This window comes from Apus apus, chromosome 4, assembly GCF_020740795.1.
Source record: "Apus apus isolate bApuApu2 chromosome 4, bApuApu2.pri.cur, whole genome shotgun sequence".
In the NCBI taxonomy this organism is placed as follows: Eukaryota; Metazoa; Chordata; class Aves; order Apodiformes; family Apodidae; genus Apus; species Apus apus.
In genome coordinates this window covers 101,350,907-101,422,995 of record NC_067285.1, presented here as the reverse complement: position 1 = coordinate 101,422,995, position 72,089 = coordinate 101,350,907, and the positions used below count along the sequence as shown (strand labels likewise).

At 41.4% G+C, this 72,089-nt stretch overlaps 1 protein-coding gene and 1 long non-coding RNA gene across 3 annotated transcripts; one reads left to right on the top strand and one right to left on the bottom strand.

The window, feature by feature from the left end:
• Positions 1 to 32,912: 32,912 nt before the first annotated feature.
• WDR1 (WD repeat domain 1) lies at positions 32,913 to 54,802 on the bottom strand. 2 transcript variants are annotated; one of them, XM_051616647.1, is made up of 15 exons: positions 54,573 to 54,797; positions 54,227 to 54,348; positions 50,231 to 50,321; positions 45,440 to 45,587; positions 43,610 to 43,790; positions 41,711 to 41,788; positions 40,896 to 40,976; positions 40,542 to 40,775; positions 39,653 to 39,740; positions 38,228 to 38,384; positions 37,459 to 37,546; positions 36,335 to 36,445; positions 35,705 to 35,878; positions 34,162 to 34,306; positions 32,913 to 33,572 (listed from the first exon to the last, which is right to left on the bottom strand). In XM_051616647.1, the coding sequence occupies exons 1-15, from the start codon at positions 54,586 to 54,588 to the stop codon at positions 33,463 to 33,465; spliced, it is 1,824 nt and encodes a 607-aa protein (XP_051472607.1). In that variant the 5' UTR covers positions 54,589 to 54,797; the 3' UTR covers positions 32,913 to 33,462. The 2 variants fall into 2 exon arrangements, with proteins under 2 accessions (XP_051472607.1, XP_051472608.1); XM_051616648.1 differs by lacking the exon at positions 34,162 to 34,306 and having other exon boundaries at positions 54,573 to 54,802.
• A 399-nt stretch (positions 54,803 to 55,201) lies between these two features.
• LOC127384833 (uncharacterized) lies at positions 55,202 to 59,871 on the top strand. Its single transcript, XR_007889513.1, has 2 exons — positions 55,202 to 58,591; positions 59,314 to 59,871. It is a non-coding gene; the product is annotated as an uncharacterized LOC127384833 (long non-coding RNA).
• Positions 59,872 to 72,089: the final 12,218 nt, after the last annotated feature.

Genomic DNA, 72,089 nt, shown 5'->3' with positions numbered 1-72,089 from the left:
AGCATCCCAGCTCGTTAGGAACTATATAAATATACAGAGGAAAAAAGCATTTATTTTACCGGATGTAATAGTCTACTTACTATAGTCTTAGTTCAGGCTGAAATGTATTCTTTTACACATTCTTCCATCAAGGCTTCAGTTTTTCCTCTTCAGCACTGCCAGCCCTCTTTTATACTACTTGTCCTAGGAATGTTAGTCCATCCTTGGCACAGGTAAACTGACTAATTAACCAAAGCAGTTCAGCTGCATTCCCCTGGAAGGGGAGGAACTCTTAACACCCCTTTGAGAGGAAGTTTCACACCTAATCACTGGTGGGGAAAATGGATCCATTTCCTTGAGCAGTTTTCTATGGAGGTTGCTCTAAACAAAACAAAACAAAACAAAACCCACTTTAATTATATTCATTTTAAAACAAAACCAACCAAAACACTTGCCATTTATTCAGTGTTTTCAGAATTGTGATTTCAAACAAAGCAAATTTAGGCAAACATAAGCATTAAAAAATGATGGATGATTATATAGAAACAGAAGCTAATCCTAAATTCTTTCATAATACTTTCATCTCTTCTATTTAAGCAGTAGTCTATAATAGGGATTTAGCTACTTTGGGGTTTGAATACACATCTTTAAAGGCACACCACCTTGAGGAACTCCTGAATTAGATTCTTCAAGAAACATTACAGCTTTGAGATCTTTTCAATAAGTTGTTAGTTTAATTCTTTCGTGTTCTAAAAGATCTCTATATGAGTACCCACCGGTCTTAAAATGTGATTAAGGAACAACTAATGGCACCCTGCGCTGTAAGTCAAGGGAAGTGGTAATGGATGATTTGGCTTTTGCAATGCAGCCTCTGCAATACCCTTGGCAGGCTTTGGGTCCCCTGGGACAAGACTGAGATGTGCAGATGGGTGGGACCTGAGTTGAGGGCTGTGAAGCTGCTCAGGGAATTGGAGCATCCAACATAGAAGCAAAGGTTGAAAGGAAGCTCCAGGCTTGTTCAGTCTGGACAACAGGAGGCTTTTTTTAATTGCTGCCTTATACTTCCTGAGGTAGAGGGAGGCCAAGAGAGGACATAGCCAAACTCTTCCCAGAGGCAATGATCACTGGGTGCAGAAGGGAAAATTCTGGTTGTAGATAGGAAAACACAATGTTCACAATGGTTGATGAAAAATTGGAAGAGGTACCTGGAGGAGCACAACAACATGTTTTAACATAGAATTTAGGCCCACACAGTTGTCCAGGAAGCTGGCCTAGGTGAAGTTCAGAAGGCCTTTCTGGCCTAAATTATTTCATGATTGCACCACAAAGGGTTTTTAATAGACATAGCTTTTGATAGCATAAATTACACAAATTCTTAAGGAAATAAATCATATTACCAAGAGCACTTTCAAATTGGTGTAGTTCAACCAATTTAAGGGCTTTCCCTGAATATAAAGACCACAAAAGCAAACAAACTAAAGAAACCACTGAAGATATTGTCATACTGACAATTGTCCACTATAGCTCTAGTCTAACTCTCTTGTCAACATGAGGAATATATATATGTACAAATCCTAAATTTTTCTGATTATATCTAGAAATGAAATTAAGTACTGAGGAAAACACAAGAACAGCCACAGAATATTTCAGGCTATTCATCACTCTTCACTAGACTTTGAATGGCAGGACATGTACTAATACCAATGAAAAACTCATTGTAATGGACACTTCCTGCATCTACAAGATTTGATAATTTGTGGCATATCCCCTATTTTCATTTTTCCCAAACATATTCCCCCTATCAAACTTCTCTGTTTCTGTCACACATGATACCTCAGACAAGTTGTCCGACAGTCATATTTTCTTTACTTCTTGAAGTTTGCTAAGGGCAAGTGAAAATTTGAACAGTCTTTTTTTAGCAGCTACTTAACCATGAGTAAGTTAGTAGTTTGAGGAGTGAGCTCAAGGCAACTCACAAAATCATCCTAGAAGTAATTGATTCATTTGGTTTAAATTAGAAACACCTTTAAAATGTAGGGGTTGAAAGATCAGGATTTAAGTTGGTGCTTAAATTACTTTGTACATAATTTACTTACCTAAAAGACAGAAGTATCTACACATCAGACAAATCTGAACAATATAATTCCTTGTTGACAGTCTTTGGCTAGATTAGGTTTGTACCAAAAGGGACTGAATATTCAAGTTAACAGCTCATCTCTGTGCCAAATTATAAATGTAACACGGATTCCACAACCTTAAGCAAAGTTTTGTTTCCACTTCATTGTATAGACTGGCTGCACTGCAGTTGAAACCAGCTATTGGTACAGGCTGTAAACATGACCAGTGAGAAGGGGTTAGAAATGGTCTGAATTTTGAAGTTGGATAATAATTATGAATTGTTTTCATATTAGAGATTATTTTGACTACATAGCTGATGAGCTGGAGCAGTCCATAGAAAGAATGTAAAGATCGTTTCCGACCCTAACTTTACTCTGTTTCAGGTTTAAGCTCTTGTGATTATATAGCTTATTCAATTAGAAAGTTATTTGTCATTATCTCTTCTTTCCTGCTATTTCTGGTTTTACTTCTTCTCTCTTTCTAGTCCGGCTACATCTAACACTAATTTCGCATCCTCTTTTACTTCCTTCTCTAGAATTGGGCACCAACATATCACACAGGTCAGGAACAGCCCTAATCCACTGAAGTCCTGACCCTTCTCACACGGTATCACCCAGTTGTCCCTGACCCTCATGATCTTAAGGGTCTTTTCCAACCTAAATTATTCTGTGTCAAGGGAGGTGATTCTTCCCCTCTGCTCTGTTCTCATGAGACCCCACCCAAAGTACTGCATTCAATTCTGAAGCCCCCAACACAGGAAGGACATGAAGGTGTTGGAGTGAGTCCACAGAAGAGCCACAAAGATGATCAGAGGGCTGGAGCAACTCTCCAGCGAAGACGGACTGAGAGAGCTAGGGTTGTTCAGCATGGAGAAGAGAAGGCTCCAGGCAAACCTCATAGTGGCCTTCCAGTATCTGAAAGTGGCCACAGGAAAATCTGGGGAGGGACTTTTTCCAAGGGTGTGTAGCAGTAGTACAGGGGGAAGTGGTTTGAAACTGAAAGAGGGGAGATTTAGATTAGGTATTAGGAAGAAATTATTTACTATGAGAGTGGTGAGACACTGGAACAGGTTGCCCAGGGAAGTTGTGGATGCCACCTCCCTGGAAGTGTTCAAGGCCAGGTTGGATGGGGCTTTGAGCAACCTGGTCTAGTGGGGGGCATTGCTGCCCATGGCAGGGAGGTGGGAACTAGATGATCTTCAAGGTCCCATCCAACCCAAATCATTCTATGATTCTGTGACAAAACTAGTAAACATTTACATTTAAATTCTAGCCAGGGATCTTGGCCAAAACCAGATGAGATGAACTTAGAACTTTTGTTTGTTGTGCATTGTGCCTCAGCACAAGGTAAATAAAATATTTCTGCTGTTCTACATACTGCATTCATTACTTCTACATCTACTGTTCTACATATTTACTAGTTTGTACTATTTAAAGTACAAATATTTTATACTTATTCACAGAAGAGAGTAATTTTTTTACTAGCTCTTCTGTATCAAGTCCACATGTATCTGAATTATGTCACTTACTTGGCTTTTGCATCAAGATTTACACATCATTTAAGCACATGGATAGTTTTACCTCTATCATCAACCCTTGTTCAGAGGTGAGGAAACTGATGCATAGAAATTGTAGAGTTCACAATTCTGATATTCACTCTTATGCCATACTATGTAAAGACCTAACTGAAAATAGGTTTTAAGGCTGTGAGCATTTATTAATTTCTGACCTCTCCTGCCTGACTAGCTTTAAGTGTCACCTATACATACAGAAAACATATTCAGGTCTGAACTCAAAATCAGGGTCTATGTAAATGTAAAATGCAATATGTGAAAAATAGCAAAGTGAAAACAAAAGGTGGAAATATGACCCTCAGATGAAGAAATAACTTTTTGCTCAAATTTGAAGTACGGGCCAGAATAAACCCCTACTATTTATGAATGATCACCCCAGTATCTGTCTCTTGGGAAAAGACTCACCTGGCACTGCAACAGCTCAGCATGAGCTCTTAAAATACCACTGAGCAAAAAACAGATTCTGAGTCTACATCTGGGATCCTTTCAAATTCTGCTCCTTTGGTTTGTGTATATTGGATTTCTCCTGGTTCATCTGAAAATGATAGCTTGGGAGGTTCACTTAATGAAGCCTTAGTGTCTGCACAGTCCAGGGCTTCTAGAGAAATCCTTGGCATTCTCCCTCAGACTCTTGTGAACCCACTGTGTTTTCCTTTAGTACTGTCAATACCCATATGCTAGTTTCTTCCTTTGCTTCTCAGAAAGGGTGACTCTAATTTATTTATGAAGGACTGTTTTCTCCTCCAGGGAGAGGTACTGCCCCTTCTCACAGAGCATGCAGAGTAACACAACATGTCTGATTTTTCCCCAAAGAACAGAGGAGTAGAAAAACTGTGGAAGATAGTGCCAGGAGGCACTGGCTAGACTCCACTCACTTCTATTTTCAGGCAATGGAGGCTGCTTCCACCTCTGATTAAATCGTGGTTGTCTTTCCATTTATTTCTGTCTCTTGCTTATGCATAGAGCCTGTTCATTCTTTAAATGCACTTCTCATTCATACATTCCAGGTGGCCTATTTTTTGCATTAATCAGCCACCTTTGAGAAGTGATGACTTCCTTTGCTTTATCTGTAAACGAGACTGATTGGAAAACAGGGTATTTTGTAAGCACATCAGTCATAGTATTCTCTTCCTTCTAGAACCTGGACTGGTTAGTCAGACTCAGCATTTCTGAAACCATAAGGAAACATGTTTACTAGCTGAGAAAATATAAGCACAAGTTAATGTGGTTATCAGGCTGGGAATACCTGCAGTTTCCCAAAACTCATGTGTTATTGCTATGGGCTGGCTGGGCTACTTGCTTGGCTGACAGTATTAACAGTGTAAGTCACTCATTTTAGTGTTCAAAATGTGTGGAAGGACAAGGACCCAAGAGAACCCACTGTGTCCCTTTTCCCTTCACTGGAAGATAAATGTGAGGATTTGGAAGAAATTCTCCATGCTGAAGAGCCATTGATGTGCAAGAGGAAGGAATGATCACCCTCTCCCTCACCTCACCTCACCTGTACCTTATGATTGCACAGTAAAATATTCAAGTACTCAGACACTGAATGTACCGCTACATTCCTGGGAGGTTTTTTGTATATGTACTACAGTATAGACTTTATAAAATCTTATGCTTTTTTACAGTTCTACAGTACAGAGACTTTCCATCAGCCTTGACCTTATATTAGTGGTCTTAATATGTCTTAATTAATAGTGTTTTATGAATCCTTGTTTCTTTTAGCATGCTGCATTTCATGAATGACAAATTTGCAAATAAAAACACCAGTAGATATATGTCACCCAGTCCTTTCCCAGGAACTTTCAAATATGTTTCAAACATGTTTCAAAATTAAATTATTGAACATCAGATTTATTTTTTTTAAGGGTCTTATCACTGAGACCCAGTGCTCTGGAAAATGAGTTTCCAAATACTGTGGCAGCCATGGTGAGAAACTACTTCATAGGTAGTGTAAATAGCATAATTATGCTTTCTTATGGATTAGATTTGTAGTTGTGGAGAGCCAAAGGACTGTTTTATGTGAAAAAATACTGAAGTGTGGCTCCACAAACGTGAAGATTTGCTCCAACAATGTAAAACCCAGCATGAATGGAAGCTGGTCCAGTAACAAGGGAGCAATGTTCAGTTGCCCCTTAAAATCCAGTGGGATACAAAGACCAGACAGCCTAGATTCAGAGGGAGTCTGGCAGCCATTATGCTGTGCCCTTTCCCTGGCCTCACTCCTCTTGCCATGCCAGGCCAGGCTGCTCAGGAACCCTGCACTCCTCAACCTGGGGCTGGCTCTGGTCAACAGCCTCACAAGAGTGGAGAAGAGGATCTAGGATCCCCTCACCAGCCCAGCCTGAGGGAAGAGAGAGGCTTGCACTCCTCTGCCACTGGGATTAGCTGGTGTCACCCTTGTCCCCATCCCCACTCTGAGGCCGCTGTCCCCACTCTGAGGCGGTTGTAGGGCAGATCATCTTGAGTGCCATCACATGGCATGTACAGGACAACCAGGTCACCAGGCCCAGTCAGCATGGGTTTATGAAAGACGGGTCCTGCTTGACAAACCTGATCTCCTTCTATGACAAGGTGACCCACTTAATGGATGAAGGAAAGGCTGTGGATGTGTCTACCTAGAATTTAGTAAAGGTTTTGACACTGTTTCCCACAGCATTCTCCTGGAGAAACTGGCTAAACATAGCTTGGACAGGCATACCCTTTGCTGGGTAAAAAACCATCTGGCTGGCTGGGCCCAAAGCATTGTGGTGAATGGAGTTAAATCGAGTTGGTGGCTGGTCACAAGTGGTGTTCCCCATGGATCAGTCTTTGGGCCAGTTCACTTTAACGTCTTTATCAGTGACCTGGACTATGACTGAGTGCATCCCCAGTAAATATGCAGATGACACAAACCTGGGTAGGAGTGTTGATATGCCTGAAGATGGGAAGGTCCTACAGAAAGACCTGAACAGGCTGCACTGATGAGCTGAAGCCAGTTGTATGAGGTTCAACAAGGCCAAGTGCCAGGTCTTGCACTCAGGCCACAATAGCCCCATGCACAGAATGGCTGGAAAGCTGCCTGGCAGAAAAAGACCTGTGTGTGTTGGTCAACAGCTGTCTGAATATGAGCCAGCAGTGTGCCGAGGTGATCAAGAGGGCCAACAGCATCCTGGCTTGTATTAGAAATAGTGTGGCCAGCAGAACTAGGGAAGTGATCGTGTCCCTGTACTTGGCACAGATGAGGCTGCACCTCAAATACTGTGTTCAGTTTTTGGCCTCTCAGTACAAGAAGGATATTGGTGTGCTGGAGCATGTACAAAGAAGGGCCATGAAGCTGGTGAAAGATCTAGAACACAAGTCTTGGGAGGAGTGGCTGAGAGAACTAGTGTTGTAGGCTGAGGGGAGACTTTAATGCTATCTACAACTACATAAAAGGAGGTTGTAGAGAAGTGGGGGTCATTCTTTTTTCCAAAGTAACAAGTGATGGGACTAGAGGAAACAATCTCAAGTTGCACCAGGGGAGGTTTAGATTGGATATTAGGAAAAAATTATTCACCAAAAGGGTTTTCAAACACTGGAACAGGCTGCCTATGGAAGTGGTTGAGTCACAATCTGAAGGTATTTAAAAGAAATGCAGATGTAGAACTTAGGGACATGGTAAAGTGGTGGACTTGGCAGTGTTAGGTTGGTGGATGGACTTGATGATGTTAAAGGTTTTTCCAAGCAAAACAATTCCATGATTCTATGATTCCATGACTTTCTCTTATGTGCAGTTCTTTCCTTTGACACTAACAACTACACACTTATATCACACTAAAGCTTCTATTTCATAAAACGAGATTCCTCATTTATACTCATCCATGTCAATAACAGATGTAGATTGCAGCTGACCTCCATCTCCTATGTTGAGACTAAAAATAAGGACTACCCTTCAGCTTTGGTGGAAGATACAAGGACTTTTGCTGAAACTGGTTTGGGACTGAAAGCTCATGGAGGATGCAAAGATGATTTGCCTCTAAGGACAGAAACTCCAAGGACTCAAGTCTTTGGCTTCTCAAGTATCAAAAGCATCTTCAGGGTGACTGTTTTCACACTAAAATAATGCAATGCAAGCAGTTTCCAATGCTACTCTGGCTGGTTCTAGGCCACAGTAATCATCAGGGTTATGTTAAACAGTAAATACTAAACTTTCAATCTAGGTTGTGCAAAATACTGAGTAATAAAGTATCTAATTAATTCTTATTGAGTTCTTATCAATAAAGGTCTGATAAGATCACCTTGTGGAACAGACTGCAGTATATGGAAGCTGGGTACAGCATTTAGCATATCACAGACTTTAGCCTCTATAATTTTCTATGGCTTATTACATCATTACATTTTGTATATGACAATAAACTATATGCATGATATATTTTAATATATAACTGCAATAATGTATTGCAAGTCCAAATGATATTGAAGTATATAATTCACTCCTATATTACATCACGTAATGTATTTTTCTATTTTGTATTATGTAATTATTAATTGATTGAGTCTTTAAATTTCCTGCCTATTACCTCAAATTCATTCTATCCCAAGAAGACCAAGTCAGAAATGAAAAGGATTTAGGAACAAAGTTAGCTATATTTTTCAGGATTACGGTACAGTGAAACATTTCTTGGAGCTGTTGAAAGCAATACGAGGAGATGCTTGTTGCCTCAGAATTCCAGGTCACTATTTCAATATTCTGGATGAGCTCTCATGTTGAAATACTTCTTGAGAAAGTTTCAGGCCCACCATGCTGTGAGAGATTGTTTTACCTAATCACAGAATCACAGAATCTTAGGGGTTGGCAGGGACCTTGAAAGACCATCTAGTCCAACCCCCCTGCCAGAGCAGGGTCACCTAGAGCACATCACACAGGAACGTGTCCAGGCGGGTTTTGAATGTCTGCAGTGAAGGAGACTCCACAACCTCTCTGGGCAGCCTCTTCCAGAGCTCTGCCCCTCTCACAATAAAGAAGCTTTTGCTGATGTTTATGTGGAACCTCCTATATTCTAGTTTGCACCTTTGTCCTATCACTGGACGTCACTGAAAAAAGCCTGGCTCTGTCCTCCTGACTCTTGCCCTTAACATATTTGTAAACATTGATGAGGTTGCCCCTCAGTCTCCTCTTCTCCAAGCTGAAGAGACCCAGCTCCCTCAGCCTTTCCTCATCCTTGTGGCTCTGCTGGACTCTTTCAAGCAGTTCCCTGTCTTTCTTGAATGGAGGGGCCCAGAACTGGACACAATACTCCAGATGTGGCCTCACCAAGGCAGAATAGAGGGGGAGGAGAACCTCCCTTGACCTACTAACCACACCCTTTCTAATACACCCCGGGATGCCATTGGTCTTCTTAGCCACAAGGGCACGTTGCTGGTTCATGGTCATCCTCCTGTCCACCAGGGCCTCCAGGTCCCCTTCTCCTACACTGCTCTCCAGCAGGTCAGTCCCCAACCTGTACTGGTACATGGGGTTGTTCACCCGCAGATGCAAGACTCTACATTTGCCCTTGTTGAATTTCATCAAGTTTCTCCCTGCCCAACTCTCCAGCCTGTCCAGGTCTCTCTGAATGGCAGCACAGCCTTCTGGTGTGTCAGCCACTCCTCCCAGCTTGGTGTCATCAGCAAACTTGCTGAGGGCACACTCTGTTCCCTCATCCAGGTCATTGATGAAAATACTGAACAGCAGCAGTCCCAGTACTGACCCCTGAGGGACTCCACTAGTCACAGACCTCCAACTAGATTCTGTCCCATCGACCACAACTCTCTGACTTCTTCCTTTCAACCAGTTCACAACCCATCTCACTACCTGATCATCAAGACCACACTTCCTTAGCTTATCTGCGAGGATACTGTGGGAGACAGTGTCAAATGCTTTACTGAAATCAAGATAAACCACACCTACCACCCTATCATCATCTATCCACCTAGTTACTTCCTCATAGAAGGCTATAAGGCTGGTCAAACATGACTTCCCCTTGGTAAAACTATGTTGACTGCTCTTAATGACCCCCTCATCCTTGATATGCCTAGAGATAGTGCCAAGAATAAGTTATTCCATCACCTTTCCAGGGATGGAGGTGAGACTGACTGGTCTATAGTTACCCGGGCCCTCCTTCTTTCCTTTCTTGTAGACTGAAGTGACATTTGCTATCCTCCAGTCCTTAGGCACCTCTCCTGTTGCCCACAACCTTCCAAAGATGGTGGAGAATGGCCTAGTAATGACCTCTGCCAGCTCCCTCAGCACCCGCGGGTGTTTTCCATCTGGACCCACCAATTTATGGATGTCCAGATTGTTAAACTGATCCCTACCCCAATCCTCATATACCCCAGCAAACTCCTCCTTTATCCTGACTCCTTCTGGGGCTTTAGGGATCTGGGGCTCCTGGGGAGAGTCTGCAGCAGTAAAGACAGAGGCAAAGAAGGCTTTCAGTACCTCTGCCTTCTTTACATCCTCTGTCTCCAGGGCACCCACCTCATTCTGCAGTGGGCCTATATTGCCTATATCTATCTGCAATGTATTTGAAGAAGCCCTTTCTATTGTCTTTGATCTTACTAGCAAGGTTTAGTTCCAAGGAGGCCTTAGCTTTCCTAATTGCCTCCCTTCATCCTCTGGCAACAGTCCTATATTCCTCCCAAGTGGCCAGCACCTCCTTCCATGATCCATAGATTCTCTTTTTCCATTTGAGTTTGCCCAGCTGTTCCTTGTTTAACCATGCGGGTCTCCTGGCTCCCTTACTTGATTTCCTACCCATTGGGTAGGGAGCTTCTCCCTCCCTCTCCCTGAGCTTAGGAGAAGTGGTCCTTGAATGCTGACCAACTATCCCTTAACAATTGCTTGAAGAGGCCAAAGCTGGCCCTGAGGAAGTTCAGGGTTCTGGTCCTGTTTGGTATTCTGTTCCTCCCACACAGGACCCTGCACTCCCCCATCTCATGGTCACTGCAGCCAAGGCTGCCGTTGGCTGTCACTGCTTCAGCCAGACCTTTCTTGTTGGAGAGCACAAGATCCAGCAGCGCTTCTCTCCTAGTTGGTTTGTCCACCGTTTGCATTAAGAAGTTATCATCAATGCATTGGAGGAACCTCCTAGACTGTGAAAGGCTGGATGTGTAGGCCTTCCAGCAAATATCAGGGTAGTTAAAATCCCACATGAGGACCAAGGCCTGTAATTGTGAGGCTGCTTTCAGCTGCATGTGGAAAGCCTCATCAACTCCCTCATCCTGATCAGGAGGTCTGTAATAGACCTCCACAGCTGTATCACCCATGCCAGCCTGCCCCTTAATTGGTACCCACAGACTTTCCACTTGCTCCTCATCTGCTCCTGGACAGAACTCAATACATTCTAGTTGCTCTCTCACATAAAGAGCAACTCCACCACCTCGCTTCACTGAACTGTCTTTCCTAAAAAGGACAGGCTCCCCTGCCTGCAGCTGTCACCTTAGAGACAGGAGTCCTTGATCCAATTGCCTATCCTGGGTCCAGTAGTAACCCCTCACACTGGCTCAGTCTCCTTTAAAGTTTGAATCTTCTGATTTCCTGATGATCTTGGGTATATGGATGACTGATGTAAACAAGCAGATGTGCATGGATAGAATTCCTAACATCCTGTTGCTTTGTGTTCTCAGGATAAGGACAAGAAAGAAAAGATCATTGAGAAATGGTTCCATTTCCAAAATGGATTTACTTTCTGTATTTTCATCCATCACATCTGATTCCTTTCTTGAAGCTCAGAAAAGCCAGGTCCCTCCTCCTTCATCTGGCTGCTGTAAGCACAGCTTGATTCTTCCACTGAACTTTTGTCTGGCTGAGGACCAAGCCTTCTTTGTTGGTTTTCTCTCTCCTGCCAAAGTCTTCCTGTGCAAGATGTATTCCTCTCTCTTCTAATATCTAGATTTTTTTGTTCAAGTCCCAGTAATGTCCTCTTACTCCAAAGCCTCTTCTGAGGTGAAAAATAAGTTATTTTCTGATTTATGCCAACTCCTGACAATTCAGGTATTTCACTTGTCACAGCGCAATTGTTAACTGATTTTTTTTCCCTGCAGCAGGAGTACTGCCCCACTATGACTGATGCAGTGTCCCTGAATGGGGCTGCTATGGGGTTTGTAACTGAAGGAGAACTTGGGGAGTGGGGGGAAAATACAAATATAAACAAATATTACTGTAAATCAAGTGGCAACAATAAACTGATTTAAGGACCAACGCAGTGGTAATCTGTGGGATTCTTTGTCTGGCACTATGTTCTAGCTTCGGGATATGAATTTCCTTCCTAAAAGCTTCTGTTCTCTCCCAGTTCCAGCTTCTGGGCCAGACAACGCAAAAATGCTTTGCTAGTTCAGTCAGTTTTCAGCTAGTGGAACAGGCCATGGGAATTTTCAAGAGCAAGCATAAACTGGAGTAGCCGTTTCTATCACTTTTTCCTGGATTCAGACCCATAGATTTTTGGTTAAGAGTTGTTGTCAACTGAGATCACAGTTTTTTTAAATGCAGATTCAGAAATGGGATTCTTTAATACTGTGCAAGGAATATAATTTGGTGTAGACTGACTGTCACAGTCCACCTTGAAAGACTGTATGTAGAATTAAGCGCTTTTTAGTTATAAAATAACTCCTTGTAAATTACAAGAGTTGGGCACACCTTGGGCAGAAGCTACACTATAAATAGTGAGGAAGTCACTGACATTGCTACTTGTTGAGATTTTAATAGGTTTCAATGTTCAAATGAGAACAGTGTATACCTCAAGACATGTGGCAATAAACTACCAAATAAATTATTTAGAGAAAAAGGAACATTGCCTTTTGCTCTATCTGCATTTAAACTGCACTTTCAGAAATACTGAAGTCAGCAAAGGGCCCATAGCTGCATGCCTGACATGGAGCATAATAGTATCAAGGTGTGAAAGTCTATCTGCAGAAATAACAGAATTCTTCATCCTCTATTTCAGTTGTTAAGTCTATTACTCAGAATGACAATGTCAAGAACACTTTACTGCAACACTGTTGGAAGAAAGCTCAGGTTAAGAGATTAGAGCTTTGTATAAGCCTTAGCCACAGGATTTCTCCCTGAAATTAAATTCTTCTCTTTGTTAATATACCTTTTTATCTCCTGCCTTTCTTCTACTAACAAGAAACTACTTCAGTGGTTTCCAGTATCCTAGAGAACACTCCAGTCAGTGTGCTGCAGTCTGTCTTCTGGAGGCAAGGCAGACAGCATTGCCATTGTCATTTTCTCCTAGTTCTTAAAGAAATTTTAGTCAAAATGATCATAACTTCAGAAATTTTCAATTTAAAGACAAACTACTAGAGTGGTCATTGCAAATTCTACTAAGCAGATGAAGTAATCCAGAAAGTTAAAATATGCCATGTTTTAAGACAGATATGACAGTGTTTTTTTGGAGCTAATGGAAGAGTAACAGACCTGTGCTGAACAGGTAGAGCATGACTCAGGTCTATATCCATATCTGCTACTTCCCTTGGGGCATTTCCATTGCAGTACGTCTTTACTTTTCTTCGTTTTACACAGATTAAATGACACAAAGAGCAAATGCAAACAACAAAGGAACAAAGACAAACCTCACCTGTTTTCCAGGATACATACCAGTTTCAGGAAACAACTGCCTGGGGAAAAAAATTGTATCTACCTCATACAACCCTGAACCTCTTCCTGCTGTATATCATGACGTCAAGACCCTCTGACTGGCTTTGATCTATGAATCCTAATCCTAACAGCAAGCAGATCTCTTTTAATTATTTTTTTTCCCTCAGACTGTTGTTAATTAGCTAATACTTCCTGAATTGTTAACGACATACAGTTAGCTCTGTTTCTATACATTCACATCAAAAGATAAAGCGTGAGTCAGGAAATGTGAACACCCTCTGTGAAGGTAAGTGTGGAGAAGAATAAGCACAGGTGAGAACAATAAGAAACAGAAGAGTTTATCCAAAGAACATTAATTAGAGCTGCTTTGGAATTGCTTCTCTCCTGGTTCAATTTTTAAAACATCAAAATAGTTATTGTTTCAGTGAAATTTAATGCAAAAAAAGTAGGATAATTTTCCCCATTTAATTTATTTATTTATTTATTTATTTATACCTTTTTTAATTGTCCTCTCAAATTTATGTGAAATAAAGAACTCTCACAGAAAAGTACATTTCAATAAAATATAAATACTGCTAACACTGTTGGTAAGGATTTAATTTTTTTTGTGCTCTGATTTTTGTTTTTTAACACTCCAAAAGACATCCCTAGCCCAGTTAAATTTTCCCATTTAAAATCCATGTTATGATGTTGAGGATTTAATTTAAATAAAAATGATTTAAAGCTGTTTTGAAATGAGACCTGAAGGAAGGAAAGGGTGGGGATTGGGAGTAGGTAAAACAGCATCATATATGCCCCTCTCTCTCTTAGACAATTCCATCTTGTTCTAGGACAGTCAGAGAATTTTATATCTTTCCATACATTGACCTAAGTTGTCATAAATGAGAGGTATATCAACTGCATTTGTAGCTGGTGTGACAGTGTCAATGAGGTCTTTTACGTTCTGTGGTAGCAGAAATGAAAAACTACCTGCTGAAATCAGGAAGGATTAAAGGAATTTTATTAGTTATCAGTCTTTTTGTTAATAATTAAATTTTTAACCTGAAGGTCTCAGAACCTTTTCCCTCCAAGAAACTGTGAAAGAACAGCCATTATTTGGAGAACTCTTTAATAAATGGCCCAGAAGAATCAGGAGAGACTGTAAGGAACTTTTATTTCCAGAAGCAGAGAAAACAAATAATATGTTCAAAGGTTTTCTGTAAAAGCCGGAGGTGATGAACAAACACCGAGCCTGTGGGCAATCAGATCAGCAGTCACCTCTATATAGATTCATGTCTGCAGTGACTGATCTCTCTGATATATAAAAAAGCTTCCAGCACTGGGAAGGAGAAATTTGGTGATGCCAAAACAGACTGTGACAGCCAAGACGTAGAGGAGGCAAGGGACTTCCTGCCTAAATTATTTTTTGTCTGTTTCTTGGCTCAGCTGTATGTGATATATGAGTACTACTTAGAGATCTCACATCTCCTGTCAATCTACTGGAATTTGCATCACCTTGAACTTTCAGCATTGCTTTTTTTTTTTTTTTAATAACATCAGAATATCTCAAAAATCCAAGGAAATTCCAGAAAACACTGGAAACAAAATAAATTAGTGACATTCTCTTAATTTAGTGACCCAGGCTTTTCTTACCAGCTAATTGAGATGTATCAAAGTTAAAGTTTACTACAAGCCATCCTATAAACATTTTGAATGAAAGAGAACACAGAATTAAAATAAAGAGACTACAAAAAAGCATAAAATTAGATAATTATTTTTGTTTGTTTGAACACAAAATACAGATTTCTCCATTGTTTAAATGGTGCTGTTCAACACGGAGGAATTTCCATGAGTTCACATTTAGCTGACGTTTGCATGCTTTACTAGGTTCTAATTTGTGTGAAATGAAAATTGCACTTTACATATTAGAAGTAATGTTGAAAGAGGACAAATGTTAACGTATTAAGGTATTAGTATAGGGCTATCCGTATTTTCTCTCTGACTGCACCAAATGGCTGTTGTGACAGACAAGGCATTGAAGAGGCTGAGCAGCAACACCAGTAGGCCATTTCCACAGGGTCGGCAGGTGAGATTTAATCATAAGGCCTCAAAATGGAGTGCTGCTGGCCAGGAAGCATAGGTACTGAAGCTGGGAATATATTAATTCAACGTACAGTCTTCTAGTGAAACCCCTGTTGACTCATTAGTAAAGATCAAATACCGTAAGCCAGGGCTTCCTTATTGTTCTCAAAGTGAAGTGCTGTAAGTGCTCAGCTCTGCAAGGAAATGCCCTCACCACAGATGTCGGCAGTTTGAAGTCTGAGTTTGGCCATATATCTATGATTAGTTAATTTGAACAATTTCCTAGAAAATTAGGTCTTTTGACCTGTTTTAATTTTCAAATTTACCTTTTAGAACAGGCCTTCTGTGTAGTTTCCTGATGGAACTTTCCTTCTACGAGAGAGAATATCGCTGGACAAAATGTTTGCTCATTCTCTGTAGAGCTGGTGTCGCCCTGGGTGCTTCTGTGTGGCCCCAAGCACACTGGTTGGCCTGTCCACCTGCTTCGCACCTTAGGGGAGCACTGAGCCAACACGGCCTTTCTCATTTTTGCCCCTGCAGCAGCTCAGTCATCTGTATTTGGCACTGAAGTGCTCTGGGTAGATCTGCATGAAGATACAAGGAGTGCAGCATGTTTTTTGGTTACACACAGGTTCCAAAATAACTAGAACTCGACCCCAGTTTTTACCTTGAATGCACTTGTGGAACTGTTCAAATATAATCTGAGTTTCCTAACAGCAAAGAATGCACCTGGGTGTAAACACGGGCCTGCATGTCACTTACAGCTCTTGTCATGTGACACTGAGTTCTCTTTTGAGTAGATTTGTATCTTACACATACGATTATGAAGTGCACTTCTGGAGAGAGAAAGACAAAGTGAAGAGATCTTTTGCATTTACAACATATAAAGCAACAGGATCTTGAGTTTATGATTCCACTATTTTTGATGGATAATGAAATTCAAATGAATGAAAATCAGATTATTCATATGAATTCTGGGCCAATCGAAACCAATGGACATTTTGTTACGGGTATCAATTACGAAATGACTTCTACATCTTTTCTTACATTTCAGATCAAATGCAATCTTTCAGGTCTACTTGAAAAGTAGTGGAAAAGGAACTCAATAAACTGGAGTTTTCTTTATCTGCTTCTTAGTCTTCATTAAAATCACTTAAGTGTAACCTTTAAAATTCAGGATGTAATTAACAAGGATGAGAACATAATAAAATTATTATTGCATTTGACCTAAACAATTAACATGATACAAATTATTTCTTGTTTTACAGCTGTCATAAAAGCATATACATTTATGTATTTCTAAATGCTGCAAAGGACAGTCTTATTTCTGCAGACACCTGATTGTCTCCATGGGCTTCCAGAAATTCTGCCTCTCCCTCCCTGAAGAGTTGACCAGCTCAGATGGAAAGGAAGAAGGTAGGTTTCAGAAGATTCCTTGCCTACCCTACTAGGAACAGTTGTTTGCTTGGAAGAGAGTTATTTCAGGTGCTTGCACTAAAAGATCCCTCCAAACATAAAAGATCCTCCTCTTGTCCAGAGAGGATATTTCTTTGGGTTCAGAGTCCCTTTGCAGAGGTGTGAGCTATTTCAGTGTCAGTCAGATGTAAAGTGCCATCTGACTCCAGATGTTTTACTGGAAAACTTATGTTAGGGAAATGCAGGGAATCTCCTCAGCTCCTCCGTTTTCCAACACTATCCCATATGTTAGCACCAAGTGAGAGCACAGAGTCAATTACAGAGGGTGAAGTTTATAAGATAAAAGGTATGATATTATACTTCCCAGTTCTCTCCTTTCTAACAGATTTTAGTAATAATAGCACATTGTAAATACATAGAAAAATTTTAGCTGCAGCTGGATGTAGTGTCCAAGGATGCCAGTAAGGTTCCCTGATGAGGACTGGGAGCAGAACATCAAAATCCCTGATGTTTGCACTCTTTTTTCAAAAGGCTCAAAATGTGTCCAGATGTGTGCCGATTTTTCTTTAAAAAGGAAAACAGAAGGTGGGTAGGTACCCCTGTGTCATATCTAGTATAAGGCCTCAGCAGTATTTAGCTAAAGCTTAATCATTGAACCAAAAACACCAGAGTGGGTGTGATTTAATTACACAAGCAACAAAGTGACCTGTTCCAAGCCTTGGTATCTTGTAATGCAGCTTACTAAGAATGATGGGCCAATGATGGCAAGAAGGAAAGAAGTTCTAACATATTGATGTACTAAAGATTATACAAGAGTCATACTTCTTGTTTACTGGGAAAAAGTCCAAGTTTTCAAAACTGAAGTTCTTAGTCTCATGTTCACAGCAGTGGAAATGGGATGGGTTAAGGATAACACGTACTCTCCTGACCTACTTGCAAAGTGCACCTCTGTTGAAACATTAATGACCCTTTATAACATATAACCTGCCTTGGCATTGCCACCACTTATTTCACCTCAATACTTGTCTTAACCTTTCTGTATCATGGTTGCTCACAGTTGCCTTAGCTTTCCCACACTTCAGATGTCTTTTGCTGCTTGTTCTAAGGTAAGACCTCAGAGTTCCATTCTGCTGTTACATCTTTGAGGCTGGCAAAAAACAAACTGCATGTATGGACAAGGAGCCTGTTTTGCTCTGGAGAAGCACTTCCTCGTGTTATTGCTTGTTATATTTAGATAATTGTTTTCATTAAGGGCAGCATGAGCTGTGTCCATAATGGTGCCTACAGGAATCCAAACAGACATTTAAATATGTGTTAAAATACAAGACACCTTGACTTGTAAAGAAGACAGGCTGATCCCGTGCGCAGTGAGTGGGGCAACAGGGACCAGTGAACAGCCTTGTCTTGCTTGGTCATCAGGCTTCAGAGGGCAGATCATGCTGAGTCTGTTGGGAAAGGATTCTTGCATTTAACTCCTTTCTCATGTTCAATATTCAATGCCCATTATAAAAACTATTTCATAATCTAAGACCTGACAACTTGGATTGAAATCTGCAGCAGAACCCCTGAGTACATGAGAAGCCCTGGAAGGCTGCTGTATGCAGTCACATGGCTTTCAGAAGGAAGGATCCCTCCTTTTTAAATAAATAACATGCCACAGGCAGCATTCAGGTCAGTTACTTAGAGATTAAATTCTATTGACTTTTTGCTAGTTTGTGGTTTTAATTTGGTCACAGATGTTTTGTGTTGAGTGCTATCATGAATTAAATTTGGAACTGAACATGAACTGGGGAATTTAGGACACACTGGCAAAGTAGATTTTTAAAAATTATCAGAAAAGAAAGACCAAAGAGCATGGTAGACTGACTGTATTGCCAGTTCAGTTTGTGAACAGTTTTTTCAAGGAACTGGCCAATTCAGGAAGACTAATCTAAACCATGATAGACTTAGTCCATATTTCCAAAATTGTTTTCCCAGATGAAAGAATTTAAAATATGTTTATGAACATAATTTTTAAAAACCAGCAGTTCTCTGTAAGTGAGTAAATAGTCTGTTTGGGATCTTTAATGTGGAATCATGGAGTACACAGACTCCCCAGATCAGCACTGCTGGGCTTACAAGTCTTACTCAAAGACACTCAAAGAGCTTGGCTGGGGGTGATGGAAAGGACAAATTTACAAAGAGCCAGTAATGAAATAATAATTAAAAGTCATGCATGAGTATCAGGAGGAAACATGTATGCTACTGTTATGATGTCTAATATGATGTCTAGACATGATCTAGACACAGTCTTGGGTAACTGGCTGTAGGTGGCCCTGCTTGAGCAAGGAGTTTGGACAAGATGGCCCCCAAAGGTCCCTTCCAACATCAGTCACTCTATGATTCTTTATAGATACTATACATATTAAAAGAGAGTTAATATTTTTTAAACTAAAATAGTTTGTATGGCTGTGGCAAAGCCACAGTGAAAAGAACATGAGGAAACAGAAACAAATAAAAGATTGCCTCTATGTTTTTGCTTGATCAATGACTATGTTCCTTCAGTTTTTATGTCAGTATATCTTGACTGAAATTAGTTTTTCCTGGTATCTCCTGGGGTTCTACATTCAGCCAGTTCTTTGTGCAGTAGCTTGTTTAAGTAGATTAGTCCTTAATTCAGTGTTGGTGTTTTTAAGGAGAAAAGACAGAATTACTCTATCACCACAACATCCAATTTTCATTTTTTCAAAAAACCTCTTGTTCAAAGAAAATGCAGAGAATCATAGAATCATAGAATCATTAAGGCTGGAAAATACTTTCAAGATCATTACATCCAACCATCAGTTTCACACCCCTGTGACCTCTAAACCATCTCCTGAAGCACCATGTCCACCCATTTTTTAATACCTCCAGGGATGGTGCCTCCACCACCTCCTTGGACAGCCTGTTCCAATGCCTCACTACTCTTCCTGTGAAGAAATCTTTCCTAATATCCAATCAGAACCTCCTCTGGCACGACTTGACTCTGTTTCCTCTTGTTCTGTCATTAGTCATTAGGAAGAAGAGGCCAACACTTGCTTCACTACAATCTCCTTTCAGGTAGTTGTAGAGAGCAATGAGGTCTCCCCTCGGCCCCCTCTTCTCCAGGTTGAACAGCCCCAGGTCCGCCAGCTTCTCCTCATAAGACCTGTTCTCCAGACCCCTAATCAGCCTAGTTGTACTTCTCTGCCCCCTGTCCAGCACCTCAATGTCCTTTCTATACTGCTGTGCCCAGAACTGCACACAGTACACTTGCATATATGTCTGCCAGGAAGTCATTTGACTTCTTCATGGGTTTGTAAGTCCAGATGTTCTTACAAGGTTTGGTACTGTAGGTCCCATTTTTGCACTGGTTCTTAATCTGAGCTGAAGTCACCTTCTCCCTAAATCAGAACTGCTGCTTGAACAGTTACATGCTATGGGTATGTTGCTAAATAACAGGGAGAGTCAGGAACCTGAGGCACTGTAGTGACCTTCAGCATGTGGAATCTGTCCCAATTAGCCCACTATGAGATTATAACTGGGCCTAGTCTGGAAGATAGCAGACTACAAGGACCAACCACAAGCAGCATTATGGAAAATACTGTGTCATGTTTGACTTCTCCACCATACACAGTCCTCCAACATTACCCCAGCAGACTTTGTACCCTCAGGTGATTCCTGAAGGCATGCAACACACACACCCAGGTCATGCTGTGCTACCAAACTGTGCCCCTGATGGAACGCAACACTTATTTCAGACATGTTGAACTCAAAATTATTTCTTAGGAGCCCAGAAACTGTAATGCTCAGGAGAAGTACAAATCCAAGAACTATGTGGACATGAATATACTGTTCCACTTTTACCCTGGTTTATATTCCATTATGTAGCTGGCCCTGCTTTATTTTGCAATATCTATGCAGCCAGGAGGTCTTTCACCTCCAGGCTAGTTGGTCGTGGTGAAAGCAAGAAATAGTATTTCTGCTGGGGGTAGAGGGAGGGGTCAGTCTTGCTAAGCACCACAAAATGGTGTAGTTTTATCACCTGAAAACTTAATATGTAACAAGTAAGACATTCCTGGGTAAAATGCAAATGCCTTTGATATGTATCAGGCCAAATTTGATGATCTAATAGTTTCTTCTGACCTTAACTTTGGTGAGATTTGCCACGCAAGGAGGTGTCTCACCAGAGGTCACTGGAAAGCAAAGCATGGCCCGCCAAAGAATGGCCTGAATTGTTTCCTTTAGCAATTTTTTTAGCATGACACACTAGCATTTTCTCAGGTAATAAATAGCAGGAGAAGCATTTTCTTGCCTAAGGAAAGAAATTATACAATTTATGAGAAAAAAAAAAGTTCTGTGTTAAATAAGGTAACACCATAACATCAAGTACAATTCCCCCATAAAATCTACTGGCACGCAGCAATGATGAAAATGTAGCTGTTGTCCTGGGTGTAAAGTGATGGTACAGATTGCAAAACAGACATGGAAACTGCACTCATGTCAGCACAAAGGAAATTGTTCCACTTACAGCACACAAAGAAAAAACTCTCTTCTATAATCAAATAAACCTGACCAAATCATCAGGATATCATCAACTGCACTTGATGAATGGCCACTTGTAGTGTACAGAACACAGTTTTGGCAAAGCATCACATTGGCAGAGAGACAATCCTGCCTCGCTGGTGAGGCAAGCATGTGTGACTCAGCAGAGAAATGCCAGGGTGTTGAGAGACTCTAGGCTCCACTTCTACTGAAACCATTTGAGGTGAGACCTTTCATGCTGTGAATGGGGAGTGGGCACACTGTCAGTACATCTCTAAAGAGCAGTGCTCCCCAAAAACTCATCATGTAGTTGGTGGCTGGCATTTGGGCTCTCTTTCTGTATTGAAAGGGTAAGTACTAATAATGAACAAGACAGAGAGCAGAGCAAAACAAGGAGTTAGATGAATACATCAATAGTGCAAACCAGTTCTACGTACTTTCAATAACACATACTGCACTAGGATCCTGCTGGTCATGAAAACACATCACCTCAGTATTTGTTACATCATGCATTAGCCAATAATGGACAAACCCATCTAAAAAAGCAGGAAGAAGATTTTGAGGTATAGAATTTCAATTTTTAAAAAGTTTTGCTTCAATACACATGCCAATATGTGCAGTTATTATTACAGGTCTTGCCTAAGTCATGGTAAAGAAGGATTTTACAGTTGAAGAATGTTAAGCTACTGATTTCTACCTAAAAGAGTAACCAAAATATAACTTAGTTGATCTCTTTAAGATCCTCATTTCTATAGAGAAATCAAACCACTCTGGACAATTACAATTTATATACTAATCCCTCTGAGAAGTATAGCAATTTTTATGCTGCCATTGTAATCTAACAATTGAAGTTTAATGATTTAATGTGAACTTCACAACCCAATGCTAGAACAAACAGACATATTTATATTCACAAAGAGTATCTATTATATCTATTAGACTCTGGCACCATTTAGAAAACCACTCCTATGAGATGTTTTCCTCAACACTCAGATTCCCATTATCCAAACTTGCTTTTCTTTTTCTTAAAAATATCCAGAAAGTTAAAAATACTTGGCAGAACTTCCTTAATTTTGGTAAGTGGTTGGCACGCTATATCCTAAAACCTGATATTGCAGCATGGCTGCCTAATGTATAATGCAGGTGTCCCAGAGGTTAATACTTACATGGGTTTAATGCCAAGCTGATACAGAATCACAGAATGTCCCTGGCTGGAAGAGCTCTCCAAGATCATCCAGTCCAGCCCTAGACCTAACAGCACAAGCTCGCCACTAGATCATGTCCCTAAGCACCAGGTACTGGGGCTTGAAAGCAATGATACCTGGGAAAGCAAACTCACCATCCTGTAAATAATCACTCAGAGTCAGTCTTACATTTCTGCATATAGCCAGGCAGAAGAAACAGATGTCAAAAAAAGGATGAGTCCATGAATGTTCTAACTGTCCCACAGTGCCAAGTGCATTCCACTAAACTCTCCACGGATCTGGTAAAAAACCAGCAGAGAGAGCACACGGTGTACTTCATCTCAAGCTTTTCTTCCATAAACCTGGTAGTAGGTCCTTACCTTTGGAAGAGAAATGGGGTAAACTGTGCAGTCCATCTGTCATCTTATGGAAGAGAGTGCATTGATCAGGTCGTTCAGACACTACTCCAAGGGAACAGGAAGAGATGAGATGACCTAAAGAGTTTATATTAACTAGCTTCTGTCTCAGGGCAGCATTTCCAAAGGTGTAGTAGGAACTTGTAATGGCAGACTAAGATCCTCTTGGAACCAATACAGTCAGATTTGAAGTAGTGAGTGCTGGCTGGTGAGATCTTGTTTCTCTTGGTGGAGCAGCCATGTGGACACCCAGCCACACATCTGATCTGAAAAACGGATAAAACAGACATCTAGCAGAAATACTTTAGAACCAGAGCCCTGATTTTTTGGTCTGGAAAGCTGATCTTAGGGAGGTTCTCTTCAAAGATACAGTAATTGAAAGCCATGATCTGGTTAGGGCCTAGAAAGAAGTAGCTGATTCTTAAAATTGTCAGCTTTGGAAACCTCCTAAATAAAATCCAATAACTTATTGGAGAAGACAAAGCAGTCTGGCCAACTAAGTTGGAGGTTTTCTGCTACTTGCTGTTAAAAAATGCTCTCTTTCAGCTGCTTGTCCATACTGATGGGCCACAATGTCTGCTCTCTGCAGCTGGGCCATGGTTGAGAAGAAATGGTAAAAAACCCTTGAATTTGCTAACATCTGAAATAGTGGGAACTGATACCTGTTCCTCTTATAGGTGTCCCCTGCAAGATCCCAATGAATTATTTTGCTGGAAAAACAGAAGTACCAGGTGAGATACACTAGCCTCAGATCATACAAAGTGCACCACAATCCTGGTTGCTGTGACAGGAACCTGACTCAAAAAAGCAGCTGCCTGTGTTTCTTCTTTAAAGTACACACTGCTGGCACACTAAAGGATCTTTGGCTCCAGATTATAACACAAATTTGAACTACAGACTTTCAGATAAAGAAACTTCCATCTTCTGGAAAAGGTGGGATGAAAAAAACTAAACTTACTGAAGGAAAAAAAAAAAAAATCTTTAAAAGGAAAGTAGCTTCATCCTGTCTCAAACCAGGGCAGATTTGTAAACAAATCTAGCCAACTCAACACAGATTCCTCTGTATGCACAGGAAAACTGTCTTGCTCTGTCCCCAGGTGAGGCCCCTGCAGACGCTGGTGTTCTCCCCATAGGTCCTTCCCATCCATGTGCCCACCTCCGGCTTTCCCAGTGTCTCCACTGAGTGTGTCCAGTTAGGGTGAGGGCAGGCACAGTCCCCCTGTCCCACCACCATGTTCTCCAGGCACCAGGGTGCCATAGGGTAGGCAGAGCCAGTCAGCAATCTTCCTCCCTGCTGTCCAGCCAGCTGCCCAGCTGCCTTGTTCACACTAGACATGCAGATAAAGTGGCTATAAGATGCCCTCACAGGGCCTGGCTGTGCTTTCTTGGACTTGTCCTTGACAACCATCCGATTTTCTTTGTATCCAATGTGGGTCTCGGACTTATTTCCTTTTTGGTGTCCTGTAATCAGGTACAGAGGAGTTCTCCTGAACACCTTCAGAGATGAGTGAACAGGACATTGTCCAAAGTCATAAGCTTTTATGAGAAAGGTCCTTGAAAAGAGACTGGAGTTGGAGAGCAGACTTGGAGACAACAGCTAAGAGAGATGGCCTCCAGTCTGAGATTATTTGTAGGTTGGTGTATTATTTGAGTAGGATGAACTGTTGAGGGAAACATTGAGATGGCAGCTAGAATCACCAGCAGTGGTCAGCTTCTCTCCACTCCGCCCTGCCAGAAATGCTACATGTGATAGGATGAACCGACATTATCAAACAAGATTATTGTGTCTGGAAGCCCTCCCTCTTCTTTGGTGGCTCTGAACATCTGTGTTATAGAGCACAAGAACGGTTGTACATGCACTGGGGAAGCATTGATTTTCTCAGTCATCTCCTGTGTAGGAGGACTGTTGTGCTTCAGATTTTTTCAGGCATACCTGTATGACCAAGAAGCCTGGAGGCAGCAATGCTACTGGGAGATCTGAGTTAAGTCAGGTGTTGTCTTCTGGGTTATGTAGCTATTCCTGTGCCCCTTGAGCACTCTGCTGGTAGCATATCCCTCATTGCCACATTGCCATCACAGCCATGGCTCTGCAGCATGACCAAACCAGTCAGCTGCAGCAAGCTGCCTGCAAAACCCAACAGCACCCCTCTGCCAAGGAGTGTAATCTAACCACCTTGAAAGACCTTTCTTTCGTATCAGTCCTCTGTTGGCTCAGCTGGTCATTGACTCTTGCACAGTCCAGCTGTGACGTTCTCTGTGCATTCATGGTTATCAGGGTAGGGTCAGCAACTCTCTCTAGTTCCAGCTCTTCGTACAATTGATTTTGCTGGCTGCCTTGTTATACACTGTAGATTGTATTTGTGCTCTCGCTGACTCTGTTAACCTAAACATTAACAAATCAAGTTGTGCTGACCACAATAAAGAGGATTTTATTTAACTTGTTTTGCTGGTAACTCGTATATTATCTGATCCCCTGATAAATAAAGGCTCATTTGCTCATATTTTGCTTCAGAATCAAAGCCACTGTACAAATCTCTGCTGTTTTCAGCTTTCAGTTTTTCTTAACTGATCAAGCACCTCATTGATTCTCCTAGCACTGTTCAACCCTTACAGTGACCACGAGTGGCAAAGCTCCAGTCCATGCATTTTTTTCTTCAGCTTCTCTCTCCTGCCTTGCAAACCAAAGACTCATCACCTTGTCTTTGATTCAAGTTTGATCAGGCATCACTTTCTCTGCTTTTGTAAGGAAAGATTGTTACAGAGTTGCCTTTAAACATAAGCATATAAATAGAGTAAGAATTTATTAATGCATATCTCTGACACTGCCTGCCTTTATATCTTTTTATTGTGGTGGGGGTTTTTTATGTTTTGGTTAGTTGCCTTTTTTTTTTTTTTTTGGGGGGGTTGTTTGTTTGGTTTTGTGTTTGTTTGTTTGGGGGGGTTGTTGTTGTTTTGTTTTCCTGCTTAAGTTCTAGCTCTCTCAGTGGCCCTTTTCTATAGAGCATGTAGTTGAAAGCTCTGTCGCTGCTGGCAGGGCGACAAGCCGAACCGACGGGACGGACGCCTGCTGGCTGGGACAGGGACAGGCTGCTGGGTGGGACAGGCTGCTGGCTGGGACAGGGACAGGCTGCTGGCTGGGACAGGCTGCTGGCTGGGACAGGGACAGGCTGCTGGGTGGGACAGGCTGCCGGCTGGGACAGGGACAGGCTGCTGGCTCCCTGTCCCTCCTCAAGGCGGGCGCTGGGTCGCGCCTGGGGACCTTCCCTAGACCTGACCTACGGCCGGGGCTGTGAACTGCCCTTGCTCCTGCCTATGCCGCAGGTTGCGACCGCCCACGGGGACAGGTACATCATCTGGAAGCGTCCCTGCGGATCGGACCATCGGCTGCAAACAGCGGGAAAGCGGGAGAGGCGCTCGGCGGTGCCGCGCTGCCCCCTGGTGCCGGAGCCCTGCTCCCCGGCCTGTCCCTGCTCCCCGGCTTGTCCCTGCTTCCCGGCTTGTCCCTGCTCCCCGGCCTGTCCCTGCTCCCCGGCCTGTCCCTGCTTCCCGGGACAGCCTGGCACCCACGGCCTCTGCCGCCCACGGAACACAGGCACCACGTCACTTCTCGTAACTGTGCAAAGGTTCTTTAACCCATTCTGACTTCTAATGCTCATAAAAATTATTCCCCTTTGCACAGGGTGTCCTACCATGTGGTAACCACTGGTTGCAAAGGTGTAACTTTTAATTCTTGATATGTTTAAAAAGTATAAAATATGCAGGTGCGGCCGTACTAGGTGTGTTCTTAACCCCTCCCTTACCTTGTTGTTTCTATTTCATTTTTTTGTATGATGCAGGTATTTCTGTAGTTGTAAACTGAGGCAGGGCTTAGTCTGAGGCCCACACTAAAGATGTGGTTTTTAACTACCTGAAAGTGGATTCTCCATGATGATTATAAAAAAATACTTCACAGAAGGGACCGCTTTCCACTTCCAAATAATTGCTGTTTATAAATCTGTAGAAAGACTATGTCTAAGTACCTTACTCTTTAGTTTCTTTGGCTGCAACTATTTCCCCACCCAATTTCCCCATCCTGAATCAGCTGCCCCTGCCTTGTGGGGTCATACCTGGGTGCAATCACCACCTCTAGAGTCTCTGTGCTAATACTGGTTCTGAGGCTCTAGCAGAGCAGGAGCAAGCCAGTGCTGCCCCCCTGCAGGTCAGTGCGTGCGTGATGGACCTTCAGAGGCAACACAGGCAGCAAGCCCCAAGTTCTGTATAGGCCATGCACAGGTTGCAGGCTACATAGAGACAACAGGGTACAGGAAACAAAGGTTAGTTATGCCAACCCAGAAATTTGTGTAATTTCTGGCCTAGCTTCAGAGCATGTGAATCACAGCATAGACACTTGTTAGTATTTATTTGACCTAAATATTCACCCCTGGCTCTCCTGAGGAGTCTTCCCCCTTCACACTCCAATGCTTGCAGGCTTTGTGGAGTGCACCAAATCAACAGGCAAAGACAGACCTGGCTGGTATATTAAGCAACTGATAAGCCATGTTTTCAGGTGTTGCTAAATACAGATAACTCATTTGTTCATATGGAACTGGCTTGCTGGCAATCATGCAGACCAGGCAATCAGGAATGACAAGCATTTCTGGGTATCCAAGAAGAAATCCCTTTTGGTGTCTAGTATAAACCACACTTCAAACTTTTATCTTCCTTTAAGGAAGATTAGAACCAACCAGCCTAACTCACAGACAGCAAGGGCTGACTGCCCACAGGGCAATCTGGCTGGTCTGAGCCATCAGTAAACAACCCTGCTGCAGATGCTCAGGTTTACACAGCAGTGTGCTTATCTGCCAGCCGACCTAGAGAATGGAAAAAGAAAGCAGCTAAGATTGTCTTGTGTTTTGAGTGTGTCTCAGCTTGGCTTATAGGGAGCTAGTGTGAATCATGAACTACAGGTGGCTGCAGAACTTCATGAACCTACCCCTGAAATTTTCTCTCATCAGGATGCAATTGCAATGACAGCTACATGAGGAAATATTTCAGAAATAAAGATGGGAAGTTTAGAATGAGTTCAAGTGAGGCGTATTCCTTCAAACTCAATATACTTCCTGCAAGTTCCAGGCAACTAGGCCACAAAAAATAAAGGCTTCTTCTACTGTCTCTGAATCAGTGGAGAAACATGACAGTGCTTCAGATATTTGTAACAGTGCACAAGGTATTTTTTTCTCTTGAACTTTTCAAGGAAAACTGGGGGCCGATGCTAAATGGAAGAAATAACCTGGTACCAAGTGAAAGAAAAAATTCAAGTGCTCAACTTTTTTGCCTTGGTTTTCACAGACCTTTGGCCTGCTGCCAGACCTCTGCATGTGCCAGTGTGCTCTGAAGAGGAGAGGGTCAGCCATCATGATGAAGCAAAGCTAGGGTCTACCTAAAAACTGGATGTATTCAAGTCCAAAGATCTTTGAGGGGAACCACTCAGAACTGTTGAAAGAGCTGGCCAATGTGATTGTGAGTTAGCTATCTACCATCCAAGAAAAAAATTCACATTTATCACGGGAGGGCCCAGATGGCTGGAAAAAGGCTGAAGTACCTGACACACTGCTGCACATTTGAATAACAGGAAGAGCCAGGTAACAGGGGGTAGTTCACTTCCACTGCAGTCCCCAGAGGGATGAAGGAGCACTTCCCATTGGAATTCAATTCTAAGTAATTGCAGAACAAAGGAATACTCAACACAGACTTTCCACAGGGAAATCACACTTGACCACTTAATAGCTATGCATTTCACCAGAGATAGCAACACAGACAAGGTGAAAGACTTAAATGTAGCCCATTTCAGTTTGGAGTTCAGACACCTCCTCCCACACCAGTCTCCCTTAGAAGCTGAGGTATGCCAGCTGGAGGAATGGACCACCAGGCTGAGAGAGCAGCAATCAACAACCTAACAACCAACTGGTGGCCAGCAGGTAACAGTGAAAGTATACCAGGGGGACAACACTAAGGCCTTCTGCTAGCAACAGAAAATGTAAAAAAAGGGATAGTGGCCACACAATACAGCTTGGGAAGTCATAGAATCGTCGAATGGTAAAGTCTCAGGTTGGACATTAGGAAAAACTTGTCTGGAACAGATTACTCAAGGAGGCTACACTATCTCAATTCTTTTATGTTTTCCAAGACTTGGCTAGAAAACAAAACACAGCTGGTCTTGTCTAGTATTGCTCATAGACCTACTTTATCCATGACATTAGACTTGATGGGGGGATGAAAGGGATCTTCCACCAACGTGTCTATGAGTTGGTGTAACTGATTACATTCCTGTCAGTAAAAATATTAGTATTTCAAAGGAACCGCCTTTAGTATACAATAGACATGCTTTTATTAATTGCAGTTTGTAACTCCCTCAACAGGGGCAGCAGAGCCAGAGGTGCTGATCTCCTCTCTCTGGTGGCCAGTGATAGGACATGAGGAAGGGGAATGAAGATGTGTCAGGGGAAGTTGAGACTGGACATTATGAAAAGGTTTTTCACTGAGAGGTCTGTGGATCACTGGAGCAGGCTCCCTAGGGAAGTGGTCACAGCACAAAGCCTGTCAGAGCTTAAGGACAACGCTCTTAGTCATATGGTTTAGTTTCAGGTAGTCCTGTGAGGAGCAGGTTGTTGGACTTAATGATACCTACAGGTGCCTTCCAACTTGAGATATTCTATGAATCATAGAATATGATTCTATATCCCTCTGACAGCTTCATTCCCAAGCCTCTCCAGGGAGTTTTGCACTCTTAGCATAAGCATCTGTCGCTTAGGTAAGAACTTGTGACTTGCTTTCAGCCCAGCCAGTTAACTGCATCATGCTGCTCCTGGGCACAAAGCAGGCACTTTTTTCTCTCCTATACTTTCATTGCAGAGATAGCCATGGCTAAATCTATTGTATGGAAAACTTTATCAGCAAATCCTTCCTTGTGTCACAATCGTGGGACAGTATCTGCAGTGACATGCCAACACATGCAGTAGGATAAATTGTTGGATTTTCTGCTTAGAAATGTAGCTTGAAAAAATTTTAATTCCAGCTTGAAGGATCCCACAGATTTGCCATTTTGCTTCAGAAAAATACTCATGTAATTAAGATTTTCAGGCTGATACCCTCTGAAAAACTCTGATAGTTAAGCATAAAAAGCATTGGGCAGAGTAACAGAGGTGCCAGAACATCTGTGGTGAGGCTATCTACAATTCTATCATGTGTCCAGCTTTCTACAAAACAAACAACTTCCATCTCCAAATGGATTCGTGATGTCCTCTACCTTTCCATTTACCCATCACCAATTAAAGATCTCATTTAGGATTTGCTGATGATATTCCGCAGAACAGCTGCTGTTAGTTTCTGGCTGACAGTGTACACCAGCTTCTTGGAAGGCTGTTCTGTACAAGCATGGCAGAAATGGAACAGGCAACCAGGATTACATCACCCTGTTAAAGAAGAACCCTGCAATACAACCTTGTGAGGAATTACTGGTCACATTAGTTCTCCACATCTACCCTGGGCCTAACTAAGCTGCATTTTCACTGTAAAGCAGGTGAGCTGTCAGCCATGGTGAAGTCAAACCTGCTTTCCAGTAACCCCCAGCTACAGCTCAAAAGCACCTTCCTGCTTAAAACAGAATGGGGACTGAGAGGCCATGTTTGGACAAGGCTTAAACTAGCATTAAAATACTCAGAACTCTTAATATAGCAACTCCTAAATGGGTTTTCCTGTTTTTTTTCCTTGCTGTTTTCTGTTTGGATTTTTTTGCTTGCTGGAAAAGCAGCCTGCCACCAGCTGTCACCTTCACACTCTCTCATCACAGGCAGAAAAAGGCTCACAGAAAATGGGAAAGAAAAATGGCTGAAACAATTTGTCCAACAGAGAATTGCTTCCATTCCTACACACACATTTTAGTCAACCTGTCAGTGAATGGCTCTCCCTACCTACCATGTTGCAGAGGCTGACAGTCTGCAGTTGTCAGACCAAACAGGGCTGTTAAGGAGAAAGCTTAAACTCAGCAATGCTCTATTTTCATATAGCTACCTCCAGAAAGGTCTGAATTCTTTTTGGAAAAGAGCTTGTGCTTTATACAGCCAAGAAAGGCTTCAGTGTTCATTTCCCCTTTAGACAGACACGATAAACTGGGCATTTTAAGCTGTCAGTGGAAGGCTCAGGGAAACAAAAAATCCAGCTTCAGGGTTGTTTGTGTAATTGAGGTTAGAAAGGTGTCATGCTGTAGCTAGGTGCTCCTGCCCATCACTGTTTCTTGACTTTTGAGTTTAGTGCAAGCCTTTTTCAGTCTGGGGCAAACACAAGTAATGCAGGGGCCCAATCCAGAACGGTACAACTGGGCTCCTTCGACTCAGTTTGCGATCTACCTATGCTAGATCAACAAGCAGCCTGTGCTATGATATTTGCTCCTACAGAAGAAAATCTCTACAGTTTTGCAGTCAAAATTTGCTATCCAACTACAAAGACCATATTAGTCCTTAAGGAATTAGAAGTTCAGGCCATATGCCAATAAATAAATCCAATGGAAGCTGAGGCACAAACAACAACCTCCACAGGCAGGCATCCAAACATAAGTCTTAATACAGGGTTTCTAGCTAACAGGCATTCTGCATGAGTAGTAGCAGAAGGTCTTCCAGGAGCAGAAAAATACCTCATCCTACACATCACCCTTCTGACATGGTGCACAAGCTCTGATATGCAGGAAACAATCAATTCATAGTGATAAGTGGCTTCAGGAATGTATGCCATTTCCCTCACAAAATAAATGTCACTAGCAGGCCCAACTCTTCCAAAAAGCAGGATTTGCCATCTACAGAACTTTGCCCCCTCCCCCCCCTTATCATTACTTTGTGGCAGGGATTCAATTACAACAGGAACCCATTGAGCAGATTCAATAGCAACTCTTCCAGACCAGACTCTGGGAACAATGGATGAATTGCACAGAAACTGGCAAAACAGCAGAACAAGTTTTAGGGGCTTGACATTGAGAAATCTTGTTAATTTGGATCTTATGTCTAATTCCAAACATGCCCTTTCCCAAACTTCTCTTGTTCTTGCATTGTTAGTAATCAGACATCAACATTGCAAATGGAGAGATGCCATAAGCTCAAACCTTCATGTAAAATATTCTGCTTCTTTGATAAAATCTATGTACACAGTTGTAACATACTTCAGCTTGATAACCACTCCTCAAAAGAAAAACATTTTTCCTTTTAAAAAGATTTTTCACCAAGTAATTTTTGACAGGCAGATTTTTTTCAGCAATTGAGCAATGGTTCACAGTATGAGAAGCAGCAAAAGCATTTTATTTGCTGTATTAGTGCCATCAGGAATATGACTGGTAAAAAACCAACAGACAAAGCCACACAGAAAGCTTAATAAAAACCAAAGAGCACTGGAGGGGGGGTAGTGGTGAAGACTTAGAGAAATATTTTCTTTTTTAAAAAAAACTTCCTAAGTCTTGGACAGAAAGAACTTCTTTTGGCCACTAAAGATGGTAACAAATCTTCCTTGTACTTTGCATCAGTGTCCTACTCCACCCTTGTTGGGACTGCTAGCTTCAAATCACTTAAATGTGCTGTGCAGTGTGAGAAGGGAACTGAACACATGATCATGCTCTGTTTACATTAGGTACCAATTTCCGTGCAACTGTTCTGCACATGCAAAGGCATAAAACTTACTCAGCAAACACTATCTTCTCAAAAATCACTTCAAGTCATAACGCTTCATTTTGTTTAATTTCTGTATTTTCAAAAAGGTGGTAGAAGTACTGCATTTTTTTAAACAATAACATGCTTCCCCTCCTTCAAACAGAAAATATCTTTAAACTTTGAAACAATGATTTTTTTGACATTGAAATGACCAGACATTTTCAATTAATGAAAGTAACAAATGTGTTTCCGAAGCAAGAAGTTGCCACAATGATTATTTGTAAACATTATACCCACAACAGTAAGTACATCAAAATCCCACACTTCCACCTTAAAATAAACCACAAAGCTTTGACATGAAATACATAAAAAGTTTATTATGTGTGTACCCCATTTTGTTATCTGGAGGATAAAATCTGAGGCAACAGTTTGGTGCAGTACAGAGAAGCAAAGCAATATACAGTAGCTGCACACAGCTTGATTGGTTTCAGATCACAACTAAATACTCTTACTATGACCGTTAGTACAGAAATGTTCTGTAATTAGAAAAAATGAGAAGTATTACTCTCATGCTGTACAGTCTCATGTTTCTAGGTTAGAAAAGAACAACTGATTTGAGTTTGAATCTTTCACGCCTGAATCTTTCACACCAACTTGCTCAGCTGTTGCCTCTGGAATGTTCAGCACAAAGGTTAAGCTCCAGACATAATTTAAGTGCTTTTCATGTGCAAACTGTTACTGGCTAAAGCTTTCAAAGTACATTTAATTACAGATATGAACACCCTGTAAAGATATGAGGATATGATAGCAGACCCAGAGGCCAATACAGATTCTTTAAAGAGAAATGCTATGTTCCACTGCAGTAGTTCTAGTCCCTGATTAGGTCCTTCCAAATAGAGGGCTTATTTCAATTGTAGGAGATAGACCACTCTTTGACAGAAGCATCGTGGGATGTTGTCACCAGAGTATGTTCATCCAACCACGCCAAGCTGCTTACGTGATGTAGCCTGTGAGCATCTGTATGGCAGTGTGAAATAACAGGGAAGAATTAGAAGGCTGGGCTCACAAAACAAATTCAACACATATTCCAAATGTGATTTTCAGCTACATTAAATGCTAGTAGTGTATTTTAAGTGACTACAAAATCACAGAAGAGTTCTAACTATTGCAGCAAGAGATTAACATAAAGGTTAAATCTGTTTGAGAACATCAAAATCCTGCTTACCATTAGGTCTAAAAAACAGATACTGTGTTGGATTTCAAGAATCACAGGATTGCTGGAGTTGGAAGGGACCTCCAGGGATCATCCAGTCCAACTCTCCCACTGAAGCAGGATAACCTAGAGCACTTTACACAGGACTGTGTCCAGGCAAGTTTTGAGTATCTCCAGAGATGGAGACTCCACAACCTCCCTGGGCAGACTGTTCCAGAGCTCTGACACCCTCACTGTGAAGAAGTTTTTCCTCATATTTAAATGGAACTTCCTGTGTTCCAGCTTGTACCTGTTGCCCCTTGTTCTGACACTGGGAACTACTGAGAAGAGCCTGCCTCCAGGATCAAGAACTACTAGTAACTTTCAAAAGTAATGACTTAGAAGGAAACACACCTGGTATCTTGACTCTGGTCTCTGGATCACTTACAGTCCATACATATACCATCATGTCCATGCCCCCAGAAGCAAAATGTTTGTTGTCTGGTGACCAGGCAATACAAACAACTTTTGCATGGTGTCCGTAAAAGACGTTGTGTTCCTATTTGGAGGTCAGACATACAGTGTTACTTCATTAGTTTACATTACTTCAGGAAATTACTGGCTTTTAATGTGTAGCATCATAATAAGCTACAAGACTTCAGACACTGTAAATATCAGGTGCAGAGGGATGACCTAAACCAAGCAGTAGCTTAATTTTATGCTATTTATTTAAACACTCATCAGGCCAATAAAGCCCAAACCTTTTTTTTTTTTAAAAAACCCATCAATAATTTTTTCTATAAAGCTGGATCTGTGAAGTGCACATGCAACAAGTCACAGAATCACAGAATGATCTGGGCTGGAAGGGAGCTCTGGAAATCTAGTCCAACCCTCCTGGCCCCTAGAGCAGATCACACAGGAACACATCCAGGCAGGTTTTAAATGTCTCCAGGGATGAAGACTCCACAAGCTCCCGGACAGCCTGTTCCAGTGCTCTGTTATCTTCAGAGTAAAGAAGTTTTTTCTCACATTTAGGTTAAATCTCCTGTGAACCAGTTTGTGACCATTGTCCCTTGTTGTGTCACTGGACACCACTGAGAAGAGTCTGAAAGTCACTTCTTGCTTAGATGCTTTCAAAATAACACCACAGATGTTTCTGGAAGCATTTTTTTTAATTATTTTTACTTTAAAAAGGAAACATTTTTGTGGAATGCTATGCTCCATTTCTTACTTCAGTGTGATTTTAGTCAAAGCTTAATGACTTTACAGGCTGATACACACATTGACTGCTCAGCTGAAAAACAGGAACTGCCTATTTTTTGATTCTTGCTTAGAAGACCTAGGTTGAAGAATAAAGCAGTATTCCCTGCCCTAATGTATCCCTTTTGTTGTTTAGTTCTTACCATGGAACCATGTGCCACAGTCAAAGTCCTTTTGCCAAGTCTCCTTTATTTCCTTCATTAAATGTTATTCTGCAGGATTCTTATCACACTGATGGACTTCTTGTCCATTTACAAAAACACACACAAATTCTCTTAACAGGCATGCATGTATCCTAGTCACCTTTCTTCCTTTAAAACCCCCTCACACTAGTGATTCAGCTTACTCGAGTAAGGAACATGCATTCTTTGTTATCTTTTACATTTAACTACTGCTAGCCTGTGGATATCCAACCCTTCACCCATTATACTGTGTGTTTGTTATTAGATAGGTTTGAGTGTTTTCCCAGTAAGCAACCTATGCTTTACATTTCCTCACCTATTCTTATGATCTGGAGCCTGCAGTGAAAAGCAACACTAACACAAAAATACCAGATAAACAGACACAAACCCACTAAATATACATCCATGATGTAACAAGTCTCACCAGCTACGCTATATTTTACAACAGATTTAGACATGAGATACCAATCAATTTGTTTTTAAACAAGGAAAAGTCCTGATACAACAATTCTTACCGCATAGCCATCAGTGACACTGAAGACAGTGACAACTTTGTTTGCATCACAGACTGCAAGAAAGGCACCATCGTGAGAATATGCCAGGTCAGTAACTGGACCTTTGGCTTCCAAAGACTTATTGTCATTTTTCAAAGAGGTTCCTTGGATTGAATATAAATGGACATTCCCATCCTGCAAAGTAATAGTGAAGAAGAGGGAAGGTACAAAAATTACTTTAAAATACAAAAAGTAAGGCTTACTGATTTTCTGAAACTTTTTGCATCAGTTCTATCTGGTAGTGCTTACACTGAGAAACAGTTTAAAGAACTTGTCATTTATGCTGAAAGCAGTCTAGAATATAGACCTGATTTCTAGAATTTGCCTACTTTAGGTACACACTGGGTAAAAACAATTGAATAATTTGAAAAGAAGCAAACACAAGAGAAATAAAATGAAATAGTCACTATGGTGAGAGAACCTGGGGAATGAAAGCCCAGGAACAACAGTTTTACACAGTTTACTTGTTAGAATACTACTGCTGTTACAAGCTGCCATCCACTACTTCTCAACACACCTACTATCATTAAACACTTCTGTTACTAGTTCCAGTAGTTCCAAGTAGGACAGTTTTAGGAAATGCAACCTTACCGCTCCTCCCACTGCTGCTGTTCCTCCTCCAGGGTGAATGGCTACAGCTTCTGGCTCATAGCCAAGGTCATCAATTGCAAAACATTTTTTCTTATCTTTCATCAAAACAATCTGTAAGCAGAAAACCAGAAACTAAGACCCTTTTCTTTCAAGTGCCTAATAGAAAACAAAGTCACAAATATAAATCCACTTTGACTGCTCTGAAGTTCACTATATTCTGATTTCAGAGGAACAGTTACATCCCTAAAAAGGTAACAAAATGGAAAAGAAAGAAATGCCTATGTGTGGCAATTAACTAATCTGATGTACTCAAGTACTTATGTTCTCTAAATTATGTGGTGCAAGGCATGCTCTGCTGCCTTTGGCTTTGCCTCACTTGGTTTGAACATGAAAGAAACATGGGCTAAACTATTTTTAGCAAAGCTTGCTCCCTTCCTGGTTCACTGTTAAAAGAAGGGAAGCGGGACCAAGTTAGTAGAAGTTAATATTGCAATGTTAAATTTAAAGAGCTATTTGCATTCAATTCTATATACAGCTGGAATTATAACTCACACAGAAAACAGGTTTGGACAACAGCACCGAAAGTCTCAAACATAAAACCAGCATCACCCACACAGAAGATATAAATCATTAGAAGTGTGCTTTGATACAAGGTAGCCCTGGTGCAATTTCTCTGGTTTTGCATGATTCAAATTGTACTGGCAAGCAAACTAGAGCTACCTATGCTGTACAACACCATCCGCTAATTGGTTAGCTGGGTTAGTGGCAATAAATTAGAATAAATCCTTTTCCTAAAATTGTGTTACTGAATAGACCAGGCAAGAACATGATTCAGACTGGTATTCCAGCACAAAGCTTTATTGATAACAAATTCAGATGCATCCATACAAGAGACTGTGTGAAATTTACATCTACACAGGAGACTGTCAAGTTGCTGCAGGATGCAAAACAACCAGCCTATCAAGCATCCTGACTCATTATGTTCCCCAAACGTCTTATTAGAAAATTCTGCAGATGTGCAAGGTGATCCCACACTAAATAGGTTTTGTCAGACACCAGCATGTTACCACACATGGAATTATTAACAGAGCAATTGTGTTGTTTATCCACAACTTAATACTTACTTGTCCAATGCATAGAACTACGGTATAACCACCAGGACCCACTGCTAGACATTTTGGTTGAACATCCATTTTCACAGCATCCTGGCCACTGGAGAAAGGTGTGCCAAGGTGGAGAAGCAGGAAGGACAAAGCAGAAAAATTATTCCATGCCTACAATTATTTAAAATTACCTAGTCAAATAACCATTCAACTAAAGATCAAGAGGATACATAATGTAATATTTTGATTATATGACTCTATTATTTTTTAATAATCTGCAAAGATTCCTTCTGTTTACTGTTTAAAGCATTAGTATCTTGATCAGGTAGTACACACTGGAAGTGAATGTCAATGTCACTAAACTAGTGTCTCTAGTGCTGTTAACTAGGTGCTCTTAACAGGATTCCTTGATCGTTTTTTGCTTCAGTTGTTGTTCCCATGAAGAAACAGCTGTGTCCCACCCCTCCTAACCACATTTATTACTAACATTCCTGGGTCTTTATGTGTCATAAAATGGACACCCTTCCCACAGTCCCCTAGCTAAGCCACCTGATGCAAGGCAAATCTCCATTTAACCTGTGGAAGGGATGAGACAAATTGAGAAGTCCAGGATGCCTTTTCTTGTCACAGAAAAACCGCAAGGTTGGTACAGCAATAATTTCTACAGTTTCCATGGTAACTTAAAACCTGAACTGCAGCACAAAATTCTTCACCATATAAATCAACAAAACTCTAGCTGTAAATTAATTAGGGCTGCAATACTCCAATAAAAGGTAACATTTTAACTAACCTGTAGTCTCTCTTGCTAAGGTTGGTATAGCGCACAGTATCATCCATACTGCAGGTGACCAGTTGATCCATTTCATCCACTGCCATTCTAGAAACCTGGTTTGTATGGCCTTTCCCAGAAAAGCCATCATTCTCTCCAGTTTCAGAATCCCAATAATGTACATAATAGAATTAAGGAACATTCAAAGATACTAGTGCAGTCAGATACGGCATCATTAAAAGTGACATAGTTGTTAGAATACCTAAGGGACCTCTTGAGGTTGCTTAGTCCAACCCACTGCTCAAATCAGCGTCAGCTACAACAGGCTGCCCATTCTGTTGAGTTTTGATTCTCTCTAGGGATGGAGACTTCAGAAGTTCCCTGGACAACCTGTACCAGATTCAACTAACCACACTTAGAAAATATTTATTAAATGAAGCTCTGATGTTCTGTAATGAGCTAAATGACCAACTACAAACAGTAGAAAATAATGGAACAACCACCATTAGTTTTGAGAACAGGAAATACTTTTTAAAGAATTATAGTTAGAAGTTCCACAACATTTGCTTTCTCTTATGTTATACATTAACATCAGCTGAACTATTAACACTATGCTACAGCTCTGCAAAGAAACACGACCTGTATTTATGATGCTTTATGTCAACTTCATGCCATTTTAATGCATCACAGCAAGCAGGATGAAGGACTGTAGTTTTATTTATAAGCTTCAGAATGCTGAAGAAAAGCCAACAATCTTATAGCTGAACAGTCTGTCTCTTTAAAATGCCCTTTGGAAACCAGGCTGCATTCCCAGTGTTTTGCTCCAGAAACCAAAAGGACTGAAATAAGTCTGAAAAGAAGTTTAAGTTCTCTTCAGTAGTGAGGAAGCCTTATGACATTTGGGATACCAACTAAAGAACACAATCAGTTTGTCACAGAACTACAAAAGCACAATCTAATACTAGTTGGGAAAACACAACTGTAAAGAGAAATGCATGTTAACGGGTCAGAGACAAATCAGCAAGACTATCCTTCTTGTCCTAAACATCTAAAGCAGAAGATACAGGCCTTGCAGCACATGCTAAGATCTACCTATCTATTGCATATACCAGCAAGAGACAACAATACATATTTTGCCTGTATGACAGAATAAGTGGAAAGTTACAAGAGGCTAATTTAATGTATTTACTTGCTCCTCCATACTATCTACCACAAAGCAGTGCCAATTGGAAATTACGAAGTGGCTCATATATAGCACGCAAGTTTAAAGCCAACCATTGAAACAAGCAAGTTAGAGGAAAGCAAATTAAACTTCTTCAGACATAAACATTCGCTTGTGTCCAACAGCCTAAGTTTTTGTCTTTGGTGAAGCATCTTTTTTTTCCTCCTAATGAGCTCTCTCAGACTGTAAGACTAGAACAAATACCACCACTATTGAAAGGATATTAATATGACCATCATTACTTCCAGAGTAAATATAGGATTTTCCACCATTTTTATGCACTGTAAGACACTGAATTGATTTACTATGACCCTGTGAACAGGAAATAAATAATAATTATTGATGGGCAATTTTTCATCTTAATGCATACATAAATCAAACTTATTTGAGAAGAAATATGAGTTATTCAGATCATTTTGTTCACAAGCATTGAAAGTAACCTAGAACACAAATCACTAATTAATGGTACACTCATAACTGTTGCAGCATTGCTATTTCTATGTACTTCTTGAAGAGAAGGAATAGGCATCATGAATATCCTTATTAGCCTGGTGGGCCAGAATACTTTCATGGCTTTTTCAACAACAAAGTTTTGCACTTTATGATTCAGGGAAAAGGACTAAATATGGTCAGGTACCCATGCCAACTGCCAGAATTATAGAAGCAATAGCAAGAATCTGGGACATCTGTTTCTAGTTCACGTAAAAAAAGTTCCCATGAGAGTGCTCTGCCAGTGAACTCTTTAATTCCTCATATTAAAGCTCAATTGCACAGCAAACCCAGTCACCTTGTTCACAACACACTAGCTCTTGTTGAATGAGGCATCACTTATTTTTTTATCTATGTTCTATTTCTTTTCTTATCTCAAGAATGCTTAAAAGCTGGTATGAAAGATAAGTTGATAACCTTACTGGAAAACAAAATCAGTCTCTATATTTGCACTAAGCACAGGATCACACATGTAACATTTTCTTGATTCATGTGACTTGCAAGACTCAGTCACACACTGCTTGTCTGGCACTGCTAACAAAACTGTTATTATTCCATCTAGAAAACTTTAACCACCAAACCATTTATTGCAGAAACTGGGGCAACAACAAAAGTTTAACTTACCTTTATGACACGTAGAGGCTTATTTGGATTGTTCTTGTCCAAATAATTGATATATCCAGACAGGGAGATTGTCAATAAGTGGTCTTTCTGCCACAAACAACCCAGCTGCTGATCCAACACGTTTGATCCCATGTTAAAAGTACTGACAATAGAATTAGCACCAACATCCCAGATTTTAGCAGTTTTATCTCCAGATGCAGAAAGCAACTGACTACTGTCAGGACTCCAACTAATCTGCAAAAATAAATGTCAGCACAATATAATAAAAGCATTTACTATATTGCAAGACTTCACAGTCCATGCGCTTGGCAATGAAGTACTACAGGCCACTTGTACAAATGATGTGATACTTACAGCATAAATACCTCCATCATGAGCTTTGCCTCCACCAAGAGCACACACTTTCTCTCCAGTTTTTCCATCATAGACAAAAATCTTAAGAGAGCACATAGACATATAACTTAATGGGAAAAGCAGTAACAGAAACAAACAAACAAACCAAGAATTGAAACACTGTTACTTGCACTGCACAGATGATACTTCTATTACATAGCAGGCTTGCAGGTTTACCAAACACGAGATTTTTGAAGAAGGGTACAAGTACTCTTGCTTTTAATACTTAAGACTAAACAAATGAGATAGCAATTGTAAATAATCACAGTAAGCCACTCAGTACATTGGATCATGATATCTGAAACTCTGGAAGATGTTACATTTTTGATTCCTGCTGTGATGGCAGCTGCTTAGAACTGCAGTCATGTGAATCAGCCCTCTTAGAAGGAGGAGCTACCTATGGTAACAGCATCATTGTTAAACCTGCCCTTTTCAGTAGGGCATCTACATGAAGCCGAGTTGCTACCTAGGAACTCGGTATTTCAGCCAGGCTTCTCAGGATTGTAACAAAGACATATATATTCCAACAGTCTAATATGTTCCTGACAAAATAACCCATAAGGGAAGCAATATGCTAGAGAGATGGAATAGGGAAGAAAGCTGACTGAGAATCATCTGGCTGATGTCAGTTGTTACAGCTTTGTCGAAAGTTTAAGCATTTCTTGGAAGAAAAAGAGAAGCAGCGTGGATTTTACAATACTAATCCTATTGCCAAAATGCACAAGAAAATCTTCATGTGCTAAAATCACTACAAAAAGAGAGCCTTGTTTTATTACCTGGCCATCTGCACTAGCTGTAGCAAGTCTGTTCCCATCAGGAGAAAACCTCACACAGTTCACAAACCGTGTATGGTCCTGTAGGAAAAAAAGAATCAGTACACAAACTAAGAACAGATCTTTTTACACAGATGATAATCCAGTAACAATGAAATCCTCTTACATGGTAGCCCTAAATTAGGAGTGTGGGAGATACCTGCTGTAAAGAATTGCTGCAGTGCCAGTCCAGCCTCTATCTGAAGAGGATCATGGGGATAAAGAACAGTTCAGGGAAAAAGCTGTGACATCAATACTGAAGCAGTTCAAACAATTTTTTAGCACAATGCCAGGTGAATGAATACCCACTTTCAGGGATAGGTATGAAGAAACCCTCAGCTGCAGCCTAGATGCAAACATGGGATTCCTTTCCTCTGGTCACAGAGTTCTTCTGCAACATCCTCCAGACTTTGACTCTTGCTTCATTGAGCAAATTTTACACACAGAAGAGTGCTTTATCCTTCTTATTGCAAAAAAACACAGGCATGAAGCATACATTATTATTTTACTGGAATTCCATTTCTGGGAGATTGCACTAGTGGTAGCTCTGTGAAGTAACTAGGCAAGACTGATGTATGCTCCCCAAATAGACTATTTACAAGTAGGAGACTATTCAAACCATGCTAACTAGAAAACACACGTTAAATAGGGAAGCACCACAATGAGGCCAAAGCTCCCATGCAGAGATATTTGGGAGACTATTTTTAGTATTATGAAAGGCAAGTTCTAACCTACTTTCTCTAACTATAGTTTTGGGTTTTTTTCCTGATGATACCTCAATCTCTAATCTAAACCATGTAACAGCCTGTACCAGAATCCCACATATCAATTCTTTAAAAGGAAGACTGCATCACATACCAGTCTAAGCAGCAGTGGTAAGCAATTCAGAGTTCCAAAAGAACCAGCTTAGCAAAATGCAAGTATCAACTTAAGTTCAAAAATATATTAGGCAACTACATCATTTCATTGGATTGCAGAGCTCAAAACAATTCCTTTTCTAGAGCTGCGATGGAATCCTTACTAAAGTCAGTATATGAAGACTACTCAAGGCAAATGCTTAAGAAAATGAAAGGTCTAATACTGTGTTTTTAAACATAAGAACTAAACAATTTTAATTTACTACTGCAATAACATTCAATATTTCTGTAACAGTTTAGAGGCAAAGACATGTCTTCTGCCACCAAAAACAACTGCAGAAGCTTTTGGGTTTTTATTTTCTTTGGCTCCAAGTAACAAAGGTTTAAATGTGGTAGTTCCAGGCTTTGTTTCATTTACATAAGGGACTTTAACTAGCAGAATAAGAAACAAAAAATGAAAAGGGATGTAGAAACAGAAAACTGACTACAGAAGTTATACACCCATTCTTCATTATAAAGATCAGTTACTTTCTCAAACATCTACAATCACCCTTTCTACACTGCCCTGGGGTTACAGATTTGAGCACTCTTACATTTCTTGGATCAAGCACCTTGAATAGTACTAAGAAATTCTACTCATGTTTGCACGAGGAAGCAGAACTCAGAAAGGACCAATAGGGTCAACAAAACATATCACTTCTTAAGTTATGGAAGCGGATGAAGACAAAAAAAAAAAAGGCAAAACAAAATCACAAACTCAACATCAGAAAAAGTGCTTCAAGTTTGCCTCTTAACCAACTATTTATTTCAGTTTTCCTGGCCTTAGACAAACCTTCAGTTTATACACAGGCTTAAGACAGCCACTTGGCATCAACTATGCCCCAAAAGGGGGAGCTAAGAACTCTTGTTAAAACAGCTACTTGTGACAAAAACTGCAAGCTTGTTGGAAAGCTTTTAGTTAATATGCTGCACAATTTAACAGAGCCGCATCAAAACTTAAACTCACACTCATTGTAAACTTGAACTTGAATGGAGGTCCCTCAAAGAAAGCAGCACAGTTGTCATCACTGCCCGTTGCTAGACGATATGGTCTTGTTTGTTTAATGTCCACACTATTGATCACTTTGTTGTGCCCAGTAATCTCACCAACAGAAGAGCCACTATCCCACAGGAACACTGCTCCAAACCTAGTTAGAAAAGCACACAATAACTACAATTCACAGAAGTTACATGAAGATTAACTCCTTGAGCAACCGCAAACACCAGATTTAAGAGCACTGAAAGAAAAGAAATTAGGTCATCTTGTTAATCTCATGCAAGTGCATCACAGTTCCCTGAAGGCTATTTGAGATCTTGCTGGAGACTGAATCTAATCTTCAATAGGAGACATTTGCTGATGGGGGAGAGACAAGCAAATTTTATGTATAAAGCCTCTAAAAATTCAGACATCCAAAAGATGTTCTTAAGTAAGTCTAACTGTTTATAAAAAGAAAGCAGTAAATTATTCCATCTACCTCGTCACAACACACAATGCAGAAAGCTAGGATAACTGGCACTCCATCAGTTATCTGCTTATTCAGCCTAGAGTGGGTATCATCACTTTTACAACTATTATTACTTAAAGGTTTAAGCAGTAAGAGTTATTACAGCATTGGCCGTTCTTACTTAGATCACTTAAAAAAAAAAATCATTATAACCAATACAGTGGCATTAAACTGCCAAAGCATCAGTATTAAAAAGAGGTTCTACAGAATCATTTCAGCACAATTCTAGACTGAAAGTACACCCACCTAACAGAACACCGGCAGACTTTCTGAAGCAGGAGAGCAAATTTACACAGTGTCTACCCAGGAGCAGGTGGGAGTGGAGGGAGCAATTAAGGAAAAATAATCTCTTTCAAATATCTGGACACAGTATGTGATGGTGATTAAAAAACGGTGCATGGGGTCAGGGAACAGGACCACATAGTTTTTCAGCCCTTTAGGCATAAAACTACCAGGTCTGGACAGTTTTAAAATGAAAGAGGACAGATTTAGATTAGATATCAGAAAGAAATTCTTTACTGTGAGGGAGGTAAGACACTGGAAGAGGCTGCTCAAGAAAACTGTGGATGCCCCCTCCCTGGAAGTGTTCAAGGCCAGGTTGGATGGGGCTTTGAGCAACTGTTCTAGTGGAAGGTGTCCCTGCCCATGGCAGGTGGGTTGGAACTAGATGATCTTTGAGGTCCCTTCCAACTCAAACCATTCTATGGTTGTATGATAGTCTTTAGACATTAAAGAAAGGACACAAACCTGACAGCAATGGGCACTTAATTTAGTGAGACGAGGACAACCGGTTGTGATTTTCTTTTAATTACCATAAGGCCTAAAAATATGGGCATGCTGCCAAAGGAGAAAATTCAGATATATTATTTTCTGTATTTTTTTTTTACTCTTATTCAATTGTGTCTTCCTTTGGGAGGATGAAAGCACAGGCAGAACTGGCTCGTGGTTTTCCTTCATACTCTTTCAGAATTAGAGAAAAAAAAAAAAACATCAAAAGGCATACTGAACAGTTCTCATTGAATGTAATGACCAGCTCTAAGAAAATAAAAACAAGACCCACATGAACAACTCTAAGAGAACTGTATTTTCCAAGTAGTTTTACAGCTGTCAAACACTGCATAAAGAACTCTGTTGCAGAACAGCACAACCTGAAATTTAAACAGGGAACAAGTAATTATTTTCTTCCCTTGAAGAATTAAAAGCTTTCTGCAAAGAATCTGCTTTATTAGAATACAAAGGTTTAAAGTATGTGTGTGCATGTATATATACACACACGCAAAGATATTACTCACTTTTCCCTTCCTTCTCCAACAACAGCAATTCTCTTGCTGTCTTCAGTCCAGGCAAGGTCCTTTATTTTTCCAGCAAATGGCTGATACTCATACTTCAGTAGGTGTTCCTTCTGTGTAGTATCCCAGATTCTCAGCTTTCCAGAGACATCTGCCACAATAAAATAGAATATAACTATTGTTGTTCCAGCATGACTCAGTCACATGACTCAGCACTCTGCCAGGATACAGATTTTCAGCTACACTGAACACTTGTACTAGCAACCTATTATCTTACCCTATTACAACTATACATATCACTTGATTTAGAAACTGTGAAGACTACACCCATTTCACTGAATTACATTTTTAACCAGACATTAAGGTTCCAGGAGACCTGCATGGTTGAGTAGGGAGCTACTGAAAAAGCTCAAGAGGAAGAAAGAAGTTTATAGAACATGGCAAAAAGGACAGACCACTTGGGAAGAACACAAAAACGTTGTCAAAGTATGTAGGGATGAAACAAGGAAAGCTAAAGCCTCCTTAGAATTACAGCTGGTGAGGGAGGTCAAGGACAACAAGAAAGGTTTCTTCAAGTACACTGGAGGAAAAAGGAATTCTAAAGGGAATGTGGGCTCTCTGCTGAATGAAGTTGATGCCCTAGTGATAGAGGATACAGAGAAGGCAGAGTTACTGAATGGCTTCTTTGCCTCTGTCTTCACTGCTAAGGACGACCCTCAGGAGTCCCACACCACCAAGGTCACAGAGGAAGTCCAGCAAAAGGAAGTTCAGTTAAAGCAGACTGGCTTAGGGATCCATGGGCCTTGGTTAAAAGCACTCATGAGAGCTGGCAGAAGTCATTGCTAGGCCACCCTCCATTATCTTTGAAAAGTCCTAGAGAACAGAAGAGGTGCCTGAGGACTGGAGGAAAGTCAACATCACCCCAGTCTTAGAAAAAGGCAAGAAGGAGGACCTGGGTAACCACAGGCCAGTCAGCCTTACTGCCATCCCTGGAAGGTGTTGGGATAGTTTATTCTTAGTGCCATCTCAAAACACGTTGGGGAGAGGAGGGTTATCAGGAGTAGTCAGCATGGATTCAACAACGGGAAGTCATGCTCGACCAATCTGATAGCCTTTTATAGATACGAGGAGGGCAGTTGATGTGGTCTTCCTTGACTTCAGCAAGGCTTTCAACACTGTCTCCCACAGCATCCTTACAACCAAACTTGAGAAGTGTGGTTTGGAAGCCTGAATAGTGAGATAGATTGGGAACTGGCTGAAGGACAGTGCAGAGAGAGTTGTCAGTGAGCTGAGTCTGGCTGGAGCCCTGTGACTAGTGGTGTCCTCCAGGGGTCAGTACTGAGTCCAGTCCTGTTCAATACATTAATCAAAGCCTTGCACGAAGGGATAAAGCGTATCATTGCAAGTTTGCTTATCATACAAAACTGGGTGGGGTGACTGACATGCCAGAAGGCTGTGTTGCCATCCAGAGTGAACTGGACAGGTTGGAGAGCTGGGAAGGGAGAAACCTAATGAAGCTCAAAAAGGGCAAGTGTAGAATACTCCATCTGGGGAAGAACAATCCCATGTACCAGGACAGGTTAGGGGTTGACCTGCTGGAGAGCAGCTCTGGGGAAAAAGATCTGGGAGTCATTGTGGACAGCCGACTGACCATGAGCCCTTGCAGCCAAGAGGGTCAGTGGCCAGCAGGTCACAGGAAGTTGTACTCCCTCTCTACTGTGCCACAGTGAGACCTCGCCTGGAGCAATGTGCAGTTGAAGGACAAGGAACTACTGGAGGCAGTCCAGCACAGGGCCACTAAGATGATTTAGAAGCTTGTGAGAAACTGTTCTTTTCTTCCCCACTTAAGTCTAATATCAGCTCATGACAGAGCTGAAGCACCTACCATATGAGGAAAGGCTGAAGGAGCTGAGTCTGCTTAGCTTAAAGGAGGCTGAGAGGGGATCTCATCAATGGTAACAAGATAGCTAAAGAGTGAGTGTCAGGAGGATGGGGTCAAACTCTTCTCTGTGGTGTCCAGTGACAGAACAAGGGGCAATGGTCACAAACTGGTACACAGGAGATTTAACCTGAATATGAGAAAACACTTCTTTACTCTGATGGTAACAGAGCATCAGAACAGGCTGCCCAGGGAGGCTTTGGAGTCTCCATCCCTGGAGACATTCAAAACCCACCTGGACAAGTTCCTGTGTAATCTGCTCTAGGGGATCCTGCTCTAGGAGCGAGGTTGGACTAGATCTCCAGAGCTCCATTCCAGCCCTGACTTGTGTGTGATTCTGTGTTCAAGACACACAGCAATAAATACAACACACAGAAACAATTTTTGCAGACACAAAAAATTGCACAGTAAGAGGGCAGGACCCCATATGCTATCTGTATCTGTCAGTATCTGTCAAGTACCTGTGTTACACAAAAAAATACCCCAAACCAGCCCCCACCTTCTCAGCAGCTACAAGACAGCTTACACTTCATTGGGAAGTAAGCTACCCTGCTTCTACTACACGAGAGCAATCTGGTTGGCAGTGGCTGATGCACTAAAATCCACATCTCAGCTTTATACTTTCTCCATACCGAAACATGCACACAAGATGTTGCTGTGGATACCTGCACTACCTGGATTACTGCAAATATTGAAAAATGGTGCTGTCACAAACAGCAAACATAACAGGTCATGACAATTTAAGAACACAACAAAAGCTTCTTTGGTCACTTTCTTCTTGGTATTACACAGCCCCAGAGCTTGCTTCTATTCAGAGCAATTACTGTGGTGCAGTATTGTATCCAGAGAAACTGTTCCCTACACAGACAGTTTTACAGAACTCTAATGAAACCCACACAGCAAACTGTGTGTATTGGACCCTTCACAAAAGCCTGTTTTAGAATAAACCTCATGCTAAAATATATACATTTCACGTCAGCAGAATGTTTTTAAGTCCTGCTCACCATTTACTTGTGAATCTTTACAGTTAAATTTAAACTTACAGCAAGCCTGCACTTTTGGGTCCTGATAATAGACTCACGTTCTCCACTTCTGCTACAAGGAGAGATGCAGAATCCTTCATTTTACATAAAGAATTTGTTATTGATGCAGAATTTTAATTGTTTGCTCCATCTATTGATAGATAGACACACATTGCTTTAACTTTGTGGTATATCCCATTACTACATCTGTTATGACTGCAGTAAAAGAAATTACCATAAAAGCCACAAAGCATATCGCCAAAGGTCTGTCTCATCAAGCACATGAAGTATTAATGCAGGTTGCACGGCTAATGCAGATTTATATAGAGAAATGAATCTTACATGTTATACTTAGAAACAGCTTAAACAGCCTGATACTATCTTCAGACCCCATGCTCAGCAGTATCATAAACTATTTATAAATGATGTACAGAAGACACTTTTAAAGGAAAAAAATGGCAGCTTAAACTCCAGCATGACAGACAACTTCTGCAAAAAGTCAACTGAGTATTCTCCTAGGAGCAAGGGCTTTCCTTAAGCTGATCATTACAAAAAACTTCTCCACATAAGTACGTATTGCTATTCTTTTATAGAAGACTGAAAAGTCTGCAAGGATACAAGAACATAATAGGTTCCGAGTACAGTGCAAACACAGAACACCAAATTTGTACAGTAAAAATGTAAAATGGGTTTTGAGAAGGTATTCAAATTGACAGAGTCCACACACTAGACTGAGCCAAGAAAAACTTGGCTAAAGATACATATATAATTCAGCTTTGTGATATGCAAGAAGCCAAGGACAGAGCATTTTAGATTTTTAAAAATATTGTTCCCTTTGAATTGCTGAGAGAGAAATTCCCATTCTACCAAGACCTGTGCATGAGTCTGGACTCCCTTTCTAAGGGTCTTATATTCAGGATATTTTATTTTCAGACACTTTACTTAGGAAGTTTTTCTGTATTTGGGCACATTACTTGCTTTTGAAGTGTTTCTATTTGACAATGGCATGAAGATTAAAACAAAATCCATAGATTAACTGCAAATACTTTGAAGAAATGGAAGCATTTATCAATACTCTTCAACTGTATAGCAGCCCTCCTGAAAAAATTATTTGAAGCAAGCTTCTACTAAAAAGGGTTTGTCTAGTTCTTTGTAAGTTAACAAGAACTGCAGCCATTTCTGCTAACAATCCAGGAAATTAATGCTGTAGAAATTCCTGTTACCCATTCTCTCTACTGATTCAGATGCACTATTACATGGAATCTGCAAATCAGCCTCACTCCCTGCTAACTTAGCAAATAACATCTTTTTAGTTCAGGTCACAAACGTAAGAAAAATCATGCCAAGTCTTGCAAAGCTCAGTCAGGAGAAAGTGGGAGGAGGAAAAAAAAGGAGTACGCAGTCTCCTAGAATCCCTCCCATGCCCCCAAAGTATGAAAGTTTATTAACAAGCAGAAACAATAGTCCTGTATTTCAGAAATAATTTTTCATTCTACTTCACATACACAAGTTTTTGTTACACTAAGATCTGTTCTCTTTAATGCTTCACGGTATTTAAAATTCATTTCCAGGTTCTTTTTGATTTAAGTAATAATTTTAAAGATGACCAAGCATGTCACTAAACTCACTGCTTTGGAAAGAGGCTAGAGGAACAACTAAAGAAATTATCCCTCCCTCATGCATGTGTGCGTAATTTCATTGAAGCACATTACATTACACACATTGGGCATATAAATGGGAAGCTTTACTACTCTGTTTTGCCAGCAACTTTTACATCAAGCACTTTAACAGTTCTGTCCTCATATCTCATGCAGCATGCAAGCCATACTTTACCTCCAGATGCTATGTAGAATCCACTGGGAGCATACTTGGCTACTACGACCTGATGGGCATGCTCAGTGTAGATGTCAGCAATTGCAGGATTCTAGTTTAAAGGAAAAAACACTTTTAAGTTGTATTTCTTGGTTTTCAAAGAAGTAATATCAGACATAAAGACATAATTCAGAATTTCTCCTCAAACTCCTTTTCTCACACCCTTCCTTCCAACTTCATTTGAGCCACTGTCTAAAACTGAGAAACACAGTACACACTGCAGGATGCTGCTGTCCAGTACCACTAAAAAAAGCCCCTCTGATCTCTAACAATTGACACAGTATTTCCTACAACAGCCAGGACTGCTGTGACCCTTTCCTCTCCAATACCTACTGAAAAGTATAAAAGCACTCTCCAAAACATTAGGCCAAGCATGGGGCTTTCTTTTCTGGGGCTGGCCCAGGTTAGAGAGTTACCCAAGCAGAATATTAAATGTGAGCTATGCTTTGCAACACACATCCAAAAATTCTACTACAGAGGAGTATGAAAATTAAGCATACAGTTAACCATAGTGCATGGTCATTAATCATCATTGTGTATTCAAGATCCCTCTGTAACCAATGAGGTGTGTAAGGCTTCCAACCAGCAAGAAGGAGCAGTCTGGTTAAAAAGCTAGCAGACTAGCACAGAAAAGGACAATTTCCACAGTATTCAGAGTTGTACTGGAATTCTGCAAGGAATTCACTGCCACTCCACCATGATTTTATCTCTTCAGTCTAAAATACGCTTCCGGATGCTTCAGGGTGGGTAATAAAACTGACTCAGTGTCTCAGCAGATCAGTACTGTTACACTACACAGACCAAAAAAGAATGACATCAAGGCAGAATCTGCTCTCAAATTAACTGTATAAAAAAGCCATTCTCCACATCTTCCAAATATAGTGTACATATGATACAACAGTAGCAGTACTACATTACCCCTTTAGAATTTTTTTCTACCAGTTAACAGCTTTGGGCTCCAGAACCTCAACTCATATGGCCAAAACAAAAGTCCATTTTAACTGCTGTAATTAATATAAACTTATTCATCCAAACCAGAAAATTACCTGATGTTATGGCATGACTCAGCCATCCAATCAGGAAAAACTAAAACACCTGCTCTGTGTTACAAAGTCTCCTGCTTGCAGGAGTTCTTGTTGTAGCAGTACTGTTACATCTCAGGAGACAGAATACAGCTTACTCATGCAAGCAGCTCCTTCTTGCTCCTGTTGTTTGTTTTGTTTTATTGTTTGTTTGTTTTTTTTAACACAGCTTGAGTGCCTTATAGCCCTACTTAAGTCTGCATTTACAGCATACATATCACTCTCCATTTTATGTGCAACTCAATCCTACCTAAACAAAGATGTTTTGCCCATGCTATAACTGTATCACCTACAATTTCAGACAGCTCAACCCCTCCCACATACACACTTTGTTAGCAGTGGCATACATTAGTAGCTGCTATTTTACAGAAGAATCTCCAAGAGCTCAGGAAGAAGATGAGAGACTGGACTTAACAGACTGACAGAAGGGGTTAAATCCAAGATTGACTCCCAGTTTTAAAATACAGCAAATAGATTCAGGAAATCAGGCAATTAGAGTAGCCTATTTAAATGCTGTTTATTTGATAATATTATTTCTGCTTGTAAAGTCTTGTACATATTTCATACCAAAACCCAAAAACCCCCCACTTCTAAAGAGATTTTAGGATAAGATTATACTGTTAGCTGGGACAAGTGCAGGACCTAACACTAGACTAAACAAGAAGAGTGATCTTATGTGGCTTACTTCACACACTGAAACCAGAGCCACATATGAAAGTGAGCAGTTGGGAGTTCCAAGCTTCAAAGTAGGTTTAGACTCATGAAGATAAACTATTAATGAGGTATGAAACCTTACAAATATCACTAGTCTTACTGACTCACAGTGCTTTTCCAGCACTCTTCCAGGCCTTCCTCGTTAAAGTAAGTCTCTAGATCGTGGTTAAACATCAAGCATTAACTGTGAAGACTATGTTCATCACCACTGATTAGCAAATACCAGAGAACTTCAAACTTAAGACAGTCGAATCACTGCACTTTGATGACTTCTTTAAATTAGAGCACAACCATCCCATTAGAGAATTGTTCACAGAGGGATTACACACTGACCTTCCAGTGTTTAATTTGCTTGTTGCAAGCTATTATACAGGCTTTTACATTCTTCAGAGAAGGCATGGCTCTCAGCTAAGAGTGGATACACTTCCACCTGGGGTTAGGAACAAACTGCAACACTATGGAACACAAAAGCTTTACTACAAGCTTTGGTCAGTTTTTGTGTCACTTTTACAACATATTACGTAGTTGTCTGCAGAGTGTCACCTGTCAATTATTAACAGAAGCCGACTCTCCTTACCAGGTAGATAATTCTGCATATCAGCAGGAATTACACCATAAAATAGATTTACGACTTCTATTCTCAACTTCCCTTGAGAGTTTAAACAGTCTAAATTTGAATTCCCATAACCCCACCTCGCCTGTACTCAGGGCCATGCCACACACTCTTATGCTCTGGCTCACACTGGGACTAACATTTGCACTGGGCAAATCTTCTGTGAGCTGATTCAGGAAGATAAAAACAAATTGTTTTCTTCCAATTTAACCCCCAAAATAGGGTCAGAGGAGCACTAATCACAGTGCAAGGGAGGTGGTCATAATGCCTAAATTGGACAAAAACTGTAATGTAAGCAGAGTGGCTTTTCTCTCTTCTCTCATCAGACTGTGTGCCATTACAGTGTTTAATTAGGGCTTCTGGTTTCAGAAAATTGAACTTTTCTTGATAGCAAGAGTGAAACACTATTACAACAACATTATACTCAGATACTGACCAGAGAGCAAGCTCCTTCCTGTCTTTAGGTGGATGAACTTAAACTGATATCAAAAGAGAAATTTGCAAATAATTATTAGTAGCATTCTTGTGTTACTGCCTGACAATGAAGAAATGTCCGAATACAGTGAGAGTGAGGATATAAAACAGGAAAACAGCTTATTAAAATTCAGTTTACCAAGGTGATTTCCAGAAGTAGCCATAAACAAATCCATTGTTGTAGAGACCTAAAAATTCCAGAGAGGTGACCTGCCCCCCTTCAGGCCAAATGTGCAGTAAGAGAGCGAAGTAAAATCTAGCGGAGAACTTGATTTTCTAAAGAACAAGCACTTACTTTGAAAAAAGTATTTTCTGAAAACAAGTAGCAAGACAATAAACTAGACATGTAATGCTTCCTCAATTCTTCTCAAAGAGATGCCATCTTTGAAAAGAAATAATTTAGGTAACAGGCTTAATATTTCTCTAGTTATCCTCAGAGAAGAAAAAAATCAAAACCCAATCATTCACACCACTGAAAACATTAACTGGGGCATTCTAGTATTTAATCGATGGGGAAAGTTCCCTGTGACCAGTGCTGGGAACTCAACATGCAGAGAACTTGCCACCGAGTCAGGCAGCTGGCAACTGTTGTGATTCCTGGAGTGCAGGGGGAAAGAAAAAGAAGCTAGAGAGTAGTGCATGTAAAGATAGGTGTTTGCAAGTTTTTGCGTGCTTCTCTAACAAGCTAAAGGCCCAACAAAGCAAATAAGGAAGAGATGATTTAATAGGGAAATACAACAGTCAACTGCATAATTGTGACACTTAAGAAGATAAACGGGGCCAACCAGAATGTATGAGTCTCTCATCTATAAATCCTAGGGAAAGAGAGTGAGAAGTACACATTTGACTGAGATTTCCTACCAGTTTTCACAGTGGCTGCCCCTGGCTTTAAGCCTGAGTCATCCACCCTGCTTATTCCCCTGGTGCTGATCACAGATCTGTGACCTCAATCGCAATTACTAAGTGTGCACGGAGCACAGCCTCGGCTATTAAAGGAGAGGATGTGGGAAACAAAACGAAACTTAGCAAAAGCTCTGGACGGCGAAACTATTAAAATAAGCGGGGATACATTACATCGATGTTTCTGATGACGACACATTTTCCGTTGGTGTAAAGAAAATTGCTGCCCTTAGGATCGCCTCCGACAATTTTGGAAACACCTCGTTCCACCTGCGGGAGGCTGGCGAACACTTTTTCTACGGGAAAAAGAGAGGGGGGGGAGGAGGGGGCAGTAAATAAAACGAAATAAACCAGCAAGGATTTAAAACCCCCCGGCATGCAGCCCCTGCGAGCCCCGCGGGCAGGCGCGGTCACTTGTTGCTGTCACGGAGCCGCCAGGCCCCGCCGGCCCCGCGCCCGCCTCCCCGCGCCGGCCCCGCGCCCGGTGCCCCCGGCCCTGCCTCCCCGGCCCCCGCCTTACTGATCTCGTACGGCATCTTCGCCCACTGGTTCCAGCGGCGGCGCTGGGCAGGAAGGGCCGGGAAGGCAGGGAGGCAGGCGGGAAGGCAGGAAGGGGACGAGCCCGGCCCGGCCTCTCGGCTCCCGCCTCAGCCCCGCCGCAGGCAGCAGGAAGCGCGCGCGCGGCCCGCCGCTCTCCCCGGCCTTTGACCATATATAGTCAACTCTGCTCGCGCCGCGCCGGCCCGCGCCCCGCGCCCTCCCCCGGAAATGCCGTCGGCTCGGACGGGCCCGGCGGGGACGGCACTGGCGCTGGCGCTGGGGCTGGGGCTGGGGCGGCGGCAGCGACCGGCCCCGCCCCGGCAGGGGCTGCGCGGAGGCGGCGGGGCGGGGCGGTGCTGGGGCGGGCGGGGAGGTGCGGGGCGGTGCGGGGCGGGCGCCGCCCGGCGCGCTGCGCATGCGCGGCCCCCAGGGGTCTGCTGGGCGCATGCGCGGAGCGGCGGGGAAGCCGCCCCGGGGGTGGGTGCTGCGGGGGTTGCTGCGGGGGTTGCGGGGCCGGCGGTGCCGGGCGAGGAGCTGCCGGGGAAGGGATCCAGGGATCCGCACCGACCGCACGGAACGGGGGCTGTGGGGAGGGAGGGAGGGCGGCCGAGGGAGCGGAGGTGTGTGGGGAAGCAGGCCGGGCAGCCCCCGAGGTGCGCTGCAGCCCCTTGGCCGCCCGCTCCCGCCGTGTGGTGCGCGGGGCGGCTGCGGGAGGCAGCGGAGTCTGACTCGGCCGGCAGCGTTAGGCACGGCTGCTGCGGGCGTGTGCGCCGGCAGTGGCTGCTGCGGGGACACGGGGGGTGTGGCTCAAGTTACGGAGGGTGCGGAGCGTCATCTTGGCGTGGGAGCCATCCTTGTCAGAGGGGCTGGGTCCGCCGTGGTAGCCTCCCGTGACAGGCTGTGCGGGTCTGCTGGTCCTTGGGCTGCTTCCAGTGCCTGAGGGAGGCCTGCACGAAAGCCTGGCAGGGACGTTTTGCAAGGGCGTGTAGTGATGGGACATGAGGTAATGGCTTTAAACTGGAAGAGGGAAGGATAAGGTTAGATATTGGGAAGGAATTTGTCACCATGAGGATGGTGAGGCACTGGCAGGGGTTGCCCAGGGGAGCTGTGGGTGCCCCATCCCTGGATGGGGACTGCAGAAAGTACTGCAGCCAGGATTTTCTTGGAGATCAGTCTAAACCTTACTCCGTAAACATCTGAGATAATAATTAATGTCTGGGGCATATTCCCATAGTTATATGCCAAAGAAGTCCAGATATTACTGAGGTACTTTGCAAGTTTATGTCAGAGTTGACCCCTAAGGCCAAGTTGGGTGTCTGCTGAAATCAACATGGACAGCAAGCTGTAAGGAGAAACACCGTGCTATCCTTCCCATCTCCTGTAAAACTTTGGATAAATTGTGTTTTTCTCTCAGTGCTATTAATATTAAGCATGAGTATACTGTCAGTGCTGCATGAAACAGCAGGGCAAAACTGTCTCTCATTGGCAGAAGCTCCTGAAGCAGGTGCTAGGGCATGCTTTTTTCCCTTTAACTTGAGTTTGTATTTTTATATCAAATGGGAAAAAAACATCAGGATAAATGGGTATGACAGGACTGCCTTCCCCCGCACGTTAGTATGTAGTGTTCTTGGCCAAGTGACCTGTAAAACAGTCATGGGAAGCCCTGTGGGATTCTCCGTTGGGGGCTGGGAGAATGGAGAGAGAAATAAAGGTTAAGATTCTTAGATGCAGAAAGAACCGCATTGCAGTGTAGGGGTATAGAGACTTTCCTGCAGGCAGGTGGAGACAGTTCAGGACGAAAGGATGCCAGAACTTCCCAAAGACCCTGTCTTGAGTTGGCCTGGTTAGCTGCTTTGCTTAAGGAACATTGAGGGCAGCTCACAACTATGCTGGGATTACTGTAAGAGGTTTCTGTACTTTTCACTTCTGCACTGAACGGATTTAGGTTTTTCCATTAGCCATTGTGTGGCTTCACAGAGTTACATTTTCCTTGAATGATTGCCATATGCCTATTAAAAAACAGATTATCCAGAGGAAAACCATTTTTTTTCTTCACCAACTTGGATTTTTCAGAAATAAATGAATCTGTATGTATTTATTATGTCAATATTTCATGCTGAAGACAAAATAAAGAGATATTTGCAGTAAGATTTTTATGTACCAAAGCGGTATTATTTCTTATGTACATGAATAAAATCTTAATGTGCCTAGAATCATGTTTACATTTTTTCAACTACATTAATTCACGTAAGGTATTTTCTGTCCCTGCCAGGGTTGCCTTTGTAGTTTCATAAAGCACTGACCTCTGCTCTCATCCTAAGATTTTTAGTATATATTTGATAGTGGCTGGCAGTGATGTAGCTAATGTATTCTAGATATCTTGTTCATTAACATCTCATAAATATCCAAATAGTGGCCTAGGCTTGGAAGTAGGAAGAAAGCTCGTGCACACTGAAAAACGTGGAGTGAGAATTTCAAATGCAATTTCATTTTTTTAGGTGCCTCAAGTATTAAAGAGGCTAAACATCAAAACCTGAAGCAGACTGCCGAGACTTGGCACAGTGCTCCTGGAGCTTCTGTTTTTCAACTCATAGTGGGGAAAGGAATTGATGAATTGTTACTTTTCTCTTTGCAAATATTTTACGTAGTTTTTATTAACTTAGCTAGCAAATCTTAGCAATTTTTTCATGTTTCCACAACCATCCTCACACTTTGGCAGTCCTGAGGTTTTTTTAAATGGAGATTTCCAGCCAGCTTAAGCTGCACGTGCTCAGCCGCTTGGGGAACTGCAGCCGACTCGTATTTAGTGGCAAATTTATTTGAAATAGCTGAAGAAGTTACAGCTCCCAGCTGTCTTGTGGCTCTTCAATGACCATGTGAGGATCTGCCAATGTCAGCTTACTTCGGCACACCTGTGGGGGGTGGTCTTTGGCAGAGGGTGGGCAGCAAGTGTGAACTGCTTCACTCTGCCATACTGAATCTGCTAGAAAAGTCTGCTGACCCTGGGCTTACACTTGGCATCTATTAAGAAATTTCTGAGTATTTTGGAAAGCCAAATTTTCCTACATCTTTTTCAAGAGTGTGAACGTGCTGCCTGCTAGAGTATGTGCTTCATCTTCATAGCACTGTTTACATAGTGATGGCGTGGACAATGTATTACCTTGCTTTAGAGAATGCTCAGATGTTACGTTTACTTAGTTGATCACATAGAGTGGCTTGTAAAATGTGTGATTATTAATTTGTATTCCAGAAGGCTCATAACCTGCAGCCTCAGTTCTCCAGGCATGTAGATGCTTATCAATAAGCATATGATATCAAAGATGTTGTTCATGTATTTAGAGTTGAACACTGATGCTATGCTGATGGTTCTGGGTCAGCATTAAGGTAACAGTACAATAAATGACAACGTTATGTGAGAAAGGCATGTGGACTTAAGGCCGGACTTCAGACCATTAGCTAAGAAACTAATGAAAGATCAAACATTATGCTGTTGCATTGCTTAGGATGTGGAATTTTTAAAATTCATTGCAACTTTTCATGTTTTTTTAGCTCTATTTGCTGTTCTCCTTTGCTCAGTAACTAATATGACTTGAATACTGATTAAAACACTCCCCTTAAATTTGCAACTTGGCAGTACAGCCTCAGGCACGTGTTAACAACTCCTTAGAAAGTATCTCACAGTCTTTTGGTATTTCCACGTCATTTAGCATAGCATTGCATTTATACACTAGTTTTGTCTGATGCTGACTAGCCATCAGCTTTTCTAAAAGAAAAGTTAAATAACATACTTCTTTGTGCTGCAGAGTTTTTTGTTTTGTTTTGTTTTTTTTTCAGGCTGCAGCTGGTTTATACTGATGTCTTGAAGTCTAAATGTGAAAGGTGAAAAATGCTCCCGAATAGTCAAACAGAAATGGAACAAGAAGTTTGAAATGAGAATTAATTGTACACATTGTACCTGCTGCTATTGTGAGAAGACTTTAGAATGCCAAATATCAATATGTAGGTGCTTGAGATATTATGTATTACTAATAAAATATTTATTACAAATATCAACAATATAAATACTCTGGTTTGTGCCCTAAGAAATACTGAGTTTTGATTCCAGCCAGACTAATGTGGGGTCAGTGTCAGAATGCTGATCATCAAATCAATTAAAAAAGACAGATTGTGATTTTCTGACCCTCATATCCTGAAATACACGGAGAGCTAAAAATTACGATAGTTTGAGTTACTCTCTTCATAGAAATACTATAGCAACATGATAATTCAATATATACAAATGCAAACATACTAAGAATTGGGGCAAAATTATGTTTTCCCTGACCTTTGTAGGTTCAGAATTTGTTTCAAGTGGATGAAGGTCAAGTTCCCTGCACTTCTGGGTTGCTGCAATCCTGCACTTGTCAGTTCCTCTTGCCACACCTTACTCCCCCATCCCTTGTGCAGATACTGGCACTTGTATGTCCCCATACCTAGATCAGAGACCCGAACTGGGCCAAACCAAATGAAATTTTTGCCAGGTTGGTTTTCAATTAAATGAATGCTGGCCTGTTTGATGGGACTGTTAACTGAGCTTAGGGCTTGATGCAAAGCGCAGGGAATATGGGGCTTGGTGCAGAGGATTGGGAATACTTGAGTGGAAGGTTGCAAAATCAGGAATACAGTTTTAGATTATCTTCAGCTATCACAGAGCTAAACTTTGTTTATTTCTCTCTTTACAGATTCTTAGCTTTATCAGAGATCCAAGGGAAAATCTGAGGGAAAACTTGAGTGTCATGAAACAACTGGAATAGTAACCACTTGTGCACTTCACATGCCTCAGCAAGAAGGAATGGTTGCAGAATCCCTTTCTCTGTATTACCTCTGTCGAGAAAAACTGTGGGAGCCCTAAAAAGCCAATAAAAAGTAAAGGCTGTTGACACTTTAGGCTGAAGATTATACACGGACCTTTCTGGAAAGGCCAAAGTTCTGTGCTTTTCTTCAAGATATATAATGTTAATCTCGGATGTTCTGAAATACAGGCTTATCTGTTAAAATGCTGTTGTTTGTCCTCTTCTCCAGAAGCTATGTCCCTCTCTATGTTTGAATTAATACAGCTTTACCTGAAGCTATTAGTAATTCAAGGATATGATATTGTTACACTAAATTTTACCTCAATGATGGTAGTTTTTGTAAATAACACTGACAAAAGATGTATCTCTAGTACCCTGAGCTGTAGAAACAAAAGGGATATGGAAAATTTTGAAAATAATTAAAAAGTAAATACTTCTTTTATTGTATCAGCCCAGTCTGTGTTTTTACCAGTAATACAGAGTTATGTTTTGGACATCTTGTCAGGAAATATATCAAAAGTAATCTGAGGAGATGGCAAAATAATTAACAGCTAGGGGGAAGGAAGGTGTTTTGATACATGATCATGTTAAATTGCACAGAAATACAGTACAGGAGTACAAAAGTATATTTCAGAGGGATAGACAGGAAGGTCCACAGGGAGGCAATTAGCTCTTTTTCACCCTCCTAAAGGGGACAGTCATTGAAATTAAGAGGCAATTGATTTAGAAGTGATAGAAGGAGTGTTGTTTAATTAACCCCTGGAATTTTTTGCCACAGGCTAACTTCCAGTCGAATTCCTTCACTGAATTCAGTCACTTACAAAGATAACACTTAAGATGATTAGCATACTATCTGTCATTGCTTTAAGTAAGAAGAAAAACAATTGTTTTCCTGATTAAAGGCATAAAGCACACACCAACTGGAAGTAGGTGTAAATTCCCCACGTGAAACATTACTTGAATGTCTTGTGGAACTTTTATATCTTTGAGCACAAAGCTTTGATTGGTGTCTACAACATGATATAGGTTATGGACTACTCTATTTTACTCTGTTGAAAATTATCCTGACTGAAACTGATGAGCTCATGCTCTTTGTAATGGAGGCCTGGGAAACCATCTGTGTTTATACCTCCATATTTCACAGCAGCCTTCACCAAATGAAACAAGGCAATTTGCAATTGACAAAATTGTTGAGCAGTTAAAGCTCCCCTCTTCCTAACAAGCTTAAATGGCATAAAAAAAGGTTCTTTATTATATCTGGAGTGACAAGGCAAAGTTGTCATGTAATGGAACACCTTACAGGTTTGTTACAATGACTGCTATGCTGTAGATTGTCTGGTGTTGGCAATGTTTCCACATTTGCTGCCATGCACAAGGGAAGCTGTACCTGTGTTGCTCCTAACAACAAAAGGAATAAATAGCTTCTAAAACAGGCAAGCTTTTGTTCTTCCCAGAGACATATTATACACTGCCTGTAGTGAGACACAGCTACAAATAAAACATGTGCCTTTCTAAGTGCTTGTGGTTGATTTGGTCTGACAAGAAAGGCTGTAATGTTTGGTTACAATGCTGTTATCAACATGAGGAGAAATGTGCAGCTATATTGGAGACAAATAAAAATACTTGAAATTTATCATCATACAAAGATTTTAGCTATTTAAAAAAAATATTAATAGAATTATGGCCAAACAGTGCCCTTCATTTGCCGATGCTTTTCATGCTGTAATATGGGATTCCTGTTTGACATCAGCATTTTATTTTGCGTCGTGGTGCTCTCTCCTACGTGTTGGCTTTGCAGCTGGTAATCAGCCACTCCATTTATAGTTGTCATGTTTTGCTGGTGACCTAGTCTCTGCTCCCTGTAGCATGCCATGAATGCCACCGGTAAGAGCCAAAATAATTTCAATTGCTATGTGACATTGCACACTGTGAGATACAGCTCTCTGGGATGCACTCACTCCTGTGCTATTCAGTGACTTGCTTGGATTTGGTGTGCTCTGATTTTTAGTAGCTGGAATCCAAACTCAGATTGACAAAGCTGAGTGTGTTAAAGAATGCTGTGTAGGCCTCTAAATAAGGTTGCCTCATTTTCAGGTGTAGTGAGTACCTCCATTAAGAGGGGTATGTATGTGTTTATTTATGGGAACCACTGTAAAAATCAGACCTATAAAAGAAACAGCTTAAAGTAATTACCTCGAGGCACCCAAATTTGAAAGCGTTGATCTTCTCATAGTAGCTTGTATATAGTTAATGTTCCTATTGCATAGTTAATAACATAAGGAATATTATATGTTCAGGCATGAGAAGGTTCTTCCTCCTAACACTACTATTAATCTTGTACTTGATATTAGATTGCTTTCTAGGCATTAGAATCATAACACAGTTTCTTCATTTTACATTAACAAGCTCTTTAGGAGTTGGGTTTTGTTCTCATTAGGAGAGCAGAACTGTACTCTTAATTAAGCAAATGAGGCAGACAAAGACTGACATATGCAAATTAGAAAAAAGCCCGGTAGGCAAGAGGAACAAAAAGGCAAAAGACTTCAGAAAAGCAGCAGTGTCACAGAATAATTAATCTAACTACAGGGAACTACTGAAATGACTGTGGTGAAAGGTTTGCATCAGAAGATGTGATGGTGTGTCCAGAAAAAGATGTAATGCAGTGAGCTTTACTTAGAGGTCTGGAAGAGGGACTGTCTCAACTCCAATATGTAAACCACCAGAATGTTCAGTTACATGGGGGATTTCTCAGTCTAACAAAGGGAAGTCCTAATTGTGCAACACTTACAAGAACGTACTTGAAATGAAATCCAGCCATGTTGATTTGGAAAATTCAATTCTGAACTATTTAAGTAGCTTCCAGAGAAGCTGTGATTCTGTGAGTTTGATTTTTAAGTAGAGTCTGAAAAGATAGTCCCACTGAAAGGTGAATCAGAGCTTCCCCACTGAGAAGCTCCTTAAGTGAGATTAGATTAACTCTATTCGTAACAGGAGGTTTAACAGCATTTACTGCCAGGGACATTAGATTGTCCTGTGGGCCTGTTTATTAGATGACATCTCATTAAAAAGGAAAAATTCTAGAAATTATTGTGTTTGTGACACAGAACATTTCCTGTAGATGTTCTCATCTTCACTTCTGTCATGGCAAAACCATGCAGAATCATCAGTTTACTGAGAGGAACAGACTGTGATAATGGTAACAATATTTCAAGCTGGAATTAATACAAAATTTGTCTGCTGATTTCAAGAGTCAGCTCAAGCACATGCCAATAATGCCTTCTCACATGTTTATCTTTAAGCATCCTCTATAAAATACAGTAGACTGAACTGTATGTATGTGCTTGTGTAGGCTTTTTTGTTTGCTTGGTTTTTCCTACAGGCTAAACAAATTCCTCTTCAGAGGAAGAGAGCCTTTGTTTTTCACTCTTTTGTTTCTCACTTGACCCCTGCTTTAGAAAGTTTAGATGATGAGCAGTCCTGTGCACATATGAATGTTATTCACTCTGCTCCTGACAACTTCTTCTAGAGAACACTGGAGAGACCAGGTAGCAATTTAGGCAGTCTTGCTGATGAGAGACAGTTAAATGAGACATACCTAATAAAAAAGATAACCTTCTCCTGAGTAAAGCAGAGAAGTCAGGACATTATATCTGTTTTTATATAAACTGACTATATATATATATATATATATATATATATATGAAATCCATCTCTTGTAAAGCTCTGTAAGATCCCCTGATGAAAGACTTTTCATAAATGCTAAGAATTAAAATATGAAGTAAGCTGTCAAAAAATATTGTCATGCTGTAGAGATCACAGGTATCCCTTGAAAGAAGAAGCTGTAACATCATTCAGAAGCCTTTATGAACCTGGTGTGGCTCTTGCAAGACTGGCAGAGCTTACCTGGGCTGGCAGAGTGTGAGTGGTGTGTTGTGACTGACCCGAAAGCAGAACTGCATCCAGGCTGTCCATGTCACCGAGTGAGAGCCTGACCTGAATGTTTTCTAACTCATATTAACTACTTGATAATAAAAAGCTTTTATTATTGGATAAAAACATGACTAATTGCGATTGTTGAAACTGATTAATATTATCCCTGCCTGACATGCTAAGGTTAGGAACAGGAAGCACTTTCATGGCTGTTTCTCCTGAATAATTCTATGTTGGATTGATAGGGCTTCCCTGGCCAGTCACACCAGGACATGGCTATCCTGCAACAACTACAGTGTGCTCAATTTTGGTGTGCACATTTTGGTGTGCATGCCCTCTGACTGATAGTTATAAGACATAAAAATACATTCATGCTGGCTCCTTCTGTAGAATGGCTCAGTTGTATAGCAAATTAAAATTAAAAGGCTATTTGTGAGATTTGATACGTCTAGTGCTTAAAGAACTTTTTAAGTGAAGACACAAAATACACAACAAAGGACACTACCAGACACATTCTAGAAAATTTCAGTAGAATACTGCCTAAAATAAAATGTCAACTCTTCTCCAGTTCTTTGGCCTCCTTCATACACAGTTCAACCTTTTTTATTCACAAGTGTCTGATTTAAGTGGCTGCACGTTTGTCTTATACCAAAACCAAGTCAATCTGTGATAGGGTTTCAGCACTAGCTTTAGAGTAGAAGGCAGTGGTCTTTTGACTTCTCAAGCAGAAGTAATAAGCCAATGTGGGCATTTTTAAAACTACTAATCACCAAGAAAGATCTTGGTATGTGGCTGAGTAGTGAGAAGCAGGGCTTCACTCCAAGGGATTCTAGAGAATGTTTTCCTGCCAGATGTTTAGAATTTAAATTGCAGAATTAAGTGTTTTGGAAGAGATGTTGATTTGCTTAAGATATGACAGTAAGAGTTGTGACTGTTAAAAGCAAAGTTAAAGGAACGAATAAAATATTCCAGGTTCGTAGTTTGCTTTTAGCCTCTAATAGCTGAAGTTAACTAGTAGTTTAAGCACTATCATTTTCATTAAAAACATCATGTGGATTTATAAAGAAACTGAAGAGGAACACAGATAATGCTCTAGATTAGTAAAACTCAACTGTCAAAAAGTCAGTGCCAAAAATATAGTTATCTGAGGTGAAAGATTGCTTAGTTTCAAAGACTGGCTCCTCAGACATGAAAAAGCTTTCATAGCTTGAATACTGACTGCTTTCATTTTAGTTATCGTAGCTAGTTTTGAAGCGATCTAAATAATGCAGTTGTTTGCAGTACTGGATTACCTCTCAGAAACATGTGCAAGCTTTCCATTCATTTATCAGAAGTGCTATAAAATGTTTTATCACCATCCCTGAGTGCTTGTTTAACAGCTCTAGGGCTGCTATCTGTACGTGCCTATGGAATACACTGGCTGCTTTGTCTGGTTGTCCATTTGCAGTTTTGCCTATCTGTCTGTTGAAGAACTTGGCAGTTTCACTGCAAGATTATGTGTGACTGTGACTGTGACTGCTTTCTGAGTGACACAACTTTTCGGAACCTAAAAAACCCCTAAAAAACCTAATAAACCTTTAGAACCTAAAAAGCAAACTATCCTATTGATCTTTCAGTAATATTAAACATTTAGTTTGCATTATATGATACAACGGTAGCAGAAATAAGAATAAATTAGTGTATTTTTAAGGACAGGGCAACTGTAGCACATAGTTATTAATTACTTCTCCCAGTTTATATAGAAATTTGTGGCAGTGCAGGGAACTGACTCTAAATATCTAGAAATTTGGGGTAGAATTGTGTATAAAACGAACCTTCTCTTCAGGATGGAGTGTCTCACAGAATCATGGCACAGTTAAGGTTGGAAGGCACCTCTGGAGGTCATCTAAGAGGGTCTGATAGAGCAGACTGCTTAGACTAGTCAGATTTTGAGTATCTCCTAGCATGGAGACACCACAACTTCTCTGGGCCACCTGTGCCAGTATTCCACCACCATCACAATAGAATTTTTTTTTCTTATGTTTAAATGTTATTTCCTTTATTGTTGCCTGTTGCCTCTGGTCCTGTCAGTGGGCACCACTGAAAAGAGCTCCATCCTCCTTGCGCCCACCCTTCAGATGTTTCTATGGACTGATAAGATCCACCTGAGCCTTCTCTCTTCAGTGGTGAACAGTCCCAGCTCTCTCAGCCTTTCATCATAGGAGAGACGCTCCAGTTCCTTTAATTCTTAGTGGTCTCTCTCTGGACTCTGTCTGGTCTGTCCACACCTCTCTTGTACTGGGGAGCCCAGAACTGGACACAGCACTCCAGATGTGTCCTTCTTAATGCTAAACAGAGGAGAAGGACCACCTCCGTCAGCCTATTGGGAATGCTCTGCCTAATGCAGTCCAGGATTAGAATAGAGTATTTAATAAAATGGTTTGGGTTGGAAGAGACCTTGAAGATCATCTAGTTCCAAGCCCCCTGCATGGGCAGGTACACCTCCCACTAAACCAGGTTGCTCAAAGTCCCATCCATCCCTCCTTGAAAACTTCCAGGGATGGGATGTGTTCAGTTGGAAGGGACCTTCAGTGATCATCTTGTCCATCTGCCTGACCACATCAGGAAATCAGGACTAAGCAAAAATTAAAACATGCTATTAAGAGCATTGTCCAGATGCCTTTTAAACACTGACAGGCTTGGGGCATCTACTGCCTCCCTAGGAAGCCTGTTCCAGAGCTTGACCACCATGTCCATGCAGAAAAGCTTCCTGAAATCTGATCTAAACTTCCCCTCATGCAGCTTTGAATCATTCCCATGCACCCTATCACTGTTACCAGGGTGAAGAGACCAGCACCTCCCCCCCCCCCCCTTCACTTCTTCTCCTCAGGAAGCTGCAGAGAACAATGAGGTTGCCCACCTGCATCCTTTTCTCCAAACTAGACAAACCCAAAGTCCTCAGCCACTCTTCACAGGACATGTCTTCTAGCCCTTTCACCGGCTTTGTTGTCCTTCTCAGGATGCACTCAAGGACCTTTGCATCCTTGTTAAATACTGAGGCCTGGAACTGCACACAGTACTTCAGATGTAAACAAACAAGTGAATTTATTGTCAACTTCACAAAGGTCACAAAGAGGATCAGCTATTTCCAACAGGGTGGGGAGCCCTGTCTTGTTACAGGTAGTAGCAGGAGCCTCAGTGTACACCACTTAGGTCTTCCTCCTCCTCCTTATCTTCTTCCTCCTTCCTGATGGAGCTGTCCTGATCGCTGTAGCTGTCTGGGCTGAGCTTTATTTCCCTGAACAGCCAGCAAGGCACAGCCATCAGGGCCAGGCACACCCCTGCACTCCACCAGAATTGCCACTGCTGCAACACAGACCGAAGCACACCTTCCTACTTTCCCTCAACCTCCTGCAGTAGCTGAATCTTCTCCCGATGCAGGTACTCCTGGCACTGCTGCATCTGTTAATCCATTGCCAGTTCTGCCTGCTGATCATGGCTCACCCCATGCTGGAATGCCGGCACAGCACAACTCTTCTTGTTGCCCTTGACATCTCCAGCCAGATTAAATTCTCTCTGTGCTTTAGCTTTCCTGACCTGGTCCCTAGCTTCTCTGACAACTTGTCTGTACTCCTCACAGGTTACCTGTCCCGGCTTCTACCCTCTGTAGGCCTTGTTTTAACTGTGTCCAGGAGTTCCTTGCTCATCCATGTAGGCCTCCTGGCATTCCTCTCTGTCTTCCTCTCTTCTGGGACACATTGTGCCTGGGCATGGAGAAGGTGATACTTTAATATGGACCAGCTTTCTTGGACTCCTCTCCCCCCAAGGCTTTGTCCCATGGTACCCTACCAAGCAGATCCTTGAAAAGGCCAAAATCTGCTCTCTTGAAATCGAGGGTAGTGAGCTTGCTTCACACCTTCCTTGCTGCCCTAAGGATCATGAGTTCTACCATCTCGTGGTCACTGCAGCCAGGCATCCCATTAAGTTTTACATCATCCACCAGTCCGTCCCTGTTGGTGAGAACAAGGTCCAGCATAGCACCTTTTCTTGTTGGTTCCTCTACCATTTGGAGGAGGAAGTTGTCATTAATGCATACAAGGAATCTCCTGGATTGCTAGTGCTTTGCCTTGTCACCCTTCAACAGATATTGGGGTGGTAACAGGCTGTGGTTTTGCTTCAGTGTGGACCTAGAATCAATGATCTATCTCCTTTTCTGCCTCCCTAATATTCTGCAGCCTTCACACTGTCTTCTGCAGTTCAGTCATCTGCAGCAGAAGGCCCTCCACCTGGGCACACCTTTTATATGCAGGATTGCCACTGGTCCCTGCCCCGTGGGAGGGGTCTAGGCATTTCCTCCCTATTGATTCTGGGAAGAACTGACTTTTTTTCTTCCCCATTTCTTCATACTGCATAGGAATATAGGTCTTGAAACAACCCTGTGTGCATCAATTATCATCCTTTACTATTATAGACATGGTATAATTAATGACTTTCAAAACCCAATTTAATAGCAGCTAGGCTGTGGCTTTTTTTTACTGGGGCCCTGAGGACACCAAGATACTTAGTAGTCCCTTCCCAAACCCCCTGGGGCCTCTCCCCACCATGCTCATGGCCCAGGACTCCATTTCAGCCCCCACCCAGGGCAGTCAGTCTGCCCCAGTGCTTCTATGGGATGCTGATCTCCAGCTCCTTTGCCCAGCCATGAGCCCCCCTGAGCCAGGCTCATCCATGGGCTGGTGTCCTGGCCTTGCCTTGGGCTGTACCCATGCCCAGGGTGGTGCCTGATGGCTGGGGCTGCCAGCTGCCTTGATCCCAGGCTGGCAAGGCTCTGCCTTGATGGCTCCTGTGGGGATCTCCCACCCACCCTTGCTGTACCCTGACTTCTTTTTTGCATACTGTATTGCAGCTGGAAGGCTGTTTCAGAAACTCAGTTTAGTTCTTATTCAGAGCTTTTTATAGTTTTCTACCCTAAAGATATTAATAATAATAAAGCTATTATAATTATTAGTGACAAATTGTTCTCTCACTTTGACAGAATTTTCCTTTCATAACAATGCAACGATGTATTTGTAACCAATGATCAAATCAATTATCAGTGGTGATTTGCTATATCAAATAACCCAAGCCACCCTTATGTGATAGGGTCTCCAAATTCAGTGTCATCCTGGCCATTTTTCAGTATGTGTTGCCCTAAAGTATGACTGATTGGAATAATACACATTATCCCAGAAAAGACAGCAGAAATGCTTCACACAAGAACATTGATATTTTCCTATGTCTGCTTGAAATACTGTAATTAATACATATAATACATCCAAGGATTGCTTTTACCTTTTGCAGAAGTGCCCTTCATTGGCAGCCTGAATGTTATTTAGCACATCTAGATCCTCTTGCCTCCAAACACAAGATTCCAGATTATAACAGCAGTTTGTATTGTAAGTGCCCCAGGACACAACCATCCTTTGTGTACCTGTGGTCTCCTCTTCATTCTCTTATACTGACAAGAAATGGGAGAATGAAGAGAGTCTAGACAGCAAATTCCCAAAGAGTGACAAGTTCAGGAAAATGACACAACACCCTAGGGAAGGCTAAGCTTTAATTTTGAACTGTGCATTGTAAAAAATATAATCACATTCTAAAGATAATATTTTCTGATTTGAGGGGAATTCTCTGACTGCAGACCACCTGTGGGCCTCCAGTGCTGCAGGCTGTGGAGAGACATTTGGTCTGTGCAAGTGACATCTCACATTAGTCAGTGCATGAATAAGCACTGACTAATAAGCCCATCCTCCTGAGCTTTGCAAGTGTCCTTGTTTTCCTTTTCTTTGCATAAATGTGGTTTCATAACTGACATCTCAGTAACTTCAAAGAGCATTCTGATGGTTCTTAGCCAAACTCTGTGTACAGGATCGCTGCTGTTCTTTCACAGCAGTGCAGAAGCAGTAACTTGTAAGTAATCATTAAACAGCACACAATTTTTATTTTAGTACAAAAGACTTCTTGTGCACACATAACAATCTAGATAAACTATTAATTATTCATTTTTTTATATGTACCAAAAGATGTTTGAAATTGGGTTAACATTTGTTTTTCCAGAAGTTCTACAGCAACACACCTATGCATGTTTGTAATTGCAGTAAGAGTTCAGTATTTGAAGACCACAGGAAAAGAAGGGAGGCACATTTCAGACAAAATACTCATCCAAAATGTTTTGTGGTTTTTTTTACCTGCTTTTACATGAGGCACCTAGCTCAGACATCAGAGGTACAGAGCCCTTTTTGCATACTGAAGTGGAAATTCAGACATTAGCAGTTTCCTCAAATGGTAAGATTGAGGTCTAAGTCTCTTTTGGAAAAATGAAAGTGTCAGAGGAATAACTTACTGCATTAATGATGGAACTAATAATGCCTGATTTCTAAGGCTTTGTGTATTCTTTATACACTCCTCTCACTATATTGTGTCGGGATTCTCGTCCTGGGTTCCCAGAGACATTCTTCACACCTTTAACCCTTCACTCCAGTGACCCTTCACTTAAAAGCTAACCATCATTTCCACACAAAATCTCCCTACACATTACCCAAGTACAGCTGTGTCCAGTATGGAGCTGTGTTGATGCTGTTTGGCTTTTGACTTTTGAGTTTATACTGAGGCCTTTCCTTCAGAGACACTAATTTAGGTTGCTTTCCTCTCCCTCAAAGACAACTGTGTTCCTACAGGTTTCATGAAAACTGGTGAAACTTGTAGGAACCTAATGATCTTTCAGACTACAAACCTGACTGATACTAGACAATAGCTTACAACTTATGAGAGGGACTGAAGGGCGGACAGATAGATGGATGGATGGATGCACACTACAGTCACAAAAGCCCCATTTTTGAGGAAACCAGAATGCAATCATGGCTCGCTTCAGGCATGTGTTCAAAGTCTAAAAATGCCGTACGACTTGTCTCTTTCAAAACCTAAAAATAGGGAAATGCTTTACTTGTTGTTTACATTTAAGTAATAGAAAACAAGTCTGTCCCAGTGTGTCATTAATAAAAATAAATTGTAAAGCACCGTTAATCATTTTAGCGAAAATAGAGGTAGTCAAATATAACAAATCCTTTTGATATTTTTTGGCAATAGGCCTTACGGTTTCTCTTGTTGTGGGAAGAGAAACATGTGATCAAGCTGTGCACAGCCACTTGGGATCTAAAAGTTGTCAGTGCTGTGGTTTGCCAGTGGAGAAAGAGCCTTGAGAGAAGTGGGGAGAGTCTTGAAAAGAAAGGAGGAAGGAAGGCAGATTTGCTGCGGGTTCTCAGTGTTCGTGTGAGTCCTCTGTGTATCTCTGCTCTGTGTGTCTCGGCACACGTACACACCATCTGCGTGTGCTCTGTGTACAACTGCCTGCTTGGATACATCTTCAGCCTCCCTGCTGGCTGGACCTGGGGACATGGAGCTGCTGCAGCCTCGCCTTCCTTGGGCTGTTAGATCCAGCATGACATATCACCTTCTAGCAGTGATACTCAGCCTACAGATACTAATATTTTCAAATGATAGAGTTGGTCTGTACCCAGTGAAATATATTGAAGATTGGCTGCAGCAAAGCCCTAGCACTCTGAAACACTTCTAGACATAAAGAACATCTATTTAGATAGATTTTTAATTTTCTAAGTGAAGGAGAACACTAGGGTGGTTATGGTTTCCTGAAGAAAGACTTGCCGTTATTAAAGGAGCATTTATAAAGGTATATTCTGACTGTGAAGGCATATTTTCTATGAATAATTATTGAAGAGGATCAAAACACAACACCTCTAGATTCTGTGCAACAGTATTATTTGGTCTTTGATGTAGACAGACACCATCTGACACACCTCCCACATTCCAGAAAGCCTGACTTCTCTGGGGGAGTGGGCAGAGGCAATGCTGACAGGCAAGAAAGCACCAGGAAGAAAGACCTCTTGCTTCTGACTTGGGTTTCAGCTTACTTCCAGGGCCTTTCTACCAGAGATAAAGGATTAAAAAACATTTTTAGAACTGTTTTCTTTACAGATTCTTGAGATTAATAGCAAATGTCAGTTGACGTATAAATGAGTCCAGGATTAGCTGAAACTGTGCCATAGTCTAAAAATAAAAGCAGTGTCTTTTATTTTTCTTTTACTTCAGAAAGCAGTCATGCAATATTAACTTCAGTCCAGCAGAACTGTCTGCATGCAACTGAAGGGACTGAGAAATGCAGATGATGCAAGAACATGAAGTGTGTCTGATCCAGGCAGGTGCCAAGACCGCAGAACTGAGTGAGCGTGCTTGGGAAGCAGCAGCTCTGCCATGAACTCAGCGTGGATCTGAGGGAACTGGTTTCCCCTCTGTATACTGGGCTAGGGCTTTTCTGCAGGAACCGTGGTTTATGTAGACACTCCTGTCTTCCTGCTGTACTTGTAGCAGCAAGGCACAGTAGGCTGAAAAGACAGGATTTCTTCCTTTTTGTTAAAGTCAGGACAGTTGTGTTCCCTACAGTCACACTGCAGCATTGCAAGGGCTGACCTGTTACCCTCCCAAGAACTGCACAAGAAAACGCAGCCTTTTGGATTGCATTGAAGATGCATCCTTTGCCCTCTGAATGAAACAGAAGAAAGCCTCACAATGACAGCCACTGGTTCTTGCTTAGGGATATGGGAAGTATGAGTGTTTGTTTAACTGTATTATTATGACATTTTGTTCTGGTAAACCAGAATCTCTGCATCAAGTTAGGTAAGAGTTTACCCAAACAAATCCTG

What these genes read in the sequence shown, in the direction of transcription:
- WDR1 (XM_051616647.1), bottom strand. An exon ending in AGCCTCTACGTGTCATAAAG is followed by an intron (nt 39,741 to 40,541) that starts GTAAGTTAAACT and finishes TCCTGTTCACAG; the next exon opens with GGTCATAGTAAATCAATTCA. An exon ending in CTTAGCAAGAGAGACTACAG is followed by an intron (nt 37,547 to 38,227) that starts GTTAGTTAAAAT and finishes ACCTTTCTCCAG; the next exon opens with TGGCCAGGATGCTGTGAAAA.